The sequence below is a fragment of the Apium graveolens genome, chromosome 10 (genome assembly GCF_009905375.1).
Source record: "Apium graveolens cultivar Ventura chromosome 10, ASM990537v1, whole genome shotgun sequence".
Taxonomy (NCBI): domain Eukaryota; kingdom Viridiplantae; phylum Streptophyta; class Magnoliopsida; order Apiales; family Apiaceae; genus Apium; species Apium graveolens.
Window position 1 is genome coordinate 139,768,263 of NC_133656.1, and position 72,089 is coordinate 139,840,351.

At 34.3% G+C, this 72,089-nt stretch overlaps 3 protein-coding genes and 2 long non-coding RNA genes across 5 annotated transcripts; all 5 read left to right on the top strand.

The window, feature by feature from the left end:
* The first annotated feature begins 28,153 nt into the window (after window positions 1-28,153).
* On the top strand, window positions 28,154-32,974 carry LOC141693579 (ethylene-responsive transcription factor-like protein At4g13040). Its single transcript, XM_074498720.1, has 7 exons — window positions 28,154-28,428; window positions 29,224-29,292; window positions 29,503-29,633; window positions 30,356-30,437; window positions 31,430-31,610; window positions 32,427-32,548; window positions 32,632-32,974. The coding sequence occupies exons 2-7, from the start codon at window positions 29,250-29,252 to the stop codon at window positions 32,733-32,735; spliced, it is 663 nt and encodes a 220-aa protein (XP_074354821.1). The 5' UTR covers window positions 28,154-28,428; window positions 29,224-29,249; the 3' UTR covers window positions 32,736-32,974.
* Window positions 32,975-34,702: 1,728 nt separating this feature from the next.
* Window positions 34,703-37,671, top strand: LOC141688864 (uncharacterized). Its single transcript, XM_074492986.1, has 4 exons — window positions 34,703-34,904; window positions 34,993-35,106; window positions 36,545-36,649; window positions 37,213-37,671. The coding sequence occupies exons 1-4, from the start codon at window positions 34,814-34,816 to the stop codon at window positions 37,455-37,457; spliced, it is 555 nt and encodes a 184-aa protein (XP_074349087.1). The 5' UTR covers window positions 34,703-34,813; the 3' UTR covers window positions 37,458-37,671.
* Window positions 37,672-39,866: 2,195 nt separating this feature from the next.
* Window positions 39,867-43,027, top strand: LOC141693239 (uncharacterized). Its single transcript, XR_012563050.1, has 3 exons — window positions 39,867-40,633; window positions 41,173-41,353; window positions 42,001-43,027. It is a non-coding gene; the product is annotated as an uncharacterized LOC141693239 (long non-coding RNA).
* A 2,132-nt stretch (window positions 43,028-45,159) lies between these two features.
* Window positions 45,160-47,121, top strand: LOC141693302 (uncharacterized). The gene is made up of 4 exons (XR_012563067.1): window positions 45,160-45,292; window positions 45,412-45,470; window positions 45,794-45,888; window positions 46,485-47,121. It is a non-coding gene; the product is annotated as an uncharacterized LOC141693302 (long non-coding RNA).
* A 619-nt stretch (window positions 47,122-47,740) lies between these two features.
* Window positions 47,741-51,281, top strand: LOC141692827 (uncharacterized). Its single transcript, XM_074497770.1, has 2 exons — window positions 47,741-48,361; window positions 49,665-51,281. Exons 1-2 carry the CDS (start codon window positions 48,108-48,110, stop codon window positions 51,046-51,048), a joined length of 1,638 nt encoding a protein of 545 aa, XP_074353871.1. The 5' UTR covers window positions 47,741-48,107; the 3' UTR covers window positions 51,049-51,281.
* The last annotated feature ends 20,808 nt before the right edge of the window (window positions 51,282-72,089 follow it).

Below are 72,089 nucleotides of genomic sequence, written 5' to 3' on the forward strand. Positions count from 1 at the left end.
CAAAGATTTTGAAAATTTGGAAATAGAAGTACAGATTTCAGAGTTAGGAAAAGGAGCCATGTATGCTATGTCATTTTAACCAGAAATTTTGGAAAATATTCGATGTGGTCAAGAGCAAGTAATGAACCACGAGAAAGATAAGTTGATAGGAGAGTAAGTTAAAGCTCAAATGGATGGAAAAGGAATATATCACGTTAATTCACGTATTTGGATACCTAACATTGTGGAGCTAAAGCATGAGATTTTGCACGAAGCGCATAACTCAAGATTTTCAATTCACCCTGGAAGTACAAAGATGTATAGGGACTTAAAAGACACTTATTAGTGGCCAAACATGAAAAAGGAAATTGCGAAATGGATAAGTAAATGTTATACGTGCCAAAGAGTAAAAGTGGAACATCAACGACTAAGTGGATTGCTTCAATCACTGGACATACCTGAATGGAAATGGGAACATATCGCGATGGATTTTGTGGTAGGTTTGCCAAAGACCAAGTCTAATCTTGATGCGATTTGGGTAATAGTTGATCGATTAATGAAGTCAGCGCATTTCTTGCCCATCAACGAAAGATTTTCATTGGGAAAGTTGGTCAAATTATATTTGGACGAGATTGTGATACGTCACGGAGTTCCAGTATCTATCGTGTCTGATAGAGATATGAGATTTAACTCGAGATTTTGGCGATAATTTCATGATCATTTGGGAACTAAGATGAAAATGAGTATGGCATATCACCCGCAGACCGACGTACAAAGTGAAAGGACAATTCAAATGATCGAGGATATGTTGCGAACCTGTGCAATAGATTTCAAATGAAATCGGGATGATCATTTGTCATTGATTGAGTTTTCCTACAATAACAGTTATCACGCGAGTATTGGCATGGCACCTATGAAGCATTGTACGGAAGATAATGCAGATCATCTATATATTGCGACGAAGTTGGTGAGCGCAAATTAATTGGCCTAGAGCTAGTTCAACAAACGAAAGAGAAAGTGGAAATGATTCGACAAAAGAATTACGCGGATCGAGATCGAAAGGATATGCAATTCGAGTCCGGAGACAAAGTGTTGTTAAAGATATCTCCGTGGAAATGTTTATCCAGATTCGGAAAGAAAGTGAAATTGAGTCCCAGGTATATTGGACCATTTGAAGTACTTAGACAAGTTGGAAAAGTGGGTTATGAATTAGTGTTACCTCCGCTGATGTAACATCTTCATAACGTATTTCACGTTTCTCTTATAAAGAAATATAATGTTGATCCAAGCCATGTGATCAAATTGGAACCAGTGGAAATACAACAAGATCTATCTTATGTAGAACAACCCGTTTGAATCTTAGATTGAAAAAAGAGAACGCTCAGAAATAAAGTGGTACCTCTAGTTAGAGTGTTGTGGAGAAATCCTAAAATTAGAGGAGTCAACTTGGGAATTAGAAAGTGAAATGCAAGAAAAGTATCCCCATCTATTTGCTTAGACTAGATTATGGGGACATAATCCTTTTAAGGGGGTAGATTGTAGCGACTGGAAATTTTATGACGTGATTAAGTGAATAAAGTATAATTCTGTGGTGTAATTATAAATAGTGTGATTAAATAAAGAGTTAAATGATTTTGTTGGTTAATTGTCTTTATTGTATATTAGTATATGGGAACGTGAAATGATGCGTTCCAGTTTGATGAGTCAGCTTAGGGGATAAGCTGTGTTGTAGCTTCGGGGATAAGCTTTGTTGTCGGGCCGTTAGGAAGAACGGAACCCGTTTTAAAAGAGATTAAAAATATTTAAATGTGAAATATGTGTTGATATGTGAATGGAAATGTTTAAGTAAGTATTATATTTCAGTGACGTGTCAGTTGGTATAAAGGATTTATTGTGAAGCGTAATTGAGACGCTCAGCATCGGGCATCAAGCAGAACGTGACCCGTTACGCGAAAAGGGGAATAATAATAATAATAATAAGGGAAATTTTGTGATCGAGTATGAGTCGTGAAATGTGAATGCGTGCTATCGCTTGAAAATATGATTGATTATGTGCTATGTTAATTTTTAAAGGATTTAAAGGGGTTTATTTGATTTAAAATAAGATTTATTGAACCTTTAAACATTTTTATAAAATTATCCGAGAATGTTTTTGGCTTGATATTTGTTTTTTTCTTTTCAGAATAATTCTAAAGACTTTACAAAAATGATAGATGGATTTATTTCATGATCGGTGTATTTTAAAATGATTTAAGTGAGTTCTATTTCTATTTTGAGCGCAATCTTGTAAAATCCATAAAAAATAAACCGTACGCTCAAAAATTATTTTAAAATATGGTTGGAAAGCTAATTTCGAATCCTATATTTTAATATTGATATTCCTTCCATTTTCAACTTTTCTGAGAGAGCTTTATAATATTCAAATTCATTTTTGGGATTGAGAATAAAAGAAATGAGAAGTGAAAATCAAATTATGGCACAATTACCATACTACCCTTGCCACACAATTATATAAACCGCCCTCCTTTATCTTTTTCTTCTCTTCTTCCCTCACTTCTCTTCGCTCTCTCTCTTTTCCTCCCTCACTCCCGAACACACACACACTCTCTCTCGGCTCTCTCCATCTCTCTTCTTCTCTCTCTTACATGCAACCTCAAAACCTAGCTCGAATTTAAAGATATACCCATCAATAATCATCATTTTCAGCCCTATATTCATTTACACTTTGCATGTAAGTTTCTAAGCAACTTTTCGTAGCTTCATCTATTTGGTTATATTCAAGAAAGTGCAATTTCTTGGTATGTGATCATGAGGGTATATTAACAAGAGTGTTGTGTGATTCTAAGGTCCAAAACTCAAAGAGGAGACCCGTATTTGGGAACTCTTGAGTTCGACCACCACCGGTCGTGATCAAAGGAGAGACGGTGGGATTTTAGAAGTATGATTTTCCTAGTGCTATAATGTAATCTTGTTAAGATATAAATTGCATGTTTGATATTTGATGAATTATTGAGTTTTGATGGTAAATGAAGTTTTATGCTTAGAAGATGGGATATAAGGTTTATTACTAGGTGATTTTGTGTTTAGTTGAATGAAATAAGATGCATGTCGTAGAAATCTATATGCATGTCACTAAAAGTCATTGCATGTTAATGTTTCAAGTTCCTTTTGGTTTTGAACAATTGATAGGTTCAAATTCTTCTTAAAAATTGTGTGGGAAAAATGACTTTGATGTGTGATAGTGTGAATGGTAGCATTAAAATGGTTGCAAGTGATTTGGTTGGTTTTGTGTTAGCGTTGGGGTCGAATTTTTGTAAATAAAAAGGAGAGGAGTAGTTGTTTGCTTAAGGTAATTGAGGTTTAAGTATCAAAGAATCTTTTTATCATGAAAAAATGGTTTTTAGTTCGAATTTTCACTATTTAAAAAGGGGGTTTTTTATTTTGATTCAAGTTTACAAAGGATTTTGGTTTGAGGATTTAAACTTGCTTCGGTTTTTCTTTGAAAAAGGTTTTAAAGGATGAATTTTGGCTTGAACTAAAGATTATAAATTATCCCTATACATGCATGTCAATTTGTGGTGTTGCATGTGATATTTCTTAAGAAATTCGAATGGTATAAATCAAATTTATAGAAAAATTAAGATGAATTATGTGCTTAAGGTGTTGCTTATGTGTTTCCATGAATTATAATGATGAATTGGAGTTAGATTTGGATGAAATAATGATTGCATGTTAAGATATGAGGTTGTATTTGACAAGATTAGAATCTAAAAGAATCGTTGGATTTCTTGTTTGTGTTTTGTCATAAGGCCGTATGGATTATGGTTGTAAAAGTGGATGATCTGATTCTAGGATTTCACTAAGTGAATGCATGTGAGATTTCTAAGAATTATGTGATTTATTTGTTTGTTTTGGTTCGAATTAAATGATATAAAATGAGGGATTGGGTTGTCTTTATATAAGACTGTAGAATTGTTATTATAACAGAATTTGGATATAAAGATTATATGCTATGTGTTGTAATATCGTCGCGATATGTGATGCGATGGCTATTTGGTTAAAGTATACGAGTATATGGTATAAACATGCTTTGTGTTTATAATTGAGTATATGTACTCTTAGGGTATTACAATAAAGGGAAATTGTTAAGCGTTCTAGGAACATCGAATGAGAATCTAATTAGGGTTTTGATTTTTGGATTGTAGATTCGGAGCGTGAGGGCATTCAGGCTAGGAAAGGGAAAGGTGTACTAGGTGGAAGTAGTTCAACCCTTGTAAAATAGGAAAGCGAGTTCAGGCAAGTAACTCTGTGTACTTGTATATATTTGTATTGAAAGGATATTGATGATGCCATGATAGAGTATTGATCATTTATAAACATGTGATATCCTGTTATTGATTCTTGAACCCTGATATTGATTCTTACACCATACATGTTATTAATTCCTTGAAACACCCTGGTAGTGTTCTTGTAATGACCTGATTTGATTATTGTTTCAACCTGACTGTAAATCTATTGATTCATACCCTTATTGCCTATTGATTCCTTGGATACTTTGAATTCTTGTTAACCTTGTAAGAACCTTTGTGAACACCCTTGCGTATTATTTTGAACAACCTATATCTTTCCTTTGTATGCCTTGTTCCTGTTACGTGTTGATTCTCAATGAACAGAATGAGCTCAGGATCTGGCTGTTTTGGATGTCATCAGGATTTGATGTGCCATCAGGATTTGATGCATCATCGGTATCTGCAGAACATTAGTATCTGAAGACAGTCTGTTGTGAAGATTAAGTCTGTTCCTTATTTTGAGGGATGGATATTTGTTCGTTCTAAGTGATAGGACTTTGTATATTCAGTTAGAGATATGTATAATTTTCTGTTAGTAATTGATGAAGCATATCCTAGACTAATTTGTTACAGCTGTGTATTATATAAATATAGTTTAGGTCATCACATAATAAAAAAAACTCGAGCATTGTACAACTTAGCAGCTCTCAAGAATATCAGTATTTCTTGAGAGAGTTTGTAACAGTTTTTATCAAAAATATAAAGAACTGTTATATTTTTATACTTGTTTGAAATGTTTATACAATTATATCCAACCCCCCTTAAACAATTGTATCTTTACTGAGCAACAATTAGTATCAGATCACACTGATAAATTTACAATCAGAAGCGGTCTAAACATGTCTCTGAACAAGTATAAAAGTATTAAAATTCTCATTCTGAAAAAGGCTGAATATCCTACATGGAAGGTGAAGATGCTCATGCACCTAGAGGCTACAGATCCATACTATCTCGATATAATCAATGATGGAACCTACATGCCAACAAAACTGGTGCCTGTAACTCCTACTGTTGCTAAACACTATCAGTTGAAGGAGAGGAGTGAGTGGACACCAGGAGAGAAAGTAGTTGTGCTGAAATATGCAAAGGTAAGAAACTTTTTGCATAACAGTCTTGATTCTATGATGTCAAACAGGGTTATAGCCTACAAGACTGCCAAAGAGATATGGAATGCTCTTGAAACTCAATGTCAAGGAACCGTGGCCATCAAGAAGAAGAGAAGGGTTGTTCTGATTCAAGAATATGAACACTTTGAGGCCAAGCCTGATGAAAGTCTCACCGATATCTATGACAGATTTCTCACCCTGCTCAACAATCTGTCCTTGGTGGGAAATGTGCATGATCGAGAGGATTCTATCACTAAGTTTCTGAGAGCCTTGAATGAGGAATGGGAGACTCAGACTTCAATCATATGACATCAGTATAATTTGGAAAAAATCACTCTGGATGAAGTCTATGGCATGCTGAGAACTCATGACTTGGAAGTCCAATAAAGGAAGGAGAGTAAAAGTAGCAAAGGAAAATCAGTTGCTTTGAAAGTGAATGATAAAGCTTCAAAAGAAAGGTCTGTAGAAGTTGCAAGGAAAAAGAACAATCTTCCAGAATCAGATACTGATGATTCATCATCAAATCCTGATGATGATACTGATTCTAAAACTGATGAGAATGTGACAGATTCTGATGTCATGCAAATGGCTGCATTGCTGGTTAAGGGCTTTAAGAGGATGCAATTCAGGAAGTCTCAGAAGAATAGAAGCTTCAGGAAGAAGTTCACTAGAGGAGAAAGGAAGTCAACTGGAAGAAGAGATGGAAAGGACTCTAAAGCTGGAAAAGTAGACAGGTCGAAAATTAAGTGCTACAACTATAATGAACCTGGTCATTTTGCTACAGAGTGCAAGAATACAAAGCATGACAAAGGGAAGAACAAAGCCCTGATTACATCAAGCAAGAATTGGATGGACTCCTCTGATTCTGAAAATGAAGATACATATTATGCACTGATGGCTAGCTTTGATGATCCTGCTTCCTCTGATTCTAAGGTATCAAGTCTCTTCTTCTCTTTTGATACTGAAGATATATCTGAACTGAAATATATTCTTAAGTTTCTCCATGGAAATTTTAAAAATAAGATTCTAGAGAACAACAGACTGTTAACTGAAAATGAAATTTTAAAATCTAGGAATGATCAGTTGGAGTCTGACTTAGTAAATTAGATTGAGATTCAAGAAGAATGTGAGAAAGCTAAACATACAACTAAGGTACTAGAAGCTAAGTACAGTACGTTTGAAAATGAATTAGAAAATGAGAGGAAAACTCTAAATACCTGGACTATTTCAGGCAAAAAGTTTCATGAGATGATCTCTAAGAAAAACTGGAAAGAATGTCTTGGTTATGTGGATGGAATTAAGGATGTTGACACCGAGAATAAGACTACCCTTAAAACTCCTGTTAAGTTTATCTCTTCAGAAGCTGATGAACCCAAATCCATCTATGAAAAGGGTACAACATCAGCATCCCAAGAAAAATCAGTAAGTGATAAATCTCAAAGAAAGGAAAACAAGGAAACCATTAAGACTGTTAAGAAAGAAAAGAACATAGGACTTTTGTCTAAAAGTCAATTGAAAAAGAAATTATCTGAGGTTACTGACAAACCTCAAGTAAAAAGTCCTAAAAGGAATAGGAATGGTAAGCAAGGTATTTCTAAGGATTCTAATTATAAGTTTATTCCCAATACTCATAGAAAAACTTGTTTTAACTGTGTTAATACTAATCATCCTGCTATTGATTGCAGGAGGAGTAAAAAAATGAAAACTGTTATTCCTGAGTCTGATGTTAGGGGTAGATCAGTATTTATAAACCACAAAATCTTTGTTTTTATTGTGGTAGTAGTTGGCATTCAATTTATTCTTGTAGTTCCTATCACAAGCTATATCACAACTATTATGAACTTTTGCCTAAATTTAATAAAGTTGCTTGTGTGCTCAATTCTTCAAGTTCTACTAAATCTGCTTCTGACAAGACAAATCCTGACAAAGGAAAAACTGTCAGAAGTATTCTTGACTCATAAAGGCTTAAGTTGTCCAAAAAGAGGGCCCAACAAGTGTGGGTCCATAAAAATCCCTCTAATTAATTATTCCTCTGACTGCAGGGTAACAAGAAAAATACTCTTGTCTTGAATAGTGGATGTTCAGGACACATGACTGGAAATAAATCCCTACTGTCAGAATTTGAGAAGAAGGATGGCCCAGATGTATCGTATAAAGATGGAAATATAGGACACACTCTGGGATATGGCAACTTGATAATTGTACAGGTAGCAATAGAGAATGTAGCTTTGGTGGATGGATTGAAGCACAATCTTCTCAGCATCAGTCAAATCACTGACAGAGGTTATCATGTGGTATTCTATGACTCACACTGTGAAGTTGTTCATAACAAGTCAAAGACAATTGTCTTGATAGGATACAGACATGGAAATATATATGAAGCAAGGCTGCATGAAATTCTTGAGAAAGAAGCTACTTGCCTTATCTCAAAGGCGTCAGTAGATGAGAGCTAGAACTGGCACAAGAAGCTCTCACATCTCAACTTCAATTTAATCAATGAACTTTCCAAGAAGGAGCTAGTAAGAGGATTACCAAATATGCTATACTCGTCTGATGTTCTTTGTGATGTTTGCCAAAAGTCCAAACAAAGAAGAGTATCTTTCAAAAGTAAAACATAATTCTCTATTTCTGAGCCATATCATATGTTACACTTGGATCTCTTTGGACCAGTGAACATAATGTCCATCAACAAGAAAAGGTACACACTTATAATTGTTGATAATTTCACTAGATATACTTGGGTTTATTTTCTACACAGGAAGGATGAAACTCCAGATATTCTTCTTGATCACACGAGGCAAATTGAAAATGGATCCACCCACAAAGTGAAAATTTTGAGAAGTGATAATGACACTGAGTTCAAGAACTTAAAAATGGATGAAGTCTACAAGTACAAAGGCATACAACAACAATTCTCAGCTCTTGGTACACCTCAACAATATGGTATTGTTGAGAGGAAGAATAGAACCTTGATTGAAGCTGGCAGGACTCTGCTGGAAGAAGCAAAACTACCCACTTACTTCTGGGATGAAGCAGTAAACACAACTTATTATACTCAGAATATCACACTGATAAATAGACATGGTGTTATTCCTTATCAGATGCTGAAAGAAAAGAAGCCCATCCTCAAACATTTTCATGTATTTGGATGTAAGTGCTTTGTTTTGAGAACTCATACTGATCAGCTAGGAAAGTTTGAATCAAATGCTGATGAAGGAATCTTTGTTCGATACTCACCATCAAGAGCATACAGAGTTTTCAATCTGAGAACAAATATTGTAGTTATCTCCATAAATGTATCTTTTGATGATAAGAAGATTCCTGGTTTTGAAGAAGATTCTCATGAAAGTCTAATCTTTGCAAATGAAAATACATTGTTGGAATGTGGATCAAACTCTAATGAACTGTCAAATCCTGATGATTCAAATCCTAATACTCCTTCAGATTCTGAAGATGATCATTGTTCTAATGAACCTGCACATGTTGAGGGGGAGCAACAACAAGGTTTAGCTGATGACTCTAACACTGAAGAATCAATTCAAGGCTCTTCTCATTTGGGTCATTCAGAATCCAATGCTGATTCAATATCAGATGGACATGATTCAAGTCCTAGAACTTCATCAAGAGATAACAACACAGATTCAGGGGGAGCCTCAAATGCATTTGATGAGGCATACAATTCAGGGGGGGCATCTAGCTCCAGAAGGACACTTCCTAGTGCCAAAAAATGGACTAAAGATCATACTCCTGATCTGATCATTGGAAATCCTGATGAAGGTGTAAAGACAAGGAGTGCAACTCAAAATGAATGTTTATATCACAATCTACATTCAAAAGAAGAGTCAAAGAAAGTAGAAGATGTACTCAAGGATGCAGATTGGGTCATGGCTATGCAATAAGAGTTGAATGAGTTTGAAAGAAATAAAGTGTGGAAGCTGGTGCCTAGACCTAAAAATAGGTCAACTGTAGGCACAAAGTGGGTCTTCAGAAACAAGACTGATTCTGATGGAACAAATATCAGAATTAAAGCAAGATTGGTGGCTAAAGGATATTCTCAATAGGAAGGTATTGACTATGATGAAACATTTGCTCCTATTGCTAGGCTGGAAGCAATCAGAATTTTCTTGGCATTTGTTGCACACAAGAAATTCAAAGTCTTTCATATGGATGTCAAGAGTGCATTTCTCAATGGAGAACTTGAAGAGGAAGTCTATATTGAACAGCCACCAAGTTTTGTGGATCCTAAACATCCTGATTATATTTTTAGACTTGACAAAGAATTCTATAGAATAAAGCAAGCACCTAGGGCATGGTATGAGACTCTTGCTCAGTTTCTACTAGAAAGCGGATTCATTAGAGGTACCAAATACTGATGACAGGTCAGCTTATTTTAATTTAGAATATTATTTATGAATTGTTTAATGCTAAAAAAGTTATTATCTTCTTAATTATTGTTTAAAAGTGGATAAACTATTGAACAAAGTCACACAGTGATTTACTACAAGAGCAGTGCGTTTTTTGTTGCTGATTCCGCACATTACTCCACTTTCCACTCCAATTTTTCAGTAATTATCCTCTATCAGAAGTCTAATTCACCAAGCTTCCTTCTCCAAGTGTGTTACATACAACTAGGCTTTGCCAACTTATATTTGCACAAGAATCTCTGTGACACATATTATCATACACACAGCCTCACTATTCACATCTAACGAACATCTTTCCTCAACACCTACAAACATCATGTCATCTTTTGAGCTTTCACCCCTCTTCAGTCAAACCACTATTATTCATGGCAACACTTTTTGAACCAACAACTACTTGGCTCCACTTACACATCAGCAGTTTCCTCAATCTTTTCATGATATACAGGATTTTTTACTCCAATGTTCAATTGGATATGCTCTCAAAAATCCTACTAAGGTATCATACAGGGATGTAATACAGGTATGGGATACATCTCTAATTAATGCAACAAATACTGGTTTCTCTTTTGAATTTAAGGGACACATGTATGAGGTTGATGCTGATGTTCTTGTTCAAGCATTAAGAATGCCTGCCTATGATGGTGCTCCTGACAATTATACAACTGAGAAGCTGTTTGATATGCTTAGAACTCTGAACTACAAAGGTGACATCACAACAATTGGGAAGTTGACAAGAACAAAGTTAAAGAAAGAATGAAATATCTTCTTTGATTGCATCAGCAGATGTTTCTTGAATAAGACAACAAATTTTGATGCTATTCCCTCCACTTTTCTGAAAATTAGGTATTCTCTTCTCCATTCTGGTAATCTGGACTATGGTAACACAATTCTTGAATTCATAATTGCTAGGTGAACAGATGCATCAGGTGTAATAGGGTATACTAGATTTCTTCAACTGATTTTTAATTTTCTATGCCCTAATGTTGAATTTGATAATGATGAATTGCTTCCTGTATTTCAAATTTCTGAGAAGGCTATTACAGATCATATCAAAAGAGATGAAAAGAATAAGTTTTCAGGACTTCCCTTCCTGCCTCAGGAGGTCAGGCAATTTCTATTGAAAAATAGACCTACTTCTTCACAAGTGCCTGCAAATCCTAATGCTGGCATCTCTGTTACATTTCCTGATATTGTGGAACAAGACACTACTCATCTTATTTCTAACCCAAGAAATTCCTTCTACCAAACAGAACTCCAATCCAGCTCCTAAGTTAGCCTCCTCTGATGTCTTCCAAAAGACATCAATTATACTAAAGAAAAGGCTGGTTAAGAATTATGTTCAATCTAAACAGAGAGCTCAACATGCCTCACTGAGTGAGAGTGAGAAGAAAGAAGAGTGCTTTACAGTTCGAAAAAGAAGGCTGATCATGCAAGATGATTCTAACTCTGATGATCAGATGCCCATTGGGCCAAGGATGATGACAAAGAAATCAACAGTTGCAATTCCTGATGACTATGTTGACATAACTGGAACTAAGGAGCCAACTATTGATGCTAGTGCTCTGATCAAAAAGGTTCCAATGAACAAAGAAACTGCTGAGCCCAAGAACACTGCTAAGAGTATGCAGAAAAAAAAGCTGAAGATGTGGTTAGGTACATTAGAAAGAAGAAAAAGACTCAGTCCTCTACTATGGATGTCAGTCCACAAGAACCTAAGTCTCAAAGGGACTTAGCAACTGAGGAACATCCAGTCCCACAAGAACCATCTTCTCAAAGAGAAGATGTAGACAAAGAGGCTGCACAAATTATAGTTGATTTTGCTCAAGGTGATCTTCTTGTTGATTCTGAATAACTGCTGCAAGAAAAGAAGTCTTATCAGGATGTATTGCCAAAGGTGGATGCAGTTATTAATGATCTTATATTCGAGGAGAGTACACAAGTGAAGGGTTTTTAGCACATAAACGCAACGAAAACGTAAATTTAAATCTTAAAAAAAAATGAAACCCTCCGCAGGATCCATGTGAAAAATAATATTTAATTCGTAGTTCAGTATGTTTACCTTAAGAAGCTTTACGTTAATGGAAAGATGGAGGTCTTTAATAGCGATCCAAGAACGATGAACGGAAATCCCTAGCAGCTGCTCCTCAAGTGTGAAGCACTCTATCGGTATCCACCAAGAGTACAATGTGATGGAGGAGGAAGAGGTTGAGAGAATTAGTTGCCTCCCTCTTGTTCTAATTTAGAATTAGGGTTAATTATTTGGGTTGAGGCAAATAGAGTTTATAATAGTATATTTATAGGCAAAATTTTCAGCTGAAAATTTTACATAAAATATTATTATTATTAACCCTTTAATTGATTATTCTTATCAACCAATTAACTAATAATTAAAACACCTTTTAATCATTAATCCATTTTCTAAGCACTTTAAAAAAATAATTCTCTCACTTGATTTAATTTCCAAAATTAAATTCTTATTTAATAATATTAAGAATTAATTAAATCTCATTTAATCAATTATTAAATCTGCTAATTAATTATTTATTTCATAAATAAATAATTACCATCCATTATTAATTAATTCCTCCACCATTAAATCATTCTCTTTTATGGTGTGACCCTGTAGGTTCAATATTAAGCCGGTAGTAGAAATAAATAATAATAAAACTATTTTATCATTATTTATATAAATTCTCTAATTCATTAAATATGATTAATTAATAAATTAATCATATTTATTCTACATCGTGAGGGATACTTCTCAGCATATCGCGACTATCCGGATAATACGAATTTACTGCTTAGAGTACCAAGAACCTATTCAGTGAGTAGTTACCGTACAATCAATTCCTTCTACCCTGCAATGTCACGATTAAATACAAGGCATGGAACTTGTGTCAAGCCTATCTTATTTAATCATTTGCTTTCCCATTCACTATGCTTAGTTCTATTTAATGTAAATTAGAAACTCCTTTCTAATTTCATTTACTCTGGCCAGAGATTCCTGAACTAGCATAAGTGGATCAGTATTGAACATTCTCTTCCTTCACTAGAAGGGGTAGATCCTTTATTGATCATACACTATCTTCGAGTACAAATTCCTATACCCAGTAGAGCCCTTATAATTGTCCCTGGAGACTAAGAACTAAACCAAAGCATAGTTCAGTGTACACAAGATGACTATGATGACCTCAAGTCTAAGGATACTTGTACAACTATCACTATGTGAACAACTGCTGACACGTGAGTGAACTCCATCAGTTGTTCAGCTGTGTGAGTCATGTTCAGTGAACTTATTCTATAATAAGCACCTGCATATTAGCTATAGTGTCACCACACAAATGTCTATGAGAACATACATCCTTCATAATGAAGCAAGCATAGTATGTACCGATCTTTGCGGATTACTAATTACCAGTTAGTATTCCTACGACCAGGAAATATTTAAGTTTAGAGTTATCATCTTTTAGGTCTCATTATTATGATCTCATTATAATCCATAAAAAGCTTTACTCTAAACTATGGTATATCTTATTTAAACACTTAAATAGATAAAGCCCGCAATAAAACCAAAACAAGCCTTTTATTGATATCAATGAAATCAAAACAGATTACATAAAAGTTATTCCTAAATCATCATACATGATTGGACTTAGGACATATCTCTTTCAATCTCCCACTTGTACTAAAGCCAATCACTCTGGTATCTAATACCCATCTTGTCTTTATGACGATCAAAGTGGCTTTGAGAAAGTGGCTTTGTGAGTGGGTTTGCTACGTTGTTATGTGTGTCAACTCTCTTGACGTCTCCTCTTTCAATACAATACAAGAAATGTTACCGCGCTCCCACTAACCTTTTTATAGACACATGGTTCATCTATGTTCTTGATAAAACCAAACTCTTTGATTGTCTCATCAAAACGGATGTTCCATCTACGTGAAGCTTGCTTTAAACCATATATGGTTCACAGCAGCTTACACACTAGGTGTCCATTTCCCTTGGAAAGAAAACCCTCTGGCTGTGTCATATACACTTCCTCTTCAAGCTTCCCATTGAGGAAGGCCGTTTTCACATCCATTTTCCAGATCTCACGGTCGTAGTAAGCAGCAATCGCAAGGAAAATCCGAATTGATTTTAACAGGGCTATAGGCAAAAAAGTATCATCAAAGTCAATCCCTTGCCTTTGTCTGAATCCTTTTGCCACGAGCCTGGCCTTATAGGTCTCCAGCTGCCCATCTGCTCCAATCTTTCTTTTGTATACCCACTTGTACCCAATAGGCTTAACACCTTCAGGCGCCTCAACCAGAGTCCATACTTGGTTGGTATACATAGATTCCATTTCAGATTTCATCGCACTATACCATTTCTCTGAGTCAACACTACTCATAGCCTCATTATAGGTCACAGGGTCGTCGTCATCAATGATTGACAACTCATTGTCATTCTCAATGACAAGGCCAGAATACCTCTCAGGTTGGCAAGACACTCTCCCTGACCTACGAATGGGTTGTTCCACAGAAGGTTGTTCAGTCTGAACAGGTGTTTCCACTTGATCCGTAGTAGTTTGTGCTTCTTGAACTTCATCAAGTTCAATTTTGCTCCCACTGTTTCCTTCAAGGATAAACTACTTTTCCAAGAAGGTAGCATGTCTGGAGACAAACACCCGATGATCGGTGTAAAAGTAATACCCTAAAGTCTCTTTAGGATATCCCACAAAATTACATTTTACAGATCGAGATTCCAGCTTATCTGGGTCAACTTTCTTGACATAAGCTGGACATCCCCAAATCTTAACGTGTTTAAGACTCGGTTTCCTTTCTTTCCATATCTCATATGGAGTTTGAGGAACAGATTTGGAAGGCACCTTATTCAGTAAATATGCTGAGGTTTCCAATGCATAACCCCACAGGAATACTGGAAGATTCGCATAGTTCATCATGGACCGAACCATGTCTAACAAAGTTCGATTTCTCCTTTCAGATACCCCATTCAACTGTGGAGTATATGGAGGAGTCCACTGGGAGACTATACTATTTTCTTTGAGTAAGCTAGAAACTCTCCATTCAAGTATTCACCACCTCGATCTGATCGAAGAGTTATAATACTATGTTTGATTTGTTTCTCCACTTCATACTTATATTCTTTGAACTTTTTAAAGGCTTCAGACTTGTGTTTCATCAAATACACATATCTGAATCTAGATCGATCATCTATGAAAGCAATGAAGTATGAAAATCCACCCATGGCTTGTGTAGACATTGGTTCACATACATCTGTGTGTACCAATCCTAGCAAATCTGCAGCCCTCTCTCCATGTCCACTAAATGGAGATTTGGTCATTTTACCCAATAGACAAGACTCGCATGTAGGATATGATTCAAAATCAAAGGGGTCAAGTAACCCTTCCTTATGCAATGTCCGCAGTCTATTTTTACTAATATAACCAAGTCCGCAGTGCCACAAGAAAGTGAGATTTTTATCATCCATTTTTCTTTTATTAGTATGTTCAATTTGTAGTAAATTATGCTCTACGTCACATACATACAGACCATTGTTTAAAATACCACTTCTATAAAGAACGTTATCTCTAAGAATTGAACATTTATTATTCTGAATAACAAACGAAAATCCATCCAAGTCTAACATGGAATAGAAATAATATTCCTTACAATCGAGGGAACAAAATAACAATTATTTAGAACAATAGTATTGCCCGTAGGCATATGTAAATGAAATGATCCTACAGCTTCAGCAGCAACTCTTGCTCCATTTCCCATCCGTAGAATCACCTCCTCTTCTTCAAGAGTCCTACTTCTCCTTAGTCCCTGTAACGAATTGCAAATATGAGAACCACGGGCGGTATCTAATACCCAAGTAGAAATTTGACTTAGTGACATATTAACTTCGATCATGAACATATCTGAATCAGAAGCGGTAGTCTCACTACCCTTCTTCTTCTTCAATTCTGCAAGGTAAACCTTGCAGTTCCTCTTCCAGAGCCCCACCTTGTTACAGTAAAAGCAAACAGCTTTGCTCTTGGGGTCTTCAGCTTTTGGTGGAACCGGCTTTTTCTCACCTACTTTCTTCTTCTTGAAAGGGTCCTTCTTCGTTTTCTTAGGATTGAAACCTTCACCAACTAGAAGAACAGAACTCTTCTTAGGGGGAAAATTTGATTCCGCGGTCTTCAACATGTTGTGGAGTTCAGGCAGGCTGACATCCAGCTTATTCATGTGAAAGTTCACAACAAACTGCAAGAACGAACTCGGAAGTGATTACAAGACCAAGTCTTGGCTCAGCTCCCCATCCATGGCAAAACCAAGTTGTCCAAGACGTTCAATCAAATTGATCATCTTAAGTACATGGTCATTCACAGATGATCCCTCAGACATCCTACAACTGAACAGTTCCTTCGATATCTCATATCGAGCTGTCCTCCCTGCCACATCATACAACTCTTGTAGATGCATAAGGATAGTGTGAGCATCCATATGCTCATGTTACTTCTGTAGCTCAATGTTCATGGAAGCTAGCATGATGCGTTGAGCAACATTTGCATCATCTATCCACTTACGATACACAACATGTTCATCATTATGTGCATCGCTAGCAGGTTCAGTAGGCTTAGGTGAGTCAAGCACATATTCCAGCTTCTCAACCCTGAGAACAATTCTCAAGTTTCGAAGCCAGTCAGCAAAATTAGGATCAGTCAACTTGTGAGCATCTAGTATACTCCGGAGTGATAGTGCAGAAGACATAACGAATATAATAAATCTGTAAATGATGAACACATAACAACACTTAGCAAATATTCAATTTCATTTCAAGAAACTATATGAATCGAGTCTTTATTCATAAGTGGCTCCCACTAGTTTATCTAATTCATACAACCCCTAAGTGAAAATTAAGCATTCATAATGCTAGTGGGAATAGGGATCCTACATTCCATCACACAACCTCGGCTGTAGCACGAAACGTCATGTGATGTTCAATAGGCAGACAACTCTTGTCAATTACATCTTATGTTATTCCCTAATAAAACTTTAGCCTCTTGAAAAATTGAGTCACGGTTGTAGCACGACAAACTCAATATTCTAAGTCAAGTCTAACCCAACATTTCGTACAATTGAATCAGTCTCCAATAGCCCACAGCTGTAGCACGTAACGACCTTTAGATTCTAATTCAATGTACACATCTCTATGTAATAGACAAGTATTTCTTATTTCGAAATCAAAGCCCTCGGCTGTAGCACGAAACGACAATGATTTAAAAATAAGAACCACTTTCTACCATGTTGGAAGGCTATGGCCGACACAAGCCCGTTGTGTCATTGGCCAATTACTACTTAATATTATTTAATTTTAGAGGGATTATATTATGTTACAATCATAATCATATTATAAAGAGATTCTTCCTTTTAAATTAAATATTTTAAATCAATAATCGATAATCAGATGATTCCCAGATCGGGGGAGCATTGTCAAGAGGCGTCACTTAATACCCCTTTCTTACAGATAGAAATCTGCTGTTGACAGAATCATCCTTTCTCTCAATATTGAAAATTTATATTCAATTACGTGTTTCATAAATACAAGAATCTCATGATCGTTTTTATTGTTAAGGCAAGAAACGATTCCTATTCTAGATTTTCTAGAGCACGCCTTATATTGATTTAAGTTCACCTAAATCTATCATCGCATGGTAAACATTGGCAAATATCTCATATATAAAATTAAATAAATAAGTAAATGTAAAGTGCAATAAAGTAAATGTGTTTGGTTATGGCCCCATCCTATGTGATCTTTATCAAGCTCATGATAAAGATTAAGGTCAATCTAATATGGTGATGGAAATAAATATAACTACTTATTACATAAGTCTTCTTCTTTGTTTAGACTTCTTGTATGCCTCGTCTTCTTCTTTGTATCATCTCCATTGGATAGCCTTCTTGAGTCTTCAATTACATTACATGATTGAAAGTAAAACTAATCTAATGAACTTACAAGAATAACTCGAGTTACATTCGAGATTTATGATTACAAAGATTGACGACATGCAAGTCGTATTTAAAACCAAAACCAAAACCATTACACTAAGGTCGAAAGGCCATAACCATCCACCATGCTCATACAACACATAAAAGCATGTTAAAACACATAATCTGATCTTAACATATATCATATATTATGCATGATCTAATCATAAAAAAAATATGATAAAAATCAGAAAAATCAGAATCAAATCAGAAAAATAAGAATCACTGTTTACGGGCAGTAAAAAACGTCAAACGCCTTACAGACGAGTCGCTGATAGCTATAGCTATCAGTTTTGTTCAGACGCTCGTTTACCTATGAAATAGGGTATTCGTTTGCGTAAATCGGACACCGGACCCAGATTTCAGCAAATCTGCAGCAGCCAATTCAGAATACATATCTAATATGATTCTCATAATTATAACAAACATAAATCATGTATATATCAGTATATATACAGATTACATAATCATCTTATGATTATACAACTCACATGAATATCATATATTCAAAACCATACATATATAAGCATATTATTTCAACATCAAATCATGGCGAATCACGTACATGCTCATATATCGAAAACAGTTAAACACATAAACGAATTAAAAACTTTTCGCAAGTAGCTCTGATACCATTGAAGGGTTTTTAGCACATAAACACAACAAAAACATAAATTTAAATCTTAAAAAAAACGAAACCCTCCGCAGGATCCATGCGAAAAATAATATTTAATTTGTAGTTTAGTATGTTTACCTTAAGAAGCTTTACGTTAATGGAAAGATGGAGGTCTTTAATAGCGATCCAAGAATGATGAACGGAAATCCCTAGCAGCTGCTCCTCAAGTGTGAAACACTCTACTGGTATCCAAGAGTACAATGTGATGGAGGAGGAAGAGAATGAGAGAATTAGTTGCCTCCCTCTTGTTCTACTTTAGAATTAGGGTTAATTATTTGGGTTGAGGCAAATAGGGTTTATAATAGTATATTTATAGGCAAAATTTTCAGCTGAAAATTTTCCATAAAATATTATTATTATTAACCCTTTAATTGATTATTCTTATTAATCAATTAACTAATAATTAAAACACCTTTTAATCATTAATCCCTTTTCTAAACACTTTAGAAAAATAATTCTCTCACTTGATTTAATTTCCAAAATTAAATTCTTAATAAATAGTATTAAAAATTAATTAAATCTCATTTAATCAATTATTAAATCTGCTAATTAATTATTTATTTCACAAATAAATAATTACGTGCCATTATTAATTAATTCCTCCACCATTAAATCATTCTCTTTTATGGTGTGACCCTGTAGGTTCAATATTAAGCCGGTAGTAGAAATAAATAATAATAAAACTATTTTATCATTATTTATATAAATTCTCTAATTCATTAAATATGATTAATTAATAAATTAATCATATTTATTCTACATCGTGAGGGATACTTCTCAGCATATCGCGACTATCCGAATAATACGAATTTACTGCTTAGAATACCAAGAATCTATTCAGTGAGTAGTTACCGTACAATCAATTCCTTCTACCCTGCAATGTCACGATTAAATACAAGGCATGAAACTTGTATCAAGCCTATCTTATTTAATCATTTGCTTTCCCATTCACTATGCTTAGTTCTATTTAATGTAAATTAGAAACTCCTTTCTAATTTCATTCACTCTGGCCAGAGATTCCTGAACTAGCATAAGTGGATCAGCATTGAACATTCTCTTCCTTCACTGGAAGGGGTAGATCCTTTATTGATCATACACTATCTTCGTGTACAAATTTCTATACCCAGTAGAGCCCTTATAATTGTCCCTGGAGACTAAGAACTAAACCAAAGCATAGTTCAGTGTACACAAGATGACTATGATGACCTCAAGTCTAAGGATACTTGTACAACTATCACTATATGAACAACTGCTGACACGTGAGTGAACTCCATCAGTTGTTCAGCTGTGTGAGTCATGTTCTGTGAACTTATTCTATAATAAGCACCTACATACTAGCTATAGTGTCACCACATAAATGTCTATGAGAACATACATCCTTCATAATGAAGCAAGCATAGTATGTACCGATCTTTGCGGATTACTAATTACCAGTTAGTATTCCTACGACCAGGAAATATTTAAGTTTAGAGTTATCATCTTTTAGGTCTCATTATTATGATCTCATTATAATCCATAAAAAGCTTTACTCAAAACTATGGTATATCTTATTTAAACACTTAAATAGATAAAGCCCGTAATAAAACCAAAACAGGTCTTTTATTTATATCAATAAAATTAAAACAAATTACATAAAAGTTATTCCTAAATCATCATGCATGATTGGACTTAGGACATATCTCTTTCAATCTTCCACTTGTACTAAAGCCAATCACTCTGGTATCTAATACCCATCTTGTCTTTATGACGATCAAAGTGACTTTGAGAAAGTGGCTTTGTGAGTGGGTCTGCTACGTTGTTATGTGTGTCAACTCTCTTGACGTCTTCTCTTTCAATACAATACAAGAAATGTTACCGCGCTCCCACTAACCTTTTTGTAGACACATGGTTCATCTATATTTTTGATAAAACTAAACTCTTTGATTGTCTCATCAAAACGGATGTTCCATCTACGAGAAGCTTGCTTTAAACCATATATGGTTCGCAGCAGCTTACACACTAGGTGTCCATTTCCCTTGGAAAGAAAACCCTCTGGTGGTGTCATATACACTTCATCTTCAAGTTTCCCATTGAGGAAGGCCGTTTTCACGTCCATTTGCCAGATCTCATAGTCGTAGTAAGCAGCAATCGCAAGCAAAATCCGAATTAATATCAATGAAATCAAAACAGATTACATAAAAGTTATTCCTAAATCATCATACATGATTGGACTTAGGATACATCTCTTTCAACAAGAACCTTCACCACTAATTGCTGAAGCAGCTCATATTCCTCCGGCCCCATAAGAACCATCAGTTCAAAGTACTGATGTTGGTCTAGTGCATTCTCCTGACAAATCAAATCTTAATACTACAACAAATCCTGATGCTGACCAACTTTCAATTCAAGCAGCTCCTACTGATAATTCATTGCTGCTAGCTAATTTGTCAAAGCATCCTGATGCATTGTTTGTCCCTCCACTGTCATCAATGCCACTTGAGGATTCACCTTCAGGTATTGCTTATTTTCCTCTATTGTTCTCAATGTTTGTATGATTATAAACAGTCTCTTATTTCAGGTTACCTCTATTTATATGACAAGCATACTACTCCTCTCAACCATCTCTTATTTCTTTGCAAAATATGTGATGGTGCCTTTCTGTGAGACTGTGTGAAAATACTATGTGAGAAAATCAAATTCTGAGTGGCAGTCTCCTGTACTGGCAAAAGGAGATGTAGTTTTGAGAAAAGAATTTTATAAGTTTTTCTTTGCTTATAAACTTTCTTATGTGAGAAACATATTACTCTTCAAAGTAATATATTGTACGAGAAGTTATGAGATCACTTGAAAAGAAAAGAGAGATTTTGGTGTTATATTGTTTTCTATTTCAGGATCTCATCATAAACAAATAATTATTGCTAAGGATCCTCTTAAAGGCAAAGTAATTCTGCTGAGCTCTGCAAATTCTTCTGAGGGTCTGTCTTGCTCTGATTCTTATGAAGACAGTGATCCTGATAATCTTGACACAGCTTAACTGAAGACTGCTATTGATGCATCTAAGAAGTCCAATGTTGGTTCTTCTTCACATTTAAATGTTGATCCCTCTTATTACAATGCTGATGCTGAACATTTTCGAAAGGCTGAATGGGATTTTGCATGGAGAGATGCACATACTTCTATCTCCTCATATGTTGGTATGCAACATGTTCACAGGGCATATGATGGACTTCAAAACCCTGACCTTCAAATGCATCTCAAATCTTCTACCATCTCTGTGAAAGGAATTCTCTCTAAACTTGCTGATGTGAAGACATCTCATGCTAATTTATAGAACAAGATTGATGCATTTATGATCAATCCACTTGCTTCAGCTGAACTCATAAGTGTGAAGAAGGCTGTTAGAGCCGTGGTTCAATCTCAACAAAGAATGGATACTCGATTTTCTTCCTTGGAAGATAAAGTGTCTTCAATGGCTGTTAAACTGGATGCTATGTTTTCTCTTCTTTCAGGTATTGATGCCAAAAAGGGGGAGAAAATAGCTGTCACAAAATATACACCTGACTCTATTCAGTTGAAAGATAAAGATACTGATGATGATGGTGATAAGAATCCAGTTGCAAATGGTCAAATTGCTCATGTTGCTCAACAACCTCGACATTCTAGAAGATCTGGTTCTTCTGGACAAAGAGAGTCTACTGGTGCTCATGAAGTTAAGCACAAGACTAATGCTGATGCTCCTGAAACTGGTGATGTTACAATCTCTAAATAACAGATGCTAAAGGATTATTCTTTCCTTACAGACATAAGGAAGCAGGTGAAGAGATTATTTTGTACTACAAGGATAAGAGGTTTGAGCAAAAGAATGCCAGAATTGCTCTTGGGTTGATAACTGAAGAATTTCCTGATCTAACAACTGAAGAAGCAGTTATGCAACAGAAGGAGTTAATGGCTCAAATTGAAGCTGAAGCAAACACCTCTAAAGGAAGAGGAAAAAGAGGTGGAAGAACTACAAGAGCCAGAGGAAGAAGAGGAAGAAGAAGAATCTCTAATTCAAGTCGAGGTTCTGCAATTGATTCTGCATTTTTAAATGTTCTATTCAGAGAAGGTTTTGTTCCTGTACAAGGAAATGATGTAAAAGAAGAAGATGAGGACTGAAGAAATGATTTTCCCCAGAAAGAAGAAATCAACCGCTGACATTGCTCTAGTTGATGTAACTAATGCAAATGTGTCTCTTGAAGCAGACACAAATCCTGAGAAAAAAGGCAGATCCTGATGCTGTGAATCTGAAAGCTGACTTTGATGCTGATGACAAGGTGATCAAAGTATTGGATGAATCAGTTATTAATACAACTGTTGTTTCTCATAATTCAGAGGTTGATGAACAAGAAAGAACTGACAGAAGGAGAGTTGATCAAGCATGTAGTGACTATGTGCAAAGAATTCTAAATTCAAGGAGAGAGCTATGGCAGAAATCAAAAGGGAAGATTCATGATTTATCTACGGGGTAAGCTCCTCTCAGTAAGAAGGATAAAAGATGGAAATATATCTATGCATTCAGTTATCCTAGAGGATTCAAGAATATTGAATTTGTGTCAGCAGGACTTAGGGATTCTATTTCTAGACATGAGGATATTGATAAGTCCATCAAGAAACCTTCTTGGGTGGAACATAATGAAAAGCTAAAGCTTATCAAAACTCATACTAGAAGAGGTATTAGTCATTCTGGAATGGAGACTTTGGGTCTAATTTACTTGATACAAATATTCTGGCTGACAATCTTGGTGAGAGAATTACTTCTTCACATCTTGAGAAAGTTGAACCTGTGAAGATTGTATATAGAAAGATAAATGATAATGATGTCATAGAAGAGATTATGTACTTTTTGAGAGATGGTAAAGTAAAAGGCTTTACATTGCAGCAACTCTTGATAAAGATTGTGATAGAGTTGAAATATATTCACTATCTTCTTAGAGTTGAGGACAATGTCACCAGAAACTGGTCAAGAAATGAAGATGGAAAAGGGAGTTGCGGTTCTGAATGTTTTTCTCAACAATCCTCAGTTATCTTTCAGTCCTGATCATGAAGATGTCAGCTTAAGCTTTATGTTAATTGGTGATCTTGAAATAACTAAGAGCTCGATTTCTAAATTAAGATAAGCCATTTATCAGCTTGGAGAAGATACTGAAGAGAAGAAAGAGTTGAAGAAAAAGCTTGCTAAAGTCCTTCAAGACAAGGTGGAAGAAATGTTAAACAAATTTTTGGAAACAACTGTCAGTTATCTTAGGATACTGAAGTAAGCCTTATTTCTTGTATATTTTGTAATTGGTTTTGGCATCATTGAGAATGGAATTTGTTCTTCATTACATTAAGCATAAATTGGGAGAGATTGTTACGTGCTGATTCTCAATGATCAGGAGGAGCTCAGGATCTGGTTGTTTTGGATATCATCAGGATTTGATGTGCCATCAGGATTTAATGCATCATCAGTATCTGAAGACAGTCTGTTGTGCAGATTAAGTCTGTTCCTTATTTTGAGGGATGGATATATGTCCGTTCTGAGTGATAGGACTTTGTATATTCAGTTAGAGATATGTATCATTTTATGTTCGTAATTGATAATCCATATCCTAGACTGATTTGTAGCAGCTGTGTATTATATAAACATAGTTTAAGTCATCACATAGTAAAAAACCTCGAGCATTGTACGACCTAGCAGCTCTCAAGAACGTCAGTATTTCTTGAGAGAGTTTGTAACAGTTTTTATAAGAAATATAAAGAACTGTTATATTTTTATACTTGTTCGAAATGTTTATACAACTGTATCCAACCCCCTTAAACAATTGTATCTTTAATGGGCAACAGTTTCGTAATGATTTCTAAGACCGATTTGATTCCTTAATTTACGATCTTTATTGTCATTTGATCTTGACCGTAGCACTAGTATTTGGTTGTCTTGATTCTGTTGATTTCTTTGAATCCATGAAATTGATCTGAAGAATGATTTTCGACTTGAAAGGGTCCGAATGATTTCATATTCTTGGTAATGATAAAATTGAATTTAGTAAACCTTTTTTTCCAACACAAGGTTTTCCAAATGAATTCCTGATGGATTGGATTGAGACGTAAGAGACTAGTGGGACTAGTCCAGTCATATAAGAGACTAGCGGGGCTAGTCCAATTTAAGGCTGAAAATTATGCATTAGGTACCTTAAAGACCAGATGGGGGTCGGTACGGGCTGATCACCTGTATTATTATTAGTTGAAAGTTAAAGTAGTCCAATTAAGGGTTACTTATAATTTTATAAAAAATATTGAATACATTGCTTTAGTAAATTGATTCTTCGAAAATGAAATGGTTTATAATGATTCGAAATGAGTTGATTGTGATATTATTTAGCGTACAACTTGTGAACCCTGATTCATATCCTGATATTGCTATCAATCATATAATTGATTCCCAAAGTTGAATAGATTATCGCGTTCCATTTGAAAGACCCTTGAGATCTTATTGATGATTTGTGATGAATGTCGGCTTTCGCCTTATCTTGAACCTTGATTCTTGAAATCCCAACTATCCCTTCATAAACCTTCCCTAGCTCAATGATAGAAATATGCCACCTAGAGTTTTAAAAGAGAATGCCTTAAAAGTAATTGCGAAAAGATATTATTTATTGCATCATAGAACTGTCATTTAGTTACTTGCTGAGTTTTATACTCATATATTATGCTTTGTTCAAACCATGGCAGTTAAGCAAGAGGGTGGCCAGACTTAGGCGCACTGCTTGTAAGAGCGTACCTGGTGGCCCATACCGTGTTGTAGGCTTCCAGATGCCAGAGCAAATAGTACAGGTTGTGTGTGAGCAAGCGCTTAGTCGGAAAGTTTGTAAAGATACAATGGGTTATCTGTCAGTTCCAAGTCTGAATCGATTATGTAAATTTGGAATTATTTTGGGTTGTAAATTATATAATATGGTTGGTAGTTATAATCTTTTCCCAAACTTAATCATGTTTGATCCTGTTATTAATTAATCGGGATCTATATTTATTTATTGTTTGTTTAATGTTGTGTGGGTCCTCATTTCATAACCCCGAGATTGAGGGCGTCACACAAAGTGCTCAGGTTATATCATTCAACAAATCATTTGGGTTCATGACCCAAGCGAATGGTGACGAGTATTGAAAATTGCCAACGGAGAATACGTTTAAGGTGAACACTGATGCCGCAATCTTTGAAAACTCTAATTACTATAATCATTCCATGATAACTCCAGATCACATGGGTAATCTAATAGAAGTAAGGTCCAGTTGCAAGTAAGAGAGCGTTAATCATGGAAATTCAGGAAGCACTCGGTTGGATAAAGACACAAAATTGGCCAAATATTGAGATAGAAACTGGACGTCTATTTGTCATCCAAGCCATAAGATGTTCATCTACATGTTTTCATACACGAGTCGAGTTATTGATGCATGCAAGAAGGTTTTCGAGTTTAAGAATCAAAAAGTGATTTCAAAGTTTGTTAAATGTTTTGTGAACAAGGTAGCTTAATTTGTAGCGAGATATAATTATTCTTTATTTGGTTGTGTTTGAACGAGGGATAGTACACCTCCGAAATTGAACCTTGTATTATCTAACAATTTACGAGCGATTTACATGTTTATGAAATTTTACATATATGACAAAAAAAAAGTTAAATGAACTCGTTTCACAAAAATGTTATTTATGAACAACTTAACTTACAATTTACGAACTTGTTTTTGTGAATATTTAATGTATATTTATGAATTTTCTTGTACATTTCTTTAATGAATAAAAAAATTCAAAATAAATTTAAGTTTAAGGATCAATATAATAATAAGTAAGCATCTTTTCCTAAGTACAAAAAAATATATTCAAACTATATTCACGAACCTATTCGTAAATATTATAATCGAATTTATTCGTAAATTTGAAGTAGAATTATGCAGCGCTTGAATTTATAATCTGACTTTAAATCGTGTTTATGTTTTAGAGTGAAAAACTAAATTAGTCACTTTATGGACGTCACATACCCATAATTCCGTTTAACGGGATTGTCCGTCCAAAATACTTGCCAAATACACATGTCCGACATTTGTACAATATTCTATTTTTTAAAAATTGATAAAGAATACGTATTTTAGATATGCATATTCACTTTCTACCAAATACGCATGTTCGCATCTTCGATATGCGTATTTGTGATATTGTAGAATTCGCATATCAAAATTCGCATATTAAAAATGTGTATTCTACACAAAATTAAAAAAATAGAATACACAAGCTAAACAAACGTAATTGGTGGGTATTTTAGGCCGACTATTATGTCAATTGGCATTTTGGGCACTTGAAGTCAAAAAATAGTATATTTTGATAATCCTTTATATGTTTTACTTATCTAAAAATTGAAACAGACACTTTTCATTATTATGTAATTTTCTCGCAATATAACAAATTAAGTATTATGCTAAAAAATTTATTCGAGATAATTTTAATAAAGATACTTCTTTAAAGACTGATTTTATATATTATCAATTATAAAATTATTCTTTTTTTCTTTTTTATTTCAAATTGGGTTTGAATTATTTACGAATAACTGAATTACTCCAACTTTTAAAAATTTGAATCAAATTCGAATTGGATTAAATTTTAAAATTAAACTTATCGACCCGACTCGAACCAGACCGATATCAGAAAAATGATTTATTGGGTTGTTAATCCCATAAAAATAATCAATCAATCAACCGTACCCAGTAAATACTGTATAAGACAGTGTCTAGGAATGATATACCGTACGCAGTTTTACCCTCGTTTCAAAGAATGAAGAGATTGTTTGCTCAAAAGACCCCCGACTTGTGTGTGCACGTATATGTGTGTTTTAGATATAAAGTATGATACATAAAAGTACGTAAAAGTAAGCGGGACAATATCTTGACCCATAATTTCTTTTCACACCGGACTTACATATGCCGTGAGAACCATCTTTCCCCTTAATTTTTAATGTCTTCTGGTCAAAAACTCAAGCTCGTTGTTACATGTAAGATTAAACCGCAACATTTTCTGTTGATTACAATTAACAATAGCCACAATAATTAAATATTCGCTCAAACCCTTGTACTGTTTGAAAACGACCACTGAACCGAAATATTGTTCAAAATATGATACTACGTATATTTGTTAACCGAATAATCCGATATAACCATAAAAACACCGACTAATGCGATTCCTGATAAAATCAAATAATTAAATAATATATAATTGAGATGTCAAAATAAAATAATATAACTTGAGGTTATAAGATTGTAATCAAAATCGGGGTTGAGCGCTACAACCTACACGGACGACATGTTATGTTTTACTAAATGTGTATTTGTAAAATACCCAAAATAATTTCCTCATTTAAAGACCAAAACATGGGTCACAATTCACAAAGTTACATAAGCCATCTCGGAACAGAAAAATCCAAAGAAGGGGCAAAACCGTCCCTTGGAAACTCAGCTAACCACCCCAAACCCCACCCCAAACCCCACCCCTTCACTCTCCAAAGTCCTCAAACATCAAACAAATCCCTTATATAATCACAAAAATTAAAAGAAAAAAAAAGATAGCGAAGACAATAAAAGAAAAGGTGGTAGATGCATGAGCAACTACAAACTACAATCTCTTTCTCATCTCTCTCCTCCTCATCTCTCTCTCTCTGACTTTTCTCTCCCTCTATCTCTCACACTCACACAAACCCTTCGCCACCTTAATTCCCTATTGTAATCTCATCATCTTCTACTTATTATTAAACCCCAATTCATCAATTTCCCTTCAATTTCATCACTCCTCGATTTCTACGCCTACCCATTCTAACCACCTTAAGGTATATTATATTCAAACTCATGTTTGTACTTATAATATTACTTATCATATTCTTGTGTTTTTGTAATGTATGGGTCTTTTGGTTTCTTGGGTTTTCTTGATTTTCTTGATTTACATGTATATGTATTGACTTCATCAACATCATCATCCTCATCATCCTCATCATCCTCATCATCATAGACTTAGTTTTCATAAGTGGGGTTTTGTTAATTTATGTTTAATTTGTGTTTTTTTATGTTATGTTGTTGTTGGGCTTTGTTTTGTTTTGAGTCTTGTTGTGTTTGGCCTTGAAAAAAGGTGGTAGGTTGGTGTGGGTTGACTTCTTTTTTCCACACAATTTGGGGATTCCTAGATATGAATATGTGCATCTTTGTATGTTTTAGTTTCTAGTTATGGGTTATGGTTTAATTATTGAGGGGTTTTAGTTTGTTTGATTGTAAAGATAGCACCTTTAAGTGTTGGTGTGTCACCTTAGTTGTGTAACTAAATTAGTATATTGAAAGTTTCGATTTTTATTGGTTGGTTGATAAGTTGACATGACTGTAAATTCATTTTTTTGATATGATTACATGTTTTAGAATTTTGAATTAGATTAGGAATTGTATTTTGGTATGAACATTGTTATGAGGCTAGATGACGACTCTTGACTGCCATATTGAATTGCAAATGTCAACTATTGAGTGTTACTGTATTATACAAGGAGGTGATCAAGAATACCAATTCTTAATTCACTAAGCTAATGATCTCGGCCATGCCTCTTTTACCTTTTGCTCAATCATAATGGTTTTTTTTACAGATTTGACAGGAACATTGCAAGCTGCCATGGTGAGCATTAGAAGACGCAGACTCCTAGGACTTTGCTCTGGTATGCATGATTGCTTGTTTAGCACAAGTTAGCTTCATTAGTGCCATGTGTATTACTTGAAGGTCCTTAATTAGTGTACGCTCTTTTTGTTGGATTTTCTGCTTGGCCAATCATTTGATTGAATGAATTGGTGTGTAAATCAAAAATCTAAATTGATACTTATGTTTCGTATGTATTGATCGTATTCATGATGTCCGATGTGTCTTGTAGGAAAGAGTTCATTCTCTGCTCCAATTCCTAAAACATTAGATGGCGGACAGACTCCTGAAAACGCTACGCCAAACCCGAGGCCGTTTAGTATTAATCCTGTACCCTCAGTTGATCTTGACCAAGTAAAGGAGGTAAATTTGGACTTCATAGACTGTTCTTTTACTCTTGCCCATATAGGTTGTTAGCATGCATATCAGTACCACACATTTCTCGTTCAAGTTTTAAGATAAGCTTATTCATGACCGTCCATGAAATGTGTAAAACCTACATCATGACTGGCTTCACTGCATGCCTTCTTTTCTTTTCCATTTGTAACTTCATATACTTGTGCAATGAATAAGAAAACGGAATAAGTTGGTGTTTTAATCTCTATATATTTAACCATGCAGTTTTGGGGGTGTATGTGTCTGTTGCTACATTACAAACTGCATTTAGTGCCGTATTCGGTGACATTTGTTAAATTTTGTTTATATCCTGGTGTTGTGATGATTTTTGCATCCAGGTTTTAATGCAGAGACCTGTGTGCAGCCGAGGCACTTGTTTGAATGTCTTTTTGTTTAGCATTCGTCTCTTGCAGCTCAGAAACTGTTAATAAATCAATTTGAATAAGTTTGGATTGGACTTTGCTCACTATTATACCATCTTGACCTAACATAAGCTAACAACAGATATATGTTTCTAGTTTTGGAACTCGAATTTATAATATCTCTTTCATTTACATGCAACAAGTTTAAAACAACTGTCTCGTTTACTAGATACTGTGGTAGATCTGTTTTATCAGCTGTCTAATATAATCTGATACATGTTGTCCACCCACCCATGAGCTAATGCATGGTGCTTTGATGTTTCTCAGAATGGTATATCAAAAGTACATCCTGGATCATCAAACATGTCCACTTCTAGCTCATCAAAAGAGCAGCAGCAACAGTTTTCAGGTCTGTCAGTTCATGTATTACGTTCAAACTGCAACAAAAATAAAAACTGCTTTGATTATGTTATTATCAGTATACTACGTCCAGAATTTCAAATGTGGTAGCTAATGATGTCTACAATATTCTTGGTTTTGTGACTGCACAACCCTGAGAGTGAGTTATCTTTTTTAAATTTTATTAGGGGACTATCAGGAGGCAATAGGCCACTCTCTTCCTTACTTGACAAAAGAAAAATGTGAAGAAACTATGAGCCTGTCCCAGACCAGCTGGCATAGACATGGGAGGACCCAAGATGTATCTCCAGAGTGAGGGCTTAATTATACTATTAAAAAATCAAAATTAGAGAGGAAAAAATAGAAATAACTTTCAGCAAATTAAATTAGACCAAATTTAATTAGCGAAAAAACTAGACTTTGACTGAGTTTTTATTAGCTGCTGAGAAGGGACTTTTAGAAGGCAATAGGCCACTCTCTTCCTTACTTGACCAAAGAAAAAAGTGAAGAAATGAGCCTTTAATAGGTCCCAGAAAAAGGGATATTACTGAAATTGTAGTACAATGACTACAATTTTAATTTAAGTATGTAGTAGAATAAGATTTTGAAGTACTCCGAAAGTTGTAATAGCGAGCTGTTTTTGAAACCTTACTACACAGCTCCACAGGAATTGTGGGGGCATAAATCGATATTTCCCATGCTCAGGCTCAGCTAAAGAAGGTCGAACGAAAATGTAATGACTTTGGCTGAATATTTAACTCCTGGCCATGAAATTTTTGCAGAGATTATATCAATATTATTCATTGCCATTCCGGAGAAAGAAGTTGGTATTTTTTGTTTCCTTGTGTGTGTGTGTACGTACATGACCATGTACTTGGGCAGAGGATTATTTAGTTATATTGATCATCTTCTTGGAGTGAAGTTGCTATATTTAATTAGAAAAAAAAAAGTTGCTGTATTTTGTTGCCGCGTGTGTACTTATATGACTATGCACATGTGCAGTTCCAGAAGTAAAGCGTAGAAAGCGACACCGGAGGAAACATTTCGAAAATCAAGAACCTTGCATAATGCGAGGTGTCTATTTCAAGAATATGAAATGGCAAGCAGCGATAAAAGTTGAGAAGAAACAAATCCATTTAGGGACTGTTGGCTCACAAGAAGAGGCTGCGCGGTTGTATGACAGGTACTGTTATCGCCTGTATCAGCTATTATTATCTCAGTATTAAAGTACAATATATTCGTGGTGCAGACATGATGAACCGATATGAAATCAACTGGATGCAAATTTTTCTTAATTTTTTTCTTCCCTCAAGTGGCATTGGCAGGCTATTGAAAGAAAGGGTAGGACATAGATGAGAGTTGAATATGGGATTTAATTGCATGATTTGACGTTTAATTCTTACTGAGATAGCTGTAAGAATTGCTGCTAGTATAATATGCTTCATGTCCTCCGTCTAATAGATCTTTTAAATGGTAAAACCTAATATAGATTGAGTGAAACAGTTAAAAAGTAAAAAAAATGATATGTGACGATGTATTGAAATGTTCTGAATTTATTATTTGACAAAGAATATCATTCAATTATACTGATACAGATAGTATATGTATTTGAGATAGAGCCGTGTAGAAGATTTCTTGGAAGTTACAGCAAAAGAATTCCAGATCTCAGATTAAATTGTGGGCACAAGACTTGTTATTACGTCAAACTTTTTACTTTAGTTGGTATGCCTGGAGTTATGCAAGTAGGATGTAGAAATTAGGACTGGATTTTTTTTTCTTCAAATTAAGTGTAGGGGAGCGGGAATTTAAGTTTTCAGGTAAACAAAAGATAGAAGGCGCCTTTTTACACTATCAAAATACATAAGATATTGCAATGGATGTAACCACACGTCATCACCGAACCTATGTTACAGCCAAACACAATCTATATTCCACATTGCTCTATTGAACCTATATTACATCATCTGCATGATTCAGTATTTAAATTTCTTGTATGCAGAGCTGCTTTTATGTGTGGAAGGGAACCCAACTTTGAGCTCTCCGAGGAGGATAAGAAAGAACTAAGAAAATTGACTTGGGAAGATTTTTTGGCTCTTACTCGTACTGCAATAAGTAGCAAAAGTAAGTAAAGGTTTTCAGTTTTTAATCTCTGCGAAGTCACCAGATTATGGTTTTGTTGTTAACATTACCTCTTAAATTCGCAGAGCAGCAGCGGAGAACCGAGTTTAGTTCGAGAAGAAAGCTTGAGCCTGCTGATAAAAGTTACTGGGAGGCTGGTCAAGGAGGCATCTCGGGCTCAGAAGGATAGAGGAAAAATCACTTCAATCTGTGGAAGCAATTTTCCCAGGAACGTAGGTGGAGAAGTCTAGTTCTACCATTGGTAGGCTTCTAGTATATTAATGGTAGCCAGTCACCTTGTTAGGTTAAGCAATCTACTTGCTATGCTTGAAGGCCCCTATTAGGGCAAACACCGGTGGAATTTAACTGCTGTTAGCAAGCAGATTTCTATATTAATCATAATATGATGGTAAATTCTTTAGCTAATTACTTGTTTTTAAAATCTGAAGCAGTATAAACTTAAATCACTTGAGTTAAACAATAAATCAAAATTGGACAAACGGAACTCTTTTCATGAATTAATTAACATCCATAGTCATAGTGCTTCTAACTTAGAAGCCCAATGATCTGTTTAAGTATGAAATATTATGTTCATGTGCATATCTTTTCTTGTACAAATCAGTGTTTCAAGCATCTGTTAATGCCTAGTTCTATGAACTATGGTTGTTAAATTTAACAGATATATAGAATTCCATTCAGCTTGGTAGTTAAATTTATGTTGATTATAGTTTCGATTATAATTTCGTAAAACATCATCCAAAAAATTGTAACATAAAAATCATATTCCACTATTTTATTTTCCTTCTTTTACTCGAAGAAAATCATTTCTACTTATTTCACTTGCAAAGAAAATGAGCGTCTCGTTCACTACCTTTACGCATTGTCCAGGGTTCTGTCTGAGTATTAGTGTATTATATCTGCATACTCTCAAAATCCTAATCTTCTCTAAAAAATCAGGGGTTTTCTTTGTAAAACTCCAAAACTTTTGATTTATTTTATTTCTTTCAATATTTTTTTTCAAGAAAGAACCTTTACCTATTTAATTTGTTTAATATTTTTTTAAATCTATTTGTGGAAGATTGGATTTTCTTTCATCTTTAATTTAAGCGGAAAATATTTGATTCGAGTGTGAAATGATTATCTCTTTTAAAGTTTTTTTTCAGATTTAATTTTTTTATTTAAAATTTCAATTTGTTTTCTCTCCTTTGGTGAGAGTGTGTTTGTTCACTTTTATTATGAGTGTTGAATTTGATTTAGTGATAATTTGATTTAGGGATAATGTTTATGCTAGATTACATTTATAGTCGATAGTTCAAACTTCAAACGTGTTGGGATTGTGATATGTATATATAAATATATTTTTTCAACGCATCGTTTTATGATCTCCGCACACGAAGACTTGTAAAAGACCGACAATTTGATCCATTCATATTTGTTTCACTCGACCATTTATGAATGCCGTATGCCTTTCTTTTATTGAATTAAATATATTGTTTTTCAGAAAAAACAAGAAAAAAAGAAAATAATAATTTCCACAAACAATTTATGGGTTCATCATAAATATTCTTCCTAGCAAATCATTCATGTCATATACTTTCATATTATCTATTTACGTGTTTCGTGTACTTGAATTTCAAATATAAAACCGATATTTTTAGGGTTGGTGTACTTTCGTATTAGCGTACTTTCGTTTCGTATCATTTCATGTCATCTTTTTCGTGTAAAATTGAATATTAATATTAAATAAATAAAAATATAATCTTTAAGTAAAATTTTTACGAAATATATTATAAATATATATTAAGATCACATTTATATACACATTATAAAATTAAATAATTGTTTTAAAAATAAATATAAATATATCTATTATAAATATACATATATTTATTATAAATATTAATATTTAATTATTATATCTATTATGTTCTATATTTTGTGTCGTGTCATGCACTCGAAAAAAAAATACAAAATCGATACTAAATCTCGCTCATGTATTTTTGTATTTATATATATTCATGTCGTGCACCAAAGAGGCAAACACAAATAATAAATTTTCGTGTCGTTTAAGTTTCGTGGTGTTCAAAATTATCGGGTCTAATCTCACCCCTTTCAATAAAAAAATAATTTAAGAAAGAAATAACCCGGTTTTAATCATTTCCGGCTGAGCCAACCCAAAAAAAAACCTGGTTCATCAGCTGCTTCAACCTTCAAGAATCAAGACTCAAAAACCTCTTTTTCTCAAACAAATCTAAAGACTGATAAAAAATGTCTACACCCATCAAAACCCAAGAACAAGAAGCTCCCTCTTCATCTGATTCTTGGAAACAGAGGATTATAATACCCACTATTCTTGCAGGTATATATATACATACATATACATATATAAATATATATGTATGCAAGTTTTTTTTTGTGGGTTTTTGAGATAATGGTGATTTGTGCAGGTATTGTTGGAGGTGGCGTTGGATTGGTGTCAAAGCATAGAAAAAGTCATGGCCTTTCCAACATTTCTGCTACTTATGCTACCAATTTTGCTATTGTTACTGGCTGCTATTGTGGTAATTTTGTTGATAATTCAATTTTATGATTTGTTTTGTGTTCAAGTTTGGATCTTTTTAGCGTGTAAATATGTTGGGGATGATGGGGTTTGGTAAAGTTGTAAACTTTACTTGATTGTTTGAGCAAAAGTGAAATTGGAGCTGAGAAAATTGGGTTTTCAAGAAACGAATGATTCGGATAATTTTGTTGTTCTGGTCACATTTAAATGATTCTTATGCTAACATGTTTATTAGTTTATGTATTTATGTGTAAAAGTGGGGAGATGATGGTGATTGATAAAGTTATAATCTTGACCTATTTATATGCGTGCAAGTTATAATCTTGATTTATTGTATTAGCAGAAGTGAAACTGGAGCTGTTTTTTTAAAGAAAAATGGGGCTTTTACGGAACAGCATTTTTTGAATAATCCCTCTTTGTCCTTTCATTATTTTTGTGATTTATTATCTGCTCTTCGCATTTTTAATGATTCTTGTGTAGTGTGATGTATTTGATTTTGTGCTAAAATGCTGGATATGATGGTAGTTGATGAAGTTATAATCTTGACTTACTTTTATGCGCGCAAGTTATATCGCAGCTCGTTTGAATACTACTGAGCTTTATTAGGGGTTATATTCTTAAGAAGTATGCAGACTGTTGTTGATTTTATTTTTCACATACATCCTCTATATACTATCGTATTAGCAACAATCTTAGCTATATTTTTATATAGAAAGAATTGATTGAACAAGGTGTTTCGTTTTTTATGTTAATAGACTTTGTATAATCCATTTAGCTTTGTTTTTATAGGTTTTTGGTATGTTCAGTTGAAGATGTTACCTAGTGAACTCTTTGAATTTTCTTAAACCTAATTAGAAGTAAATGGAGTAATGGACCAAGCTTATAGCATTCGATATAATTGATTAATTAAACTTATTTACTAAGTCCATCTTTAATGGAACTCTAAAATCATACTTTTACACCATTTTAGTGTAAAAGTTTACTCCAACCCAACTCTAAAAGTCACACCATTTTGGCGTGACACCAAAAATTGCACCAAATTTGGCGTTACACCAAAATTTATAGAGTTTTTTAAAGTTCCAATACTATCCTTACATCCTTTTACCAAAATAAATCATTCCTTTTGTACCCAAAAAAGAAGAAGAATATGCTTCCAAAACAAAAAAGATCCCTTTTTAGTGTGAAGTTTGGTGTAAATGGGTTGGAGATGATCTAAATTTTAATGTGATTTTTATTTTTTACACCAATTTAGTGTAAAAGTTACACCAAATTGGTGCAATGGGTTGGAGATGCTCTAAGCAGGCAGTAAGCAGAATAAGGTTAATGTCAGTTGCTACAACAGCAACAGTGTTTTTGGCTGGTCTGATAACTTTGTTGAGGACTAACTAGATGTTCCTGTTCACTTATTTTCTCTTTTCATGATTTGTTTGTTGTTACAGGAGCACGTGAGTTTGTAAGAGTTAGCAGGAAGTCAACATCTGATGATCTTTTGAACTCTGCAATCGGGGGTTTTGGTTGTGGAGCTATCCTTGGCCGCCTTCAAGGTCGAATCACACAAACAAACACACACACACACACACCCCACTATTTATGCCTTAAGTACTGTCTTCAAAAAGTATGCTTATCCCCTAAATCAGTCTCGATAGTGTGAAACATTATTTATTAGAAGAGATGTGATTTGATAGCACAACTGTCTTAACTGCAGAACATTAATATAAGTAGAAGGTTTTGACCCCTCTCGGTATATTTAACCTAAAAACGAAAATTCGGGCTGGTGATATTCTTTAACAATATAGGTGCTTCATAGGCTTGAACTTGATGAAATTATGGCTATAATCTGGATCTTCATTGATATCTCACGAGACATCACTTGACAAAATTATTGTTATAACTTGTTTGATATCTAGCAAGACATCACTTGATCATATTTTTTATTTTGAGAAAAACTCTGTTCCATCTTTTGTTGAACATCTTTTACTAGTGCACCTTGTTTACTCAAAACTCAAAAGACCTTAATTGCATAGCTTTGAACAATTGATGGAATCCAGTGAAGTTTCTCCAAGGTTTAAATAGCTTATCGTGATTGTGATTTCCAATTAATATGCAGGTGGTGTGCCCGGTGCAATTCGTTATTCAATCATGTTTGCTGCTGCCGGAACAGCTGTGGATTTTGCAGCTCCTAAATTAAGATCTTACCTGCAAAGCTTACAACATGATGATAGTTGGTTGAAATTGCCTGAATGGTCACCTATCCAAGTACTTGATGAGGAAGCTCTTGCTGCCAAACGGGATCGAGAACAACAAATGTTGGAACGTCGGACTGCCCTTGATGTAAACAAAGAAGAAGCTTAAAGAGTACTTGATCTTTTATGTGATCAAGCTCATCATAGTCTAGCTCTCTATCTACAAACAAAATACTTACACAAAAGGGTGGTTTGCTGTATCTCTTCGTTATCACAATCTTATGGCATGGCAGAGCGACTTGTCCACACGTTTTTGTTGGGTTAACTCTTTTGCTCGAGTAATAAAGAAATTTGCCATGGCATATATAATGGCATTCTGGATCTAGATTTTATTAAGAATGATCTTTTCTGCTTACATTCATTTTATAGGCGTTCACTTTGGGTTAGAACTTAGAAGTATGTGCTCCAACTCATAGTATGTACAAGCAATGGGCCTTGGTTAAGCAGGACAGGAAGAAGCATTACAAATTTACAGTAGTGCTTAAGATTAAGTTTATCACATAAGCTTTGATGAATGCTCTAATGAAAATAATTAAGCATGGCAAATGGTGCCTTAAACTATAAGTTCTTGAAAAATAGTTTTGGTTCATATAGGACCGAAATATAAAAAAAACAAGTATACACAAAATATAGAATGCAAGTTAATTTTTATTTAAGATTAAATCTGTACTTACTAATATTTTATAATCATATATACACATAATAATACAATAATGTTGATGCAGTTTTAATATTCTTTTCATTTTCCAATATTATTATTAACCGAGTAGATAAGTACAGTATATTCTGACAAAAAAAAATAGTAGACAAGTATATAAATCAGACAAGCAATTTGCATAGGGTTTTAGTAAAGACCTTGGGCATATCTGTGTTAGGGTTTTGTGAAGAAGATGAGAAATTTAGTAAGATTGATGTTGGAGCAAACTTTTCCATGCAAAAGAATAAAGATTACACGCATCCTGGACAACTCCTTGTATGACTATGCACCTTGAAGAAAGTTTCATATTGCTGCTAACATTCCAAGCTGCTTCACTTCATGCAAACCTACTGCTAACTCTTTTAGGCAAGCATCCACAGGTCCCTTGTTCCAAGTTAGCCTGTACACTACATTTTTCAAATCTTTTGGTAATTGTCTTTAATTGCTGTGTCCTGATCAAAGAGATTATATAAATTGAACTCGTAAAGATTGCACAACAAGAAAACAAAGTAAAAAATGATCGGTTAAGGTCAACTTCTATTTATTTGCGGCCGAGTTGAACCGATTTTGGTTAAGATTGGTCAAATTTAAGATTCAAACAATTGTATCTTGTTGGATGAATATGTTATTGCTCACAAGTTTTTTTAGTGATTAGAAAATAATAGTAGGTGATTAGAGTTGATCATATAATTGTAAATTGGCAGAAAATCCTCAAGGCCAGTGCTATCAAGCAAAGGAGGAGACATTGGGGAATGGGATTTAGTGATCAAGAAGAGGGAGCGGATGTTTGCAGAGCCTAAGCGTATGATAGAAGTAGGCGATGTTGTTGACTTAAATGACCTCCTTTTCACCAAAGACAGGGATTATCTCGTCAGATATAATGATGATCGACACGTATGAAAATTTCATTGTATTATGTATCCCTGTTTGTAGTGGAAAAGTAAGAAGTGAGATCAGCTAATTACGCATACTGTGACTTTTGCAGGTAATGGCTTCAGAGTTGGACGGCAAGGTTGTAGTTCTGAATTTTGTGCCACTTGATCTTCTTGACTTCCTATGGGACCGAACGTCAGACTTGATAGATACATACACTTATTTGCTGTCTTACAACATAAATTAAGGAAGTGTATGAAGAGTTAGCACAACTTAGAAAACCTTTTGAAGTTGTGCTCATTTACCTGTATGACAGACACATACCGCACATACGGCGCGCCTGTTGTCACAAGTGAAGAATCATTTTACACTACATTCAAGACTATGCCTTGGTTAGCACTTCCGTATAAGGACTCAAAATGTAGAGATTTGAAGCGTTTGTTTCATTATCCTGAAATTCATAATCTTTGTTATAATACCGACCCTACACTTGTGATTGTTGGTCCTCATGGCCAATACGTTGAACCTTGGGGTGCGGACATCATCAGTAAATTCAGGCTTCCAGCATACCCATTCACTCGGGAGAAAGTTGCCTACTTAGACACTAAAAAAATAATGGAATTGAAGTTGGAGATGCTCTGGGATCGTAACACTCTTTTTACAAGAAAAGATGGATTCAAGCTCAGTTCTTTTGATGTTTTCTTTTAATATATTAAAATCTTTTCCTTTGTCCACTAACCTTTGGCCTGCGGTTTGTTTTCTTTCATGCTACAAAACTATGTTGAACCCTTCAAAGGAAAAAGAACCCATATATATCAATTTGGTTCATCTGGGTAAATTAATATGTATTATTAGCATATACATATTTGTCTGTGGTATCAAAGAAAGCTCTGTTTTGTTAATTTGGTCTTTTTTCTAGATTCTAGGAATCGATGTGACTGTTAAAAAGGAAAGAGTTTATTTAGTAATTTTTTGCATGTCCAAATTACAGAGTTCTGTATAGAGAGGATCGGGTAAAAGTTTGCTGTTCATCGGAAATCTCTGTTTTGTTATTTCTCGAAATTTTACTCAATGTGATTTATCCGTAATGATTCTTAAAATGCACTGCATGATTCATGGTTTTCAAAATTTTCTTTACCTGGTTACTTGATACCTACCATGCAGGTTCAATTTTCTCAACTTGTTGGAAAGAGAATGATAATCTTTTTTGAGGGTAATGAAGAAGAGATTAGTGATGATCGTAAAGAAAGGGTAACTGGGTTCTTAAACCTGTTAAAAGAAAAGTACCGTGACAAGAAGGGTACGAGTGATGAGTTCCAAGTGATATACATCACCTCTAGCAAAAAGGAACCCCCCTATGATGATCATATTGCACTTATGCTATGGTTTGTGTCACCTGCATCCGATCTGTCGCCCATTAATATTAGTTCGTATTGTTGTTATTGTCACCTGTTATCAAGATCTTCTTGCTATAGAAGATCTTCTTTCTAAAGATGTTGGACGCATCACGAATGGGAACGCAAATCTTCAATTCTTGCCTTTGAAAGAGATGGAAGCGTTGTTAGGAAATCAACTGATCTTTCTTTCGAAGGTGTCGATCTTCCCTTTCATTTTTGGGATATGTATGAAGAGGCCTTTTTTGAATTAAACCAATTTTACCAATGGGATCATATGGACTTCCATTACCTTGGGATTCAGCTAAACTTTTACTCCTGGTAAGAGAAATTTAACTGTCAAATTATGCTTGAAAGTTGAAATAACCATTTTTAATTTTTGTATTATATATTTTGAAGAACAGTGTTGCAATCATCCAACTTCAATAAAGAGTTTTAGTTACAATAACAAAAGTCATTAAGCAAGGTTTTCGGTTTTTTGTAATTGTCTCAAAATTATGGTATTTTGATGTAACTGTTTTTTTGGCAAAGTCAATAATATTGAATATTCCATCTCTTCTCCTGAACAAATCTAGAGATCTCAACTTTCACATTAGATCTCTTTAAATTTTTGTCCATTTTCGTGAATTTTCTAGTTTAAACATTTTTTTTTTCGTTTCTCGATTAATTTTTGAAACTGAGGGAGCACAATCCTACTTTTCCAGTTTCCTTCACCAATTACACACTTTGTGATGAATATTAGTTGATCAAGAATTATTAACTGAGATTTTACCATTTTAGATGAACTGCTTGGATAAAATGTGGTAATATTTTATTGCTGACATGTTCTTATGGTAACTTAAAGTTCTTTAATTGTTTAGACTTTAGTCATAATTATAAATCCACATAAAGGGGAAAGTGTAAGGAGTCTTTGCTTCAATGATCAGAAAGATTTGTTGAACCTTGGGGTGATGGCATCATCAGCAAAACATGAAAAGGGAGCTAAGGCTGGGTATGCTCTGGGATCGTAACACTATTTTCAGAGGAAAAGATAGGAGCAAGGTTAGTTCTTTTGATGTTTTGTTATGATGTTAGACTTGCTTCCCTTCTCCAAGAACCTTTGCCCTCTGCTTCTTTTTCATTATACTACTAATTATTAAATAGTACTAAATAGTAAATACTAAATTCCTTTTTTCAAATCCTAGCTCCCTAAGAAACACTTAATATTTCATTAATTACATCTAATACATACTGTTTGTATAACAAAAGTGAACATCAAATTTACTGATTTGGTTATCAGGGTAAATTGATATGCCTGGTTAAATTAACAGACACACAGTGTATATGCAACTCTCAACTGACACTCAAACAAGTATCCGTGCATGTTAAAGGCATTATATATAACATACATAAAATAATATACTGTGTATGTCTATGACTGTATGAAACGAGTGAAGTGAAGGCAAGTGTTTCTCATGTCATTTTAGAATTTTCAATTACAAGCATTGAAGAACATGAAATGCCCATGCTAAAGTGGTTAGAGTTAAAGTTTGGTGTATATGTTCATTTGAAGTTCATGTTCTGTTTTTTTTTTAAATATTAATGCTTAATATAATAGGCCATGTAGATGATCAAAATCTGAAAAATGTACATTTCATGGGTTGCCATCTTTTTCCTCTACTATTTTACTAAATAGTCCAACTTTGTAGGTTCGGTTTTCTGAATTTGTGGGAAAGAGAATCATACTCTTTTTAAGGGTGATGATTTGGAGTGTAGTTTTAATTTTAGAAAAAGCAAGTTAGTTATGTTCTTAAACATGTTGAAAGAAGGTACTTCTCCATCAAGGATACGTGTAATGAATTTGAAGTACCATAAGCATATATATCGAAGATGTGCAAACATGGTTATTATCACTTGCATCCGAGCTGTTACCCGTCAATCTTAAAATGTATTGTTGTTATTGTCACCTATCGTCAGTACCTCCTCGTCCTTGTTCTTGGTACGGTGAGGGGAGCAGAAACAGTTCAATCATCAATGCTTGCCTTTGATCGAAATGGAAGAGTTGTCAGAAAATCGGCAATACATACTTTCGTGGATATAGATTTTCCCTTCTATGCTGGCAGTATGAAAAATGAAGCTCTTTATGAATTCAATTATGATTGGACCGAATAAGTATGTCTGTTTACATAATTAAGCTGTCGTAACTGACGTTACATTTTTTATTGGAACCAGGAGAGTAGTGTCGTGCACATTGGTCACTGACCTTCTGAATAGCTGAAACCTAGTTTAATCAATTTGTTCGGTGTCTTGTGTTTTGTTGCAAGGTGCTAAAAATGTTGTTCTGTATTTAGTACAATGATTCTGTAAACACTTATAATTCAATTCCCTCGTATCTTACACATCATGTGTTTGCTGTTCAGTGTTCTGAGATGTGACAAGAATATCTGAGATGTAAACACTTATAATTCAAGGTTTACATCGAGCTCTTCTCGATACTTTCAGTTCCCTCAAGAATTACAAAGTCTTAACTCTGCACTCAGCTTATTTTCAGTACCACAAGTTTGATATTAACTTCTATTCCATCACGATTTTGTCAATGAAAAAATTAGTATTAGAATATTGGCAGTTACTTTCATACAAAAGACCAAAAAAAATTGTCTTCATATGTGTTTTCCAGTGAGATCACAGAAGAAGTAGATTGGAAATTAAGAATCCACCTCCTTAACCACTTTTTTCTTAACCTCCTCTTAGGACTCAGGTTGTCGAAGAGCTATGATGTAATGGAACTTGTTGCAGATAAAGTGATAATGCACAAGAAAATCAGAGTTTAGCGCGATATCTTAAATCATCTTCCTCTACCTTCAGTGAATTGAATAACAGTCACTGCAGCAACAATTATTGGCCTTGCAGCTTCTGTTAGTAGTATTATTAATACTGGAGCGAATGAGGTCCTTTCTTCTCTCTAAAACTCAGTTCAACAATTTTCTATGTAGCTGCCACGAGGTTTTTCAAGTCCATGTAATTCCAAAAGTCTGCATGTTCTCATTCTTAAGATCAATTTAATTTAAAGCATTTAAATTTATGAAATATCATGTTTGTGAAACCCAACTTCTAGTAGGTTATTTAAAGCAAAGAGAGTGGAGACTCTGGAAGAGCTCCTTGCACTAATGGACCTTGTTGCAGATAGAGTATAAATGCACAAGAACACGGAATTCAGGGTGATAAGTAGATCATCTTCTTCTATCTCTTTAGTCAATAGAATGATAGTCACTGCAGCAAGGACTGGAGTTTCAGCTTCTATTGGAAGTATTCTCAGTAACAGAGAAAATGAAGCACCAGTATTTGCTCTAAAACTCAGTTCAATAATTCTCTATATAGCTGTCAGCCTGTCACAGGTTCTCATGGCAATGAACAAAATCTAGCCATCTCGAGCAACTTGTAGAGGAGCAGGGAAATGCTTGAAGACTTTGCAAGTAGCTCTGGGAAGAGGTAAACTCTATTTTGTAACTTAAAGAATCAACAATGGTTATATGAGTACATTAAAGTACTAATGAAGTTAAACAAGTTGTTTGCTATTTACAAATATGTTTTTTGCCATTTACAGCCCTCTATTCACAATAGAGTATTTTCTGAGTTTTCCAGCAGTGAACACACTAGAGCATGGTGGGAAGTTGGCATCAGGAATGATATTTAATAAGATATATACAAGTTCTGCTAGGTTGTATGCTCTCGTACAAGTTTGTAGAAGAGGAAATGAACGTGTTATTGAAGCAAAAGTGGCTCAGAAACATGGAAGAGCCTTGCAGAGCTTTAAATAATAATAATAATAGTAATTATAATATATAAGAGTTTACGGAGACCATGTTTTTGTTGGAGAACACCTATATTCTGCAATCAAAAATAACTTTTTGATAATCATAATTAGTATTATATTTGAGTATAAATCATTAACAACAAAATTGCATGAAGAGTTAAAAAAATGAAAGTTAGTCAGCAAATTCTTGCATGATAGATGAACTGGTTCATGGTATGATATTTCTGTATTAGAGATGAACTGGTTGGTTCCGGCTGGCATTTTATATGTGTAATATTAGATTTATAACATCATTTGTAGTTATATTAATATTAATTTCACAAATAATTTCACAAATTCAAAGGATAATACTTTTTTATACGTGTACCGGTATTAAAAAAAGTTTACTAAAAAAAGGTATTAAAAAAGATATTACACCTTTGAGATATCAGACAAAAACTTATTATATTATTTTGATATGGAATTGAATTGGGTGTATTTAGGGAAAATACGATGACACTCAAATAAATTTTGAATATAGGTATTTCAAAATTAAATCCACAGTTTTTCAACAAATAGATATTAAATTTAATTTTCCAAGTTGACTATATATTCTTGTCATTTTAAGTACAGTTTTCTAATTAATTAAATTTTTCTTTGGTATAATTTAATTTAGTTTAAAATTGTTGATTAACTCTAAATGAATTATCATACACGTTTAAGAATATAAATAATTAAAACATGATCATAAATATATTAATATGTGTTATCTTCTTATTATTTTAAAAATAATTTTCAAAACCTCAAATTTAGAATCACTTAAATTTATATATTATCAAAATTATTTAGATTAAATTTATTCAACAAATTAAATTTATAGAGTTAAATTAATTACATAGATCACTTAAAATAAAAAAAAAATATGTTTTTTCAAAAATTTCTATTTTTTTTACAAAAATATGCTTTCAAATTTTGTATTTATAAAAATAGGTGTTTTCAATTGTTTTGCAAAAATACAATAATCAACCTACAATTGATGGGAAGTGGGCTTCAAGTCGAAGTACAGCCCAAAGCATTCTACATGTTCTGCAAATGCAAAGCCTATGTACAGTGACAACATACCATGCATAATTATTTTTTTTCAAAAAGTAGTCCGAAAAAATAGTTTGAAGATGATTATACCAGTCCGTTGTTTCACATGTGGCAAGGTAACCCTTCTTGGTTCTTGATTTGTTGTTTTGTTTTAAATTTTGTTTCCTGAAGTAGGGTTTATCTTTTTCTTTTTTAATTTAGGGTTTTCTTGAAATTTGTTTGCTGTATGTTTTAGGTGATTGGAAACAAATGGGAAACATACCTTGATCTTCTTCAAGCTGATTATGAAGAAGGGTCAGCTCCAAATTCTTGATTTTTCTCACAATATATCTGCAAGTTTATATTTTTATTATTATATATTGTTCTTCTGCTCAAGTTGTACTACCAGTTGGCAGCTATATCTAATTTTGTTAAATCTTCTTTTATAATATTATGTATAAGCGCATACTACTATGTGTGGTTAAATGCATGATGTTTTGTTCCCTGATTTGATCTAATAATTGGTTATTATTCTTTAATTTACAATATACAGTACTATTTTGAACGCCCGGGCTGATTATGCACTTTGTTGAGGCGTCCCAACATAATTAATATTTTTCAGTGGGTTTCTTGTGCAGAGATGCTCTTGATTCACTTTGTCTGGTTCGTTACTGCTGTAGGAGAAGGCTGATGACTCATGTTGACCTTATTGAGAAGCTTCTGAACTACAACAGTAAGCATTCCATATGTATCTTTGTGTATGTTTGAATATTGTTTCTGTTGCATTTATATGAGCATATCATAATATATGCAAGCATAGGCATATATTCCTATGTGTTATATTGTGTCCATGGAGGTCAATTGGTTGGCAACAGCAATTAAACGACTAATTACTATTAAACGCATGTATTCCTTTTTCTGGAAAAAAAGTTTGATGCTGGTAAAAAATTTTGATGCTTAGTAGACCTGCTTTTCTGAACCTATAAGTTTGTAGCTTATTTTAGGCCCCACAGGTGATTGATTAATGATAATTCATTCAATTACTATGAGTTGATCAGGTGGATGGTATGTGTTCTTTGGTACTTCTAGCAATCTTTATGGCTAAATATAATTGGAACATGAGTACAGTGCCCGTGTTTATGATTTGGTGGACGTGTTTTATCTGCTTTGATACATTAAGCTTTGCATTTAGATTCTTTGATTATTATTCTCTTCCATAGCAAGTGTAGATAGGATCTGCAGTAGCTGTTTGCCTGATTTTAGTTGTATTTTTTATTGGCTGTCTGGTTGGTTTCTGTTTTTTTTTTACCAACATGGAATTTCTTGCAGCTTTAGAGAAGTTCGAGGGAAGCTGATACTGAATGTGGTCGCAGTTGGGTATTATGGGCCTCTACATGTTAATATAAGCCCTGATATTGAGTAGACAGCAATTAGAGGAATGAGGGAAGTCTATCTAATATTGTATATATATCATGTTAGTAGTTTGGATGATATTGTGAATAAGTACTTATCAACTATATTAAAACCTGGAGATCGGAGAGGTGCAAGTATCTGAATTTCATTTCTTGAAGCAAATTCTCAGGCCAGTACGCAAGATCAATCCTGAGATTACATCTACTGCTAATTAAGTTGATGTACAGCACAAGAACATGGACAATGATTGTAAAACAGAAAGAGGGAACTGTGGTTCAAGTAGGCTAGTATCAATCTCTTTCAATATGGTTAAAGAGTCGTCATAGTAGTGTTTGTTATAGTTAGGGACATGCATATACATTACATATTTGTATTGTTATGTTTGCACTTGAGTGAGTGAAGAAAGTGTCGTAGCATGCCATGCCAAGGCACAACTGTCAGATATTAGGTTTATATGTCAAATACTCCTTACCCTGTCCCATGTTGCATGTTCTACTTTTTTTTATTTATGGGATTGTCCTCACAGAAAATGCCACTTCTAATTAGGACCTTGTTTATGGACACTAGTTTTTTTCGTATGGACATTAATTTGTAAGTAAATGACAATTATAGTGCATATTATTAACACATGGGTTGTTTCCCTCTTTAAGTAAAATTCTAAAATGTAATTTGTGGTTATTAGAATTCATTCTACAGAACTTGTTATATGATTTTGAGGATCGAACGAACCCAATACCTGAGACGACGACAGAGGATAAATTCTTAACCAATTGAGCTATCCAACCGAGCTCACTTATTCTATCTTGAAGATTATAAAACATTGAATACAAATACTCAGATTTTTACCAAATTATTTGTGACTTTGAATTTTTACATAAATTTTAAGATGCAAAAACAAGACATCAGAGTGCTAGAATTTTTGATTTAAATCTTTTTTTTTGCAAGTCAAAATATACACTTGAAGTAATGTGCAACACAAATAAATCATTCCTTTTTTTAGAACTTAACAATAAAAAAAAGTTACTCACTCATTTTTATATTTTTTTGACAGAGCTCATTTTTTATTGAAAATCAAACATTGCTACTAATTAATGCTTGATTTGAATGATTGGGAAATTCTAGTACACATGGTTCATTTTACTATTTTAGTACACTTTCTGCACAACATTGTCTGAATATTACAACTGACACACACACAACACACACACTTTCACCTCTCCTTTGAGAATCCAGGTAATCTTGATTCATACTTCACTCTCAACCCTCTTTCTTTTTCTCTCTTTCTCACTCCCAGACTGGAACACATTCACAATCCCACATTTTTACATTATAAAAACCTTTAAAATCCCATCTTTTCTCATTTCCTCAACACCCCTCTTTCTTCCTTATCTCTCTCTACATATACATACAAAATACACACAAAGATTAGAATTTTAAGCTACCCTTTTAATCACTAAGCAAAATGCATGACCAATTTTTTAATTTCTTGGTATTGGATCTGGAAGCCTAATTGGCACAACTTTCAAGAAAATTATAAAAATGAAGGTTTTAGAGAAATCTTGGTGTTTTTGTAATGGTGGAGGCAAGTCTGAGAGAATGAAAGGTTCAATATTTACAAGTAAAGGTCCAGCTATGGCAAGAATTAGCATTGGTGGGTCATTGTTTGGTACCGGCTTTCTTATTCATAGGAATTTGTTGCTTACAACTCATGTTAATCTCCCTTCAGTTGCTTCTGCTGAGTCTGCTGAGATCTGGTTACAAAATGGTGTCCAAGCTTGCCTTTTTCCTCATAGGTTTGGTTCTTGTTATCTTGTTTCGATAATGTGCATTGTATTTTTTGATTGCCCTGAACTTGGTTTGTGTGAAATTATTTCGAATCAGCTCTAGTTGAAGTGACTCAACGTGCATTGTATTTTTTGATTGCCCTGAACTCGGTTTGTGTGAAATTGTTTCGAATTAGCTCAAGTTGAATTGGCTTAATCGCTTGCTTGGTATCTTAGAGTTCAAATGTAGTTTGGAAATTTATGGATTTGTTGATTTGCCTGAACTTAGATTGTGTGAAATTGTTTTAAAACAGCTCAAGTTGAATTCACTTAATTGCTTGTTTGGTATCTTATAGTTCAAATGTAATATTACAAATTACGGAATTTTGGGAATAGCATAGTGGTAAAAATCTATCTTCTTTCCCATCCCTTTAGGCCATGAGTTAAAATTTTGGTAAGGGCTAGGGACTTTCTTTAGCGAAACTACTTGCATTTCAAATAACGGTATCAAAAATTACTATTGAACTAATATCAGTCATGGTTATTAGGTCCTGCCTAATTGAGTCCAAGAATAACATATCAGCTCTTTGTTTAGAAATCAAGCATCTTTAATTTCCCTCAATGTTGATTCCAAATTATTAGAATTTGTGGAGTGGACAGAACACTCCACTCCACTTGTTCATCATTACAGCCTTTAAGTAATATGTATGGATCTTCAGATATTTGCTTCTTCCTGATTCTTGCTCGCCTTCTACATGTTGCATAGGCATATTTTTTTGTTGATGATAAGATCTTTTCGTTTTTTGGATGGTGTCTGATGTGCAAAACAGAAAAAGGAGTGTGTGACAATTGACAAACTTTCCCTTTACGATTATCTCATGACTATTCTAGTCTATGGTTCTTGAAAGTTGGCAGCGAATGATCCTAGAGTGCTTGATCCTTGAACTTTGGGAGATCTCCTTTGTATAGCAGTCCAAACGTATCCAAATTATATACTGATGGATCCAAATGGACTGAAAGTCCAGTTGATTTGTTTCTTTACTTTTTTAGGCAAGTTTTTGTCTCTTGAAGGTACAGACTATATCTTAAACTAGCATGTTGTTAGGACCTTGTGCCGTTCTCCCAGTTGTAACCTCTGTTTTTTTTAACTTCATGTGAGGGTATGAATGCTTGAGTATTCCCATGACAATTCCTAAATTTAGTTTTTTATCTGATCAAATTTACGGTAGAACTTCCTGATAAATCATCTTGGATTCTGTTGTCTGTACATATTTTCACCCCTAAATTATAGATTTTGGTTATTGGTTTTTCAATTTTTTGTCTTAAATTATAGGTTCTTCATTACCAGCTCCATCCTTGATCTGACAATAGTTGGTCTAGATTGCATGGACGGGGACTCAAACGCTCAGGTTCAACATCCTTTGTACATGAAGACATGCACTAAACTAGATCTGGATCTTGGGAGTGTCGTTTACCTATTAGGTTTTGCAGAAAATAAGGAATTGAAAGTGGGGGAGTGCAAGGTGGTGATAGCCACAGACAATCTTATTAAACTGTCCACGGATGAAGTAATATGGAACCCCGGGTCTGCTGGTTTTGATGGTCATGGAAATCTTGCATTTATGGTTTGTGATCCTATGAAGCTAGCCACACCTCCAAACACAAAATCCACTTCAATATCATCAGCTTCTTTATCTTGGAAAAAGGATTTACGCATGCAATTTGGTATTCCAATTCCCATAATTTGTGATTGGTTGAACCAGCATTGGGAGGGAAACCTTGATGAACTCACTAAACCGAAGTTACCAATCATTCGATTGATGTCTGCTGGACAAAAGAGTGAATTTTCTTCTGCATCCTTCACAATGAGGCAGGTATTCAAGTCAGCAGAAATCAATTCAGCAGAAGCTGAAGAATACGGAACTCAATCGTCATCAAACATGAACTCAAAACCTAACTGCGTTCCCGGAACACGCCTTACTCCTAGTGCAAATAAGTGTGAAGTTGAAGCTCGAGTCAGTAATCCAAATTCCTCACATATACAGGGAATTCCAACTCCAGAAATCTACGAGTCACCGAGATTAAATTCAATTCCTTTGTCAAAGAAGGGAAGCACCCAAAACCAGCTTTTAAGTATTAATTTTCCTCCGAGGATTACCAGACCGGCAGTTTCGCATCAGCATCTCCGAAAGCTACTCCCTTTCTCAGATGAGAATTTTGTAAAGCAACCTCCCTTGCAGCATGCAATGCAAGAAGAAGACTGTGGACATAATTCTGCTGAGGATGCCGATTCAGTAGGCTCCATCAGTGAAGTCCAATCTAGTCCATTTCCCATGAACGTTCCGGAGGTGCAAAATGGTTATAATAGCAGTGATGGAGAAACTACAATGTATTCGGCAGAGACAGCTGAAAGCCGCAATTATCCTAGCCCCAAGAGAGGAAACTTTGATAACCAAGTAGGGAGGAGCCAAAGCTGCGTAAATTACAATCGCTGGGGGGCTGTCCAGAGGAATCCCATTGCTCAAAGGAGCATGATAGACAATAATCGAAGTTTTGTACAGGGTAGAAGAATGTACTCACAAGGGGCAACTTCTCAAAGGAGTAACGACTACTACAGTCCTACTGTGTCATCCATAATGAAAAAAAGGAACAACTTGGAGCAACCAAGCAGGCCCAAGCAATATGCAGTTCATTCATCTGCTAAATGGACATTCTAATTAGTCTCAGGTCTACTGGTTAATCTGTGTTTTAGCCTCCTTTCCTGCCAGCCTTATTTACTTGTACACTACATTCCTATACAGCAACTTGTAAGTAACTTCAGTGAAAATATGTGCAGAGTAATTTAAGAAAATTTAGCAAGTAACAGAAAAGTGTTTTTTGATAAAAGCCCCACCAACTCCTACATATTTGTAGTGAGTATCTTTTTTCTTGCTTGTGATGCTCAGAGTATAACTTGTGTATTCGACGCCCACGTATACAACGTCCCCGTCATCAATTTACTATTGTCATCCATGGAAATACTTAAAAAGAAAATTGTTAGCAAGTTTTTGGTCTAACAATGCTGCTCTACTTGGTTATATAGTCCAAGTTTACAATTTCAATATACAATATTAACATATTTTTCAGGGCCAGTGAAGTTGTTCCTCATTCTCGGACATTGGCGATAAATATCACTTTATAGGGAAAAATTGACCAAAAAGACACTGTTAAAAATTATGATTCAAAATATTATTGCGACGCTATATTATTTATTTATGTAAAAAGTTGAAAATTTTATATCCTATAGCATTTTATCACATTTTTTAATCAAATGTGCAGCTACATGATATAGTGTTTTGGCACGTCATGTATTTTGATGTCAAAACACTACTTTATCTAATATTATATATATATATATATATATTTAAAAATATTATTTTTAAATCCAAATAGGAAAAATGTTAAATCCTAAAATGCTTAAAAATTGTTTAATTTATAATTCACACTTAAATTGTTTAATTTATTTTTAAATATTTTTAAAACCCAAAAAAAGATTGTTAAACTCTAAAATGTTAAGAATTATTAACTTAAATTACACACTTAAATTTTAAAATAGTTTAATTTAAAGTTTATATTTTTGTTCCTAGAGTTTAGGAGGCCCATTACATTAGGTTTTAGGCAATGGACACTCTAAATCCTAAATCCTAAATCAGTGAATTTTTTATTTAAATTTTAATATTTTTAAAACTCAAAATGAGATTGTAGAACCCTAAAACACTAAAATTTATTAAATTAGGGTATCCTCTTAAATTTTAAAAATTCTATACTTGTTTGCCCGCGCTATAACCCGTATATTTTTGGGTCAAGTGTGATAATTTGGTAAATAATCATAAAGTGTCTAGTTGTAGACTTGTAGTAGCAGCAGTAATAGTGGAGTATCGGAGAATATTAATTATAGTTATGATTGTATTTGTGAAGTAAGGGTAATATGATATATAAGTGGAGGTTACGTAGAGATTTGTGCACATAAGCCTTTATTTTGGTATTTGTTGTATTTGTTGAGTCGAAGAAATTTAATATTAACCAGGTGTATCTAGTTTAATTGAAGGTAGTGAGTTAGTAATTTGTGTGAATGTTAATTCTTTTTTCTTAGTTTGTAAGCTTTAATTGAAGTTGGTATATATTGTAAGAACCCAATTAATATCCAATTTTTTATGATTTTTGTATGCACTAAAAGATTGGACAATCAGTATTGGTGCGTGTGAGTTTAAAGAGTAATGTTGGTTGTATTATTTTATTATTTTTATTATAAAAAGTTCTTGTTAACCAATTAGCAAAGCAATTAGTTGTTTCACCAATTAGGAAAAAAACTTTTTTGGGAGTAAATTGTGTGGGTAAAATGACTCGGGTTTAGTCATTTAAAGACATAGGTCGTGTTTAGAAGTTAGTTTTTTGGCCAAAAATTAGTTTTTTTAAGCAAATTAGAGATTTGGCCAATTGAAACCTCTAATATTAGTGTTTGGTAGTTAAATTTTTCTAATAACGGTATGGTCCCAAAAAACTAATTTTGAAAAATTACCTTGGATCAAGATTTTGTTCAACAGTTATACATTTAACACTAGCAGTCTCATAGCAAATCATGCATTTAAGCACTAGCATTTAGCACATTTAGCACTTAAGCACTAGTGTTTGGTTGTTCAAATGCATTGCATCAAGATTTTGTTCAACAGTTATACATTTAGCACTAGCAGTCTCATAGCAAATCATGCACTTAAGTTTGTCATAGAAAAAATCATGCATATTAATATTCATGTGATCGAACTTTCCAATTAATGCATTCATGTTAACCAACTCAACATTCATGGCATTCAATTTAACATTTTCAGTAGTAAGCAAGTATGCATGTTAAACATTTCAAATACTAAGTTTCTCAACAGTCAGCTTATACTTCAAGTGAGAATTGGTACCTTGCTATTAGATTCACCAGCATCTTCTGACTTTGTCATCAAGGCATCGTTCTAATATTCACACTCTTCATCCTCGTTTGTATCATCCCAACACATTCCTTCTGCAACATAGGCCTGACTCTGTTGCTCCTTGAGTGGTACTTCATATTTTGCCTCATATTTCAAATAAGCATTGTCCTTCTTGACTTGTTTTGGCAAAATGACCAAGATCATTGCAATTGAAGCACCTGATTTTCGACCTCTCAACACTCCCAGTCTTGCATCCAGTCTTCTTCACAACCCTGGATCCCTTGTATCCACTCCCCCCTTCACCATCTCTTGGTTTGAATGCATGATTATTTATAAATCTCGATTTGAAAATTTCTTAGCCATAAAAGCCATGGATTTGTTGTTCAATTTTTCCAACTCCTCTATGGTGTAGAACTCATTTTCACCATGTTCCTCTTCACAGTCATTGTCAGGGTCAGGGTTTTTTCAATGATCTTTTCAATCTTTGTCTTCCCAGAATATTATGTCTCTCTTTTGACAGGGTTCCCAACCAACAGTGCACAAGCAATATTAGTCATAATACCTTACTTGACTTGTATAGATCTCTTCTGAAACAATTCCAGCTCATAGGTTTTCAAAACACCATACAACACATAACAATTGATTTTGGATAAATGTTTTTCTCTCAGTGAAGAGATCCCAGGATCCAAATGATTTGGTAGAATTAACAAGAATTTCATGTTTAACTCTTTTGTCTCATAAATCTTTCCATGAATCTAGAAATCATTTATGAGCTTGTTGAACCTTTCAAAAACCTCAATGATGCCTTCATCTTACTTTTCCATGAAGGCTTTATACTGAGAGACGAGAATATATTTTTTATTCTCCCTTCACTTTTTTCAGTTGTTTCACATAAAACTTTTATGTGATCTCACATGAGCTTAGCAGTGTCAAGATATGCAATGGTGTCAAAAATGTCCAGATCCATAGAGTCACAAATGATAACTTGATGACATCCATTCAAAGCCACTTTCTCCTTTTCAATCTTGCCGGTATGACTGTTGTTCCTTGAGTGGACTCATAAACTCTGTCTGAGGAACAAAAGGACCAAACCTCAGTATATCCATATACAATGGGGTTTGACGCTTAATAAACAACATCATTTTCTTTTTTCATAGAGCGTAGTGCTCTCTATTAAAATTTAAAATCTTGATACAACTTAGCTTTAAAGAACTCATTGTTTTTTTATATCTTTGACTGTATATATATCTACAGTCTGCTTTGATACCACTTGTTAGAAAACAAGCATCTCAAAATTAGGTAAGGGGGATGAATGACAAATTTAAAAACTATCGATGTGTTGTCAAACTTGATAACTAAAATATGAAATTAGCTGCAGAAAATATAACTATGCAAAAATATAGAAATATTTAACTCAATTTATTTTATAAAGAATAAAGAAATTATGCTACAGCTTCCAAGAAAAATAATGGTATTTTTCTTGTCTTCCTCTCAAGAACAATTTCTACACTTTGGCTTATAGAGAGAGAGAAAATATTACAATTGAAAATCTTATATATGTTCACACCTTCTAAATATGGGATGTGCACTATATATATAAAATAATGTACTACTTTATTCTTTTATATGTCCTCATCTTTTACTGTGTGCTTCTTCTTTTCTTCCTCTCCAAGTTTAGCTGTAGACTTGACACATGTTTATGGACCACCTCCATGCATAATATGTTGTGTGATTACGTTTCTTCATTCCTGTTAATGTGTACCTTCATTTGTCTTGTTGAGAAATGGCTAAGTAAAGATATTGTGAACTCTACTTTGCTTGACTTTCAATACAATTCACTTTGGACTTCTCAATTTAGAATAAATTATGACTTCACGGTATAGTATATTTCTTGACTTCACGGTATATCACAGAGTTAGACTTCACGATTCATTACAGAACTAGACTTAATGATCTAGAACAAATTTGGACTTATCAAGATAGACCAACTTTGAACTTCATGACATAGCTCTTGTAGACTTCACGATGTTGAACTTAGAGAAATTTTTGCAACTTATTGACTTCAAGAGTCTTCTTTCTTCAACTTTCTGCTTGAATAATCCTCATTGAATTTCTACTGTTAGGTATGCAATGCACACAGAGGGGGGTGAATATGTATTTTTTTATTTTTCTTTCAAACTTTATAAATTACTTTCAAGATAATCAAGTTTTTGTGTTTTAGGCTTGGGAACTCAATATACTTTATAAAATTTACAGCGATAATCAATTGACTGTAAAAGAAACATAAAATAATTATCAAAATTTACTTGATCTTTATATTAAAAATTAAATATGTTGTGCTACAAATCTGTGTTCTTGAATGTTTAAGAACTCGGATACTTCTTGATAGAATATAAGAAATCCTAGACTATTTTATTACCTCTTAAACAAAAAACATGTGACATATTTTATAGATCAACATGCACAGTTTATAGAAATTGTACTAAAATAGACTAACATAATTTTTAAAGTCCTTTTGTCTATTTCTATTTTGAGTGCTACAAATATACATACAATTTTTCAGGACTATTACCCACTTTTGTCCAGTTCATCTTGACCCTTGATCTTGCACTTTTCAAGCTGCATCTATAGACTTTTTATTTAAATGATAAAATAATTTGTTGGCAGATAATCTTGAATCTTCAGGATAGATGCATTCAGTAGTTGAGGCTGTTATCAATATCTTCAAAGTGTGTAGAGATATCTGTATCGCGATGTAGAATAACTTGTCGATATCTCCACTTCTCTACATGTATAAATGGATTGTCAATATCTCCACTTCTCTACATGTGTTTTGAATTGTCGATATCTCCACTTCTCTACATGTGTTTTGACTTATCGATATCTCCACTTTTCTGTATGTGTTTTGACTTGTCGATATCTCCACTTCTCTAAATGTGTTTTGACTTGTCGATATCTCCACTTCTCTACATATGTTCCGATTTGTCGATATCTTCACTTCTCTACATGCCCAACTGACTTGTCGATATCTCTACTTCTGTGTAGGCCAAATTGACTTCTCTACAAGTAAAGTGACTTCTCTACAAGTCAAGTGACTTCTCTATAAGTCAAGTGACTTCTCTATAGACCAAATTGACTTCTCAATATGACTTCTTGATATTCCTAGATCTGTGACTTCTTGACATTTAACTTAGAATATTTTTCAATCTACAACATTATTCTTCACCAAGCTGTTAATATTCATTCGAGCCATGATCAGATTTGATCTTCTTCCAGATATTTATTTCTAACTTGTTGGTTATTTACTGAAAAATACTCCAGTCTAGTCTTCTTCAACATTTTTACAGACTCAAGAAGTACCATTACAGATTACATAGGAATAATTATCAAAACTTATTTGATCTTTATATTAAAAATCAAATATGTTGTGCTACAAATCCCTGTTCTTGAATGTTTAAGAACTCAGCTACTTCTTGAAAAAATACAAGAAATTCTAGACTGCTTTGTTATCTCTTGAACTAAGGACACGTTACATGTTTTATAAATCAACATGCACAGTTTACATAAATTGCGCTAAAATAGACTAACATTTTTTAAGTCCTTTTGCCTATTTCTATTGTTGTGCAAGACATGCCTGTACTATAACAAGACTAATTTAAATTGATAACCCTAAGAATTAGTTGTATGATAATCTAAATTTGTATTTTGTATTGTATTACTTAAGTTTGTAAAAATGCTAAAGATTAAACTGGAGTATTTTTCTGTAAACAGTCTCAAGCCTAAGAAAAAACTCTGGAAGAAGATTATGCCTCAGAGAAATTGTGAAGAAACTTGGAGTTGAATAAATCTATTTTAGAAAAAATGTTCTAAGTCAAGACATCTACAAGTCACATATCAAGTCATATAGAGAAGTCATTCGAGAACTTCAGAATGACTTATCGAGAAGTCCAAAACAGCTTATAGAGAAGTCTCAGAGATATCGACAAGCCAAATGAAGACACGAAGATTGGAGATATCGACAAGTCAAAATATCATTAGAGATCTTAGAGATATCTACAAGTCAAAATGTACATAGAGATCTCTGAGATATCGACAAGTCATTTTTGCATTAGAGAACTCAGAGATATCGACAAGTCAAAATGAAGATATGAAGATTAGAGATATCGATAAGTCAATTTTCTCATTAGAGATCTCAGAGATATCGATAAGTCAATATGCTTATAGGGATCTCAGAGATATCGATAAGTCATTTCCACATGCAGAAATTTGGAGACCTCGACAAGACAAGTTCACTTATAGAGAACTCATAGAACTCGACAAGTCAAAGACAATTATAGAGAACTTAAAGATCTCAATAAGCCATTATACTTATCAAGATGTCAGTTCTCTATAGATCAAACTGGAGATTTCGATATGAAGCTCAAGTACAAAATACAGACAAATTAAATATTCAAGATTATCAATCAACAAACGATCTAATCACTTAGATTGAAAAGTCTACAAAAGCAGCTTGTAGAGTACAAGATCAAAGGCCAAGATTAACTGACAATGGAAAGTCACAGATTCACATGATTTGCAAAGATACACTAAGCCAGAAATGGAAAGCTTTAGAGATAACTTAAAGTAGGGTTTAGTACATCTTATTGCATGATGTGTAAACCTCTGTTTACTAATCTATAAAGTAAACACTGGTCCTTTGCTTTTAAATAGTATCAAACATAAATAGTTTTTCTTGTAACTCTCTCAAAGAAGAAGTTGAGTTCTTTACTTACAAAGAACCCAGGATTTGTAGCAAAACACGAGCTTGATTTTAATAAAAAATTAGGTAAGTTTTGAAATATTGTGTGCACTATTTTAATTTCAGTTAACATAATATTACTGCATTTCTAATCTGCTATGTTCAACAAGTAACAAACATTCAAAAAGCCTTAAAAATATTCAAAACACATTCACCTCCCTCTGTGTTGTAGTCATTACCTAACAAGTGGTATCAAAGCAAAATTTGAAAACAAACAGATTAAAGATCTTGGAAGAATGAATACACAGAAGATTAGCAGTATAAAGATACCATCTTTTGATAAGACTAACTACACATTGTGGAAAAAGAAGATGATGTTGCTTCTAAGGATGGCCAACCCCTTGTACATCCAGATTTTGAAGAATGGACCTTTTATTTCTATGGAAAGGATTGAAGAGTCTACAAAAGGAGACACGGTCATTCCAGCTTACTATGGTCCTAAAGATCCTTCAAAATACACATACATTGAGAAGGAAAAAGTTTCTCTTGACAATGGTCTGCAATTAATTTTGATAGAGTCACTTGACAATGTCATATACAATAACATTGTCAACTGTGACACAACCAAACAGATCTGGGAGAAAATAGAGATTATGTGTGAGAGTACCGAGGAAGTTAGATCCAACCAAAAGAGAATACTGGTGTCTCAATCTGAGGGTTTCATGGCTAAACCTAAAGAAAGTATAACTGATGTCTTTAAAAGATTCAACAAGCTGATTAATGACTTGCAGCTTCATGACAAATACTATGAAGCTGAGGAGGTTAACTTGAAGTTTTTGCTCACCCTTCCTGACCATCTGAAACATAAGATTTCAGCTATAAGAGAAGGGAGAGACTTGAGCAGAATGACACTAGAGGTTCTATATGGTATTCTAAAAACCTATGAACTAGAAATGATCCAAAGAAAATCATTAAGAGCTGGTCAAGGGCACATTGTTGATGGTTTAAGTGCACTAGTGGTAAATGAAAGCCAGTCATCTGATGATGAACTAGAAATCTAGACTCCGGTTGCTTCAAGTAGTGAGCAAAAGAACAAGGAACCACAGAAGCAAGTTATTCTTGAACTTGAAGAGTATGAATTCTATACCTTGGATGAACTGGATGAGTTAGATCAGTCCATTGCTTACTTAGCAAGAAAATTCTCTAACATTAGAGTGAAGAAGCCAAAGTTCTTCAAAAATAAGGGACAAACATCCAATAAGGACAACAACTAGAAGACAAAGGCACAGTACAACTCTGGAAGCAAAAATGGCTACAAAACTGGATCTATTGACATGTCATAGATTAGGTGCTTCAATTATGATGAATTGGGTTATTTTGGTACTGAATGTAGGAAGCCAAAGAAAAGGAAAAAGGACAAGGACTATCTTGAATTGGAAGCAAAGTATGAGGCTCTTCTAAGAAAGCAATAGGGTAAAGCTTATATTGTAGAAGGAAAGAGTTGGGATGATTCAGATAATGATGATGATGAGGAAGTAGGAAACTATGCACTCATGGCCTTGGATAAAGGAGAGTCATCCTCATAAAAAATACAGGTACCAACTCTTACCACTATTGATTTAAATGAAAGTTAATATAAGGAGACTGTTGAAAAGATCAGCATAGAAATGTTCCACATTCACACTAGCATGGTAGCAGCTATTGAGGAGGTTAGTAGGTTATCAAAAGCTAATGAGAAGCTTGAGAGTGAGAAATAAAAGTTTGAGCTAATGCTTTTGGAGCTTGAGACAATCAAGCAAGAAAATGAATATCCAAAGAACAAGCTCAAGTGTGCTAGTGAAATAGAAGTTGTGTAAAGAGAAAAGATGGAGAAAAATGAGGTAAAACTGTAGTCATTCAGAAATGCATCCCAGCTAGTTGGTCAGTACCATGAGAAGAACAAACCATGTGCTAAGATGGCTATTGGCTTGGATTATGATGCATTGAACAACAACAAGAAAGTTGAAGGTGACAAGGGAAAAACAACAACAAATGAAGATGTTCCAGCTATGCTGAGAAAGGTTGATTCACCACTGTTCAAAGCATGTGAAGTAAATTTCAGTGAAGAGGATTTGATTATAAAGCAAGAAATTGTTGATGAGGATAATGAGAAGAAGTGCACGAAAACAACTCCAACTTCTAAAGCTGAGAAGAAGCCCATGGTAGACCAAACTCCCAAGAAGCCAATCAAGGAAGTTAAAGCTGAGAATGCAGGAAAGAAAAAAATAGAAATGGGAAGGTTGGAATAAACAAAAGCAATAACTTTGTATTTGTTGCAAATGTTCCTAGTAAACAGTGCCAAAAATGTGGCTCTACGAATCATCTAACTCACCTTTGTAAAAAGGCTGTTAGTGAGCCAAGATTGGAAGCATGCAAGTATAATGAAGCAAAAGTCAATGATCCCTACGCATTCTGGGATAAGTTTGATTGCATACCTTGTAACATGAAAGTAATGAAAAGTTGCCACAAGCTGAGAGTAGATCTTAAGAAAGTCAATATTGAGTCCTCAGCTAAAAAGGAAAATGCACATCCATCAATAAACTCCATTCTTTCTAAATCATCAAACTCTAATTCTATCAAATATGTTAACAAGAAGAAAGTACCCAACATTGCTTGGGTTGCTAAACACGCCTAATCCTCATTGTGTGCAGGGCAAAGTGAAGAAAGTCATATGGATCATAGACAGTGGATGCTCAAGACATATGATAGGTGATATAGCCCTGCTATCATAATTTGAGGAGATGGTTGGCCCATTAGTGACTTTTGGAGACAACATCAAAGGTTTCACAATAGGATATGGCAAGATAATTTCTGACAATATTGTCATTGAAGATGTAGCACTGGTAGCTGGTCTTGAGGTGAATCTCCTGAGTGTCAGTCAATTTACAGATATAGGATTCAATGTTCTATGTGAAAAAGAAGAATGCCTAATTATCAGCAAAAAGACTGGTGAAACTTCTTTAAAAGGAGCAAGGAAAGGAAGCTTATTTGTTGCATACTTGGACTCAACAAATGAGGATGAAATTTATTGCTTCTACACCAAGGAATCTGAAGAACAAAGCAAGCTGTGGCATAAAAAGCTCTCTCACCTAAATTACAAGGCAGTCAATATCTTAGTTAAAAAGGAGTTGGTGAGAGACATGCCAAATCTGGAGTTTGCTCAGAATGAGGTCTGTGAGGCTTGTCAAAAAGGAAAAATAAAGAAATCAAGTCAAAAGAGTAAAATAGTGAATTTCATAAGTGCACATTTGCAACTTATTCACATGGACTTATTTGGACCAGTAAATGTCTTATCAATTTCAAGAAAGAAGTATGCACTTGTGATGATGGATGACTACTCAAGGTACACATGGGTAGAATTTATGCATTCTAAAGATGAAACTCTGCACATCATAATTGAACACATCAAATAGATTGAGAAGCAGGATGAAGATCAGAATTATGTAAAATGGTTGAGGAGTGACAATGGCACAGAATTCAGAAATGGAACTTTAACTGAATTTTGCAAAGACAAGAGTATTATTCAAGAATTCTCAGAAGCTAGGACACCTCAACAGAATGGTGTTCTTAAAAGGAAAAATAGAACATTAGTGGAGGCTGCTAGAACAATGCTGCAAAATACCAAATTACCAACAAGTTTTTGGGAAGAAGCTGTCAATCTTGCATGCTATACTCAAAATAGATATCTCATTAACAAGAATCTTGGTAAATCACCCTACTCAATCTTATCTAAAAGAAAGCCTACTGTGAAGCATCTTCATGTATTTGGAAGCAAGTGTTATGTTTTAAAAGACAACTCTGAATATGTGGGAAAATTTGACTCTAAAGTTTTTGAAGCATTTTTTTTGGGATATTCATTGGAGAGAACTGCCTACAAAGTCTATGTGCTTGAACAAAAGAAAATTATGGAAAGCACAGATGTGACTTTTGATGATGACAAGTGTCCAGGCTTGGAATGCCTTGATGAAAATGAAGCTGAGGCCCTTAGATTTAAAAATCTCAACATTGAAAGTGATTCTGAGGATGAAGCTGAAGTCAACACAAATCACAAAATGGATGAAGAGTCAACTGAACAAGTGAATCATGAGAATGGAAGCTCATCTCAAACACCTGAATTTGATAGCACAAAATTAGGGTGAGAAAGAGGAGAAAGTTCTGCAAGTCATGCCAATGGTGAAGAAAATACAGAAAATTCAAGTCAACAAACTCACACCAGAAAATGGGATAGAAGTCGCATAAGAGAAGCAATTATTGGTGACCCAACTGTTGGAGTGAGGACTAGAAGTGCAACTGCAAATGAATGTCTTCATGCATGTTTTATTTCACAAGTTAAACCCAAGAAAACTGAGGAAGCTCTACTTGATCCTAATTGGATATCTGCTATGCAAGAGGAGCTGAATCAGTTTGAAAGAAACACAGTTTGGGAGCTAGTTCCTGCACCAAGGAACAGAAGTGTAATTGGAACAATGTGGGTGTATAGGAACAAAATGGATGAAAATGGGAATGTCACCAGAAACAAAGCAAGGTTGGTTGTAAAAGGCTACTCACAGGAGGAAGGAATTGACTATGATGAAACTTTTGCTCCAATTGCAAGGCTTGAAGCAATAAGGATCTTTCTTGCATTTATTGCACAATCAAATTTTAAGGTGTATCAAATGGATGTGAAGAGCGCATTCCTTAATGGTGAGTTGGAAGAAGAAGTTTATGTGCAACAACCACCTAGCTTTGAAGATCCAGAATTTCTAAACTTTGTGTACAAGCTACTCAAGGCTCTCTATGGAATAAAGTAAGCACCTAGAGTTTGGTATGACACACTGTCAGAATTTTTGCTTTAACATGGATTCACTAGAGGTATAATTGACAAGACTATCTTCTACAAGCAGCATGGAGATGATATGATTCTAGTTCAGATCTATGTGGATGATATCATATTTGGTTCTACTAATGAAAAGCTATGTCAAATATTCTCAAAGCTCATGCAGAGTGAATATGAAATGAGTATGATGGGAGAACTAAGTTACTTTCTTGGACTTCAAGTAATTCAAATAAGTGATGGGATTTTCATCATCCAAACTAAGTATGTCAAGGATTTATTGAAAAAGTTTGGCATGGTTGATTGTTCACCTGCATCTACACGTACGTCTATAGCTACCAAGTTAGATGAATATAGGAAAGGAAAAAGTGTAGATATTTCAGGTTATAGAGGAATGATTGGCTCATTGTTATATTTAACTACTAGTAGACCAGACATTATGTTTGCAACATGTCTGTGTACAAGATTTCAAGCCAATCCAAAGGAATCACATTTGATGGTTGTGAAGAGAATTTTTAGATACTTAAAGGGGACTCCAAACTTGGAATTATGGTATCCTAAGGGAACAAGTTTTGAAGCTGTTGGATACACAGATACATATTTTGATGGATGCATGGTTGACAGGAAAAGCATTAGTGGAAGCTGTCAGTTTCTTGGACAAAGACTTGTATCCTAGTATAGCAAGAAACAACAATCTGTATCAACTTCCACATCTGAGGCTGAATATATAGCTGCTGGAAGTTGCTGCGCTCAAGTGCTTTGAATTAGAAATCAGCTAATGGATTATGGCCTAGTGTTACACAAAATTCCAATTATGTGTGACAATACTAGTGTTATATCTATTGTGGCTAATCCAGTTAATCATTCTAGAATAAAGCACATTGATGTAAGGTACCATTTTATTAGAGAACATGCTGCTAATGGTACCATTGAGCTTATTTTTGTTCCAACTGAAAAACAATTAGCTGACATTTTTACTAAACCTTTGGATGAAGCAACAATCACTAGACTTTTAGGTGTAATTGGAATGCTAAATTCTTCATCCTAAAGGCAAGAACTCGGCTAATATTTTGCAGCATATTGATTTCTAATAAATTAATTTTTTTTGATTTAATTGGATATTAACTAGAATAAGAGTTATAAATATTTCAGAAATCTCTGTATATTTATTTTTTAAAATTTAGCTTGGAATTTTTCAGTTACATTTTCAATATGTGAAATTAGCAAAAGACAGAATCAAAAAGAACAAAAATATCTAGAGAACTGAGTTCTCGATAAGTCTCATTGACTTCTCGACAAGCCATTTTAAGACTTCTCGAGTGAGTTCTGGATAAGTCATTTTTCCGACTTCTCAAAGGACTTCTCGACAAGATTTATTATGACTTATCAATAAGTCATTGTAGAGTTCTCTATAAGTGTTAACTCACAGAGTTTTCTATAAGTATAGATTTTAGAATTATCAATAACTCGGAACTGAGATAATTTAATTTAATAAATTATTTTGGTAAAATACTATTGACAAAATCAGTATAATTTTATTTTGATTTATTCAAATAAAAATTTGAAACAATTCAGTCCATTCAGGACAAACTGGGTATTTGTTTGACATCTCGACAAGTCATTTTCTAGTTCTCGATAAGATTCAGGAAAATGACATATCGATATGTATCTATTCTCTCAATATGACTTCTCGATAAGCAAATTGCAAACATCTATTTTTAGTTCTCGATAAGTCATTTACCTTTTATTATAAATACTCAGACATCTCGATATACGCCTCTTTACACCTTCGAGATCTCTAAGTGACCTAATTTTTTTTTCAGTTCTCAACCGCTCTCTCTCATTTCAAACTCTTTCTCTCTAATTTTTCTTACCCACTCAAATTTACCCCTCTAAAATGGCACTAAACAATGTTAGGGTTGCAATCCCCAAGGATGGAACAAACTATCTCGCTTTTATAGATGTTAATCAAGCCCCTGACAGTTTGAAGGTGTTTTTTAAATTTTTGTCTGCGTCTTATCTTGCAGGAGATTTAACTGCCAATTAAATCCTTTACCTGGATGTTTTGCATGAATTCTGGACAACAGCTGTAGTGAGGACACTTGTGCATGACAACTCTGTGTCTATTGTGGTGAACTGCTCTATTGGAGGCCAACAAGTGGAGTTTAATGATCAAGATGTGAATCAAGCTTTGGGCATTCCTACTGAAAATGTGGTGGTGGTTCCAACACAAGGTGAGCTAGCTGAGTTCATGGACTTCATCAACTCTAGTGAAAGAATCAACCTGGCTAGCCTGAACAAGAAGTACCTAAGGAGGGAATGATCTTTCTTGTTTGATTTTATCATAAGGGCCTTCACTTGTAGAAAGACATGATATGACAACATATCAAGTGTGGTCTAGAAGCTGGTATTCTCCATAGCTCGCAACAGACACTTAAATATAGGTTTATTGATCCTGAAAGAACTGAGCACCAGGCTAACAATGCCCCTAGCTACAAGAGTTAAGGAAATCCTCTTTCCTAGATTTATAATGTCTGCTTTAAATAATAAAGTACATGACATTCATATGCTTAATGGTATAGATAGTACTAAAACAGGCAATTGTAAGAAAGTCTACAAAGTTCTATTTGGTTCACTTCTTACTAAAAATGAGGTACCTGCAAGTCTTAAAATCACTCCATTTATGATGGAGAGATTTAGGACTTACCCATACCCTATGCCTGACATGAGATCTAATGTTGAACCTAGTACAACAATGGCTCCTGTCCCTGTAGAAGTACAAACACGGGACAACCAACAGGGGTCTTCCCAAGCTGAAACACTTCCTTCTGTACCACTAGAAGCTAGGAAACCAACCACTTCATCCTCTCAAAAGGGTGAAGTGAGTAAAAAGAAGATAAAGCAGGCACCTTTAGCTGTAATAAATGAGAGTGGTGAGGACCAAACTGAACAAGAGTCACCTTTGGTCAAGAAAATAAATAAGGTAAAACAAACTGAGTTGACCACTCAAGCCACCTCTACATCCTCTCAAAAGGATGTAGTTGTGTTGTGAATATGTTGTGAACTTAATGATTTCATTAACAAAACACCTTAGTAGATTCAACTTAGTGAATTATGTAGCACTCGACGGATAAGGAATATAGTCCCGATGGAAGACTCAATATAGTCCCGACGGATGATGATTTATTATTAATCGAGTGAGTAGCTTATGTAATAATAAGTCATGTAGCACATTTCTGCAAACACCTTTGTTTAGATTCTGTAGTAGCATATAAGTCATGTTGACTTTAATTAGATATGCAGAATAGGTTGATTAATTGTACATAGATGATATCTTATAATTCTGCATAAATGAAATGAAGTCAAGTGCCAAATAGCTACCCGACGGATGATCAACAAAGCTACCTGACGGATGATCAACAAGGCAACCCGACGGATGATCATGTACCCGACGGATAATCAATTCAAATATTAGTTGACAGTAACAACACAGTCACATGCGTCGAGTGTATGCAAAAGGAATGTGGAAGCCTATTCAACTGGGTTTTTGAGAACAAATAAGCATTTCCATTTCCATGCTATTATGAAGATATTCAAAGATGCTGGAATAGAGTAATGAAGCAACAGAATATTAAACTTGATAGGTTTTGTTTTATTATCTTGTCTTATTACTGTGTAATCTTGGTGATATATAAACCAAGAGTAGCAAATAGAACAAAAACAAGACTAAGAAATACATTTTTCTCAGAGAAACAATTGTAAGCTGTATCCTTAGCATTTCTCTGTAAGTTTAGTTGTTCTAATTTTGTAAGCAGTTGTGAACTATTCAAGCTTCACAGGGTTCTCTTGATATATATATATATATATATACATATATCTGGTGGATACATTCAAATCCACTAGAAAGTTTTAATGACTTGTGTTTTTATTACTTTGTGTTTTGATCCATATTTAACTTGTCATTCCGCACTTTACAAATCAAAATACTGACATATATATATTTAAGTTAGAACACTTTATACTTGAGAAAAAGTTTCAAGAATTCCATTCAACCCCCCCCTTCTGTAATTCTTGTTGCATTGTTAGGGACTAACAATTGGTATCAGAGCAAGCTCTTGAAGAACAAAGAGTTGAAAGATCACAACAAACAGCAAGATGAACAAGAAGGATGTTGGAGTTAAGATTCCTTTTATGGATAAAGATAATTACCATCACTGGAAGGTAAAGATGCATCTTCATTTGCTCTCTCAAGATGAGGCCTATGTGGATTGTATAGAGAGAGGTCTTCATGTACCAATGAGAGTTGCAACTGGAAATGAGCCATCAGTTCCCAAGCCAAGGCATGAATGGTCTGATCCTGATATTGAACAAGTCAGGAAAGACAAGAAGGCCATGAATATTCTGTTCAATGGAGTTGATGGTGACATGTTTGACAACATCATCAATTTCAAGACAGCCAAAGAGATTTGCGACACCATTCAAATAATTTGTGATAGCACTGAACAAGTTAGAGAAAACAAGATGCAGTTACTAATTCAGCAATATGAGCATTTCCACTTTGAAGAAGGTGAAACACTCACTGATATCTTTAGTAGATTTCAAAAGCTACTAAATGCTTTAAAGCTACATGGAAGAGTCTACCAACCCAAGGATTCTAACCTCAAATTTCTGAGATCCCTTCCAAAAGAATAGAAACCAATGACAGTCTCCTTGAGAAACTCACAAGAATACAAGGAGTTTACACTAGAGAGATTGTATGGCATTCTAAAGACTTATGAGCTTGAAATAGAGCAAGATGAAAGAATGGAGAAAGGGAGAAAGAAAGGAGGGTCCATAGCACTGGTTGTTGAGTTAGAGAAAGAGAAGGAGATTAAGATATAAGCTGTTGAGTCTGCTTCAAAGGTCTGTGAAAACAAGGGCAAAGGGCTGGTAGCAGAAAATGAAGATTCTTTGAGCCAAGATGATATGGATGACATTGATGAACATCTAGCATTTCTTTCCAGAAGATTTGTCAAGCTCAAGTTCAAGAAGAACTTTGGAGCAGCTAAGCCAAATAGAAACATGGTGGATAAATTAAAATTCAAATGTTTCAAATGTGGCTTGGCAGGGCACTTTGCCAGTGAGTGTAGAAAGTCAGATTCCAGCAAGAAGAAGTTTGAGTCTGTGGATTATAAACAAAAATATTTTGAATTGCTCAAACAAAAGGAAAGGGCTTTCATTACACAAGAAAATATCTGGGCAGCAGATGGTCTGGATGAGGATGAGGATGTCAGCTATGTCAATCTAGCCCTAATGGCCAAGTCTAATGAAACAGAGACAAGTTCTTCAAGTAATCAGGTAATCACCACTAACCTTGCATATTTATCTAAAGCTGAGTGTAATGATGCAATAAATGACATGTCTACAGAATTATATCATTTGCGTGTTACACTTAAGTCCCTCACTAAGGAAAATGCTAAAATCAAAGAAAACAACTTGTTTTTAAGTGAGAGAAATAATGTGCTAGAGTCTCAGTTTATTGAATTTGAAAAACTGAGAAATGAGTGTAAGATTGCTAAGGATGAATTAACTGAGTCCTTGAAGAAAGAAGAGATTTTGAAGAAGCAGCTTGAACGAGAACAGGAGGTGATTAAGTCATGGAAAACATCTAGAGATGTTCATGCTCAAATCACCAAAGTTCAAGGTATTGAGTCCTTTTGTGATGCAGCCTGGAAGAAGAATAAGGAGAAGCTGGAATCCAATTTGGTTGAAGGATTGCTAACAGATGTGGACTCGACGGATGATGAGAGTCATCCATCGGATAATCAAAAGGATTATTCGTCGAGTGATATAAATCCTCATCCGTCGGTTGTGAGCAAACCTCTGAGTAAAGCCAAACTTGCCAAGTTAAATGAAAAATATGGATCAGTTTCCAAAAATTTCATTTCAGGAGAATCTAGTCAAGTGAGGAAGGAGAAGAAAGTGAATGTTGGTCATCTGTCTATCAAGCAATTGAATGACATACTAGAAAAGATTGAGGTTAAACCAGAGGCTAAAAGGAAAAAAAATAGAAATGGTAAAGTAGGGATTAACAAATATAACAACTACACACCTGATAAGTATGCTCCAAGAAAAATCTGTGTTAAGTGTGCTAGTGTAAATCATATGTCTGTTAATTGCAAAATTATCATGCCTACTTCCATATCTGTGCCACCTCCTTTTCCCAACATGAATGCCATGTCTTCTATGCCTATGAATGCTATGTCTACACAGAATATGAATGCACAATTTGCTAACATGCCATTTGCACCTAATCCTTATTATGCTGCATTTAGTATGCCTCAAATGCCATTTAGTATGCCCTACTGGAATAACATGTTTGCCAATAGCATGCCATTTCTTGTTAATCAAAATGTGCATGATAATTCTGTTTTAATGAATGATTTCAAAGGTCCAACTCAGATGACTAAGGATGAATCTGATATCCCCAAGTCAAATGAGATTAAACCTAAGAAATAGAAGAAGAAAGCTAACAAGGCAGGACCCAAGGAAACTTGGGTACCAAAATCAACTTGATTTGATTTTAATGTGTGCAGAGAAACAGAAAGAATCTGTGGTACTTGGATAATGGTTGTTCAAGACACATGACTGGTGATTCTACCCTGCTTACAGAGTTCAAAGAGAGAGCTGGCCCAAGTATTACTTTTGGAGATGACAACAAGGGTTATACTGTGGGATATGGCTTGATTTCAAAAGACAATGGCATCATTGAGGAAGTTGCCTTGGTGGATGGTCTCAAGCATAATTTGTTGAGTATCAGCCAGCTGTGTGATAAAGGCAATTCAGTAATCTTCAACTCAGAAGACTGTGTTGTGACAAACAAGAGGAGCAACAAAGTGGTTCTCACTGGAGTGAGAAAAGGAAATGTGTACCTTGCTGACTTCAACTCATCAAATGCAGAATCTGTTACTTGTCTTCTCAGTAAAGCAAGTCAAGATGAAAGTTGGCTATGGCACAAGAAGCTATCCCATCTAAACTTTAAGACTATGAATGAACTTGTAAAGAAAGAACTGGTTAGAGGCATTCCTCGAGTGGATTTTTCTAAGTATGGACAGTGTGATGCTTGCCAAAAGGGAAAGCAAATTAAAGCATCATTCAAAAAGAAGCTTGATTCAACAATTGAAGAACCTTTGCAACTGCTACACATGGATTTGTTTGGACCAGTCAATGTGTTGTCCATCTCAAAGAAAAGATTTTTCCTAGTAATTGTAGATGATTTCTCAAAGTTCTCTTGGACATATTTTCTTAAGTCCAAAGATGAGGCTAGTGAAATCATCATCAATCACATAAGGCAAGTCAACAATCATCCTGATTTCAAAGTCAGAAGAATCAGGAGTGACATTAGAACTGAGTTTAAGAATTCTGTAATGAGAGCATTTTGTGAAGAAAATGGGATTTTGCATGAGTTTTCAGCAGCAAGAACTCCACAACAAAATGGAGTAGTAGAAAGAAAGAACAGATCACTTATTAAAGCTGCAAGGACAATGCTTGAAGAATCTAAGTTACCAACATATTTCTGGGCTGAAGCTGTAAATACTGCATGCTACACTCAGAATATTTCTCTGGTTAATCAAGCAAAATGCATGACTCCCTATCAATTGTTCAAGAACAAGAAGCCAACTCTAAATTTTCTTCATGTCTTTGGCTGCAAATGTTATATATCTTAAGAAATCAAACTGATCAGAATGGGAAGTTTGATGCTAAAGTAGATGAAGGAATTTTTGTTGGATATGTTGTTGGTAAAGTATACAGAGTCTACAATCTGAGAACAAACATTGTTGTGGAATCAATACATGTTGTGTTTGATGATAAAAATATTGAAGGACTACAAGATGGAGATTACCATGAGAGCCTCAAATTTGACAATGTGGAGATGGTTAGTGATGACAGTGATGATGAAAGTGATCAAGAATTAGTATCAAAGGATAATGCAAAAAAATCTACTACCAATGAAACACAAAATTCAACATCTGTCGAGTTACAAAATGCTTCATCTGTCGGGAGACAATCTGCTTTATCCGTCAGGAGACAACCAGCTTCATCCGTCGGTACTCAAAATTCACCATCCGTCGGGTCATCAAAAGAAGCTGAAAATTAGAATATATCACTTACAGAAAGCTCCCCTTTCTCAAATCAAAAATCTATAAACTCAGGGGGAGTTTCTAATAATCAAAACTCAATCACACATCAAGACAACTATGAGGCCTCTTCATCTAGAGCTAATCTACCTCAACAAAGGAAATGGACAAAGGATCACCCATTTGAGCTCATCATTGGTGATGTATCTTCTAGAGTTCAAACAAGGAGAGCAACTCAGGAAGAATGTCTATATAGCAGTTTCCTATCTAAGGAAGAACCAAAGAAGGTAGAAGAATCTTTGTTGGATCCTCATTAGATTTTAGCTATGCAGGAGGAGCTAAACCAATTTGAAAGGAATAAGGTATGGAAGCCGGTACCCAAGCCCAAAGGAAAGAATTCAATAGACACCAAATGGGTATTCAGAAACAAGATGGATGAAAATGGCATAGTAGTCAGAAACAAAGTTAGATTGTTTGCTAAGGGCTATTGTCAACAAGAAGGAATAGATTTTGATGAAACCTTTGCTCCTGTTGCAAGACTTGAAGCCATCAGAATTTTCTTAGCCTATGCAGCCCATTCCAATTTCAAAGTCTATCAAATGGATGTCAAGAGTGTCTTTATAAATAGAGATTTGGAGGAGGAAGTCTATGTCAGTCAGCCCCTGGTTTTGAAGATCCAAATCTAGCTAATCATGTATACTATCTTTTAAAAGCACTCTATGGATTGAAGCAAGCACCTAGAGCCTGGTATGATACTTTGTCAAAGTTTCTTTTAGAGAATCACTTCACTAGAGCTACTGTAGACAAAACTTTATTCTTTAGAAATGTTAATGGCTCTAGCATACTTGTTCAAATTTATGTAGATGACATTATTTTTGGCTCCACGGATGAGAAACTTTGCAAAAAGTTTGCCAAATTGATGCAAAGTAAGTATGAAATGAGCATGATGGGAGAACTAACTTACTTTCTTGGTTTGCAAGTTAAGTAAGTTAGTTATGGAATATTCATTAGTCAAACTAAATATATTTATGATCTTTTAAAGAAGTTTGATCTAATGGATTGCACATCTGCAAAAACTCCTATGACCACTACAACT

Coding starts and splice junctions, on each gene's coding strand:
- LOC141693579 (XM_074498720.1), top strand. CDS start 29,250: ATGGTGAGCATTAGAAGACGCAGACTCCTAGGACTTTGCTCTG. Junction 29,634..30,355: donor ATCTTGACCAAGTAAAGGAG/GTAAATTTGGAC, acceptor GATGTTTCTCAG/AATGGTATATCAAAAGTACA. Junction 31,611..32,426: donor GCTGCGCGGTTGTATGACAG/GTACTGTTATCG, acceptor TCTTGTATGCAG/AGCTGCTTTTATGTGTGGAA.
- LOC141688864 (XM_074492986.1), top strand. CDS start 34,814: ATGTCTACACCCATCAAAACCCAAGAACAAGAAGCTCCCTCTTCATCT. Junction 34,905..34,992: donor AATACCCACTATTCTTGCAG/GTATATATATAC, acceptor TGATTTGTGCAG/GTATTGTTGGAGGTGGCGTT. Junction 36,650..37,212: donor TATCCTTGGCCGCCTTCAAG/GTCGAATCACAC, acceptor ATTAATATGCAG/GTGGTGTGCCCGGTGCAATT.
- LOC141692827 (XM_074497770.1), top strand. CDS start 48,108: ATGAAGGTTTTAGAGAAATCTTGGTGTTTTTGTAATGGTGGAGGCAAG. Junction 48,362..49,664: donor GCTTGCCTTTTTCCTCATAG/GTTTGGTTCTTG, acceptor CTTAAATTATAG/GTTCTTCATTACCAGCTCCA.